Source organism: Rhinolophus sinicus, linkage group LG12 (assembly GCF_036562045.2).
Source record: "Rhinolophus sinicus isolate RSC01 linkage group LG12, ASM3656204v1, whole genome shotgun sequence".
Taxonomy (NCBI): domain Eukaryota; kingdom Metazoa; phylum Chordata; class Mammalia; order Chiroptera; family Rhinolophidae; genus Rhinolophus; species Rhinolophus sinicus.
Window position 1 is genome coordinate 54,561,878 of NC_133761.1, and position 71,860 is coordinate 54,633,737.

General features: G+C 44.3%; 1 protein-coding gene across 1 annotated transcript; it reads left to right on the forward strand.

Annotated features, from left to right (window-relative positions):
- The first annotated feature begins 5,084 nt into the window (after window positions 1-5,084).
- Window positions 5,085-36,275, forward strand: ACBD3 (acyl-CoA binding domain containing 3). Its single transcript, XM_019730907.2, has 8 exons — window positions 5,085-5,438; window positions 18,943-19,084; window positions 19,718-19,858; window positions 22,400-22,558; window positions 24,193-24,367; window positions 27,740-27,926; window positions 29,834-30,118; window positions 34,139-36,275. The coding sequence occupies exons 1-8, from the start codon at window positions 5,153-5,155 to the stop codon at window positions 34,348-34,350; spliced, it is 1,587 nt and encodes a 528-aa protein (XP_019586466.2). The 5' UTR covers window positions 5,085-5,152; the 3' UTR covers window positions 34,351-36,275.
- The last annotated feature ends 35,585 nt before the right edge of the window (window positions 36,276-71,860 follow it).

The window sequence follows — 71,860 nt, forward strand, 5'->3', positions numbered from 1 at the left end:
TTATCTGTTCAGGTATTTTATAGTCTCTACAGCACTTTCACAGACATAAGTTAATTTAGTCCTATCAACATCTTGTGATGGAACCACGGCAGGAACAATATCTACTTTTTACAGATAAAGAGACAGAGGTCCAGAAAGTGGGCCTAAGTTCGCGCCAGCTACAAAGTGACAGATTCCGTCCCTTTTCCTTACCTACGCTGGCTGGCTCTGTCAGCTCTATTGCACATCTCTTTGGAATCCATCTCTTCCTTATCATCTCCCTACGCTGCTCCTCTTCAGAATCTCGTTGGCTTCACCTGGGCTGACAGCAGCTTCCATTCTGAGCCCCCTACTGCCAGCCCTCACCACCACCACCTTCAGGGCAATCACTGGCCTCCCTTCTAGACCCTGCACATCTGACCCCTGCTTGTTTCTTCAGGCTCATCACTTCTCCCTAACAGGATCTGGGCCAAGGCTCACTAAACATGCCAGGCTCTTAACCCTCAAGGCAATAGCAAATGAATGGGATTCCTTCTGCTTACAATGGGTTTCCACATTCTTCGAATGTAAAGATGCACAGTGATCAATCACAATGATCTCCTCTCTGATCTGAAGCTATTCCCAAACCTTCCAGGCAGTACGCCATTCTCTTTCGTCTATATTAGAGTCACAAACGTCCATACCTCCAACGGCCAGGCAGGTAACACTATAAATAGACAGAGTTTGGTGTAAACTGATCAATGGCCCGTGATAAATAGCAAGGACAGTGCTATAGGTTGGGGATTTGTTGCAAACTTGAGAGCGCATGTCTGTCCTCAAGGAAGCCTCTACATAGCTCTAGCTCACTATTGTCTAGACCACTGCCAGGCCCAGTGTCACCAAATTTCTTAATTTTTAACGTAAGTCAGAAATCTGGATTTTTTTTTTTACATTAAAATTCCAGATTTTAAAATGCTAGCAACCAATTGAGATTTAAAGCACTGTAAGCCAAGTAAAAGACATTGGTGGGCAGGCTTTATCCTGTGAGCATCCAGTGTGTAAACTTTCTTCTACATTTTAGTGGAACTTTGTCTATGAACAGTGGCCAACGTTTATTAAGAGCTCACTGTGTGCCACGCAGTCCTTTTCAAAGTGCTTTACATGTATTTCCACATCCAGTCTTCTCAACAGCCTAAGGGGAGATACTTTATTATCCCCATTTTACAAAGGAGGAAACGGAAGTTAAGTAACCAGCTCAAAGCAAGTGCATTCTAATTCTGGCAGCCTGGCCCTAATACAGTGCTTCTCACATATCTCACCTACTGGACCATGATTCCTGCATTTTAGACACCACAGACATCCACCTTTGGGTTTCCTACAGAGTCTGGCATACGAGGCACTCCTTACATTGAGCTGAAATTATATTGCATGTTACAGATGTAAATATACCTTCATTGATTCACTCAGTAAAACCTTCAGAGTGCCTAGCATGTTTTCTGTCCTGTGTTAGGGACTGTGGGAGTCCAGGGACTCCCTTTGCCCTAGGAACACAAAACAATTACAACCACTAGAGTGTACTGCATTACTAAATAAGACTAACTGCAACATTTTACTAAGTACCAATTATTAATTCACCACATAAAGCAGGAAACATAATTAAACCCAATCTCTGGTGATCTAACAGTATTTCACAAAGATAAAATGTGTGGAGAGAATGAAGGAAAAAGTTGATTTTAGGGAAGAAACTTCAGAGAGCATTTCAGAAACGGTAACACTTCATCTGACAAATGATTGAATGGAAAGAAGCTTAACTGAAATTCACATGACAAAGATGGTTGGTCGAAAAGTTCTCTCTTTTGTATAGGAACAGATTTGGGGAAGATATTTGAAAGGTTTCAGAAAATACTTCTAACTCTGTACTTCCTCACATAGAAAAGATGTGGAAATACAGGTAGTTTCTCTGAACTGGTTATAGAAGTCAGATTCTATTGTGACAGGACATTATAACAAATGTCTATTGAAAGTCTTGGGGGAGGGAGGGATTACAGAAGGGTTGATGGATGTGTTTGCTATCTTGATTGTGGTAATGGTTTTACAGGTATAAGCATATGTCAAAACCTATCAAATTGTAAACTTTGAGTATTTGCAGTTTATTGGATATCAATTGCATCTCAATAAAGTTGTCAAAAAAGTTTCCTAGACTTTTGCTATTCAAAATGTGTTCTGTTGGGGTGGCCGGTTAGCTTAGTTTGTTAGAGTGCGGTGCTCTTAACAATGAGGTTGCCAGTTCGATCCCTGCATGGTCCCTGTTAGCTGCGCCCTCTGCAACTAGATTGAAACAACTACTTGACTTAGAGCTCGTGTCCTGTCCCTAACACAGGACAGAAAACATGGAAAAACACACTTAAAAAAAATGTGTTCTGTAAACAGCAGCTGCCACCCAGAATGCTTATTCGAAATGCAGACTCTTGGGTCTCCTTCCTGAGTCAGAATCTGCAGTTTAATAAGATCGTCAGGTGATTCTCACGCACACTGAAGGTTGGACCTCTTATTTTCACGAATGTCTGGAACTCATTTCCTACAATGAGTTGTTAAAGGGAAGTTATAGTCACTAATTTTTTTAGGTCACCAAGAGCAATTAACTACGTACAGAACATTCCTTGATAGTTCTGTTAGGAAGAAGTTTAAATGTTTGATCTAGAAGATGTATAGATTTTTCAAGAATATTCAATGTGTTAAATTCCAAAACAATAAAAAATGTCAGTAATGATTAGTTTATCATATTTTACCTGTCTGTCTTCCCAGGTGTATTCTATAGGTTTTAATATTTATACTGTTTTTAAAAATGTCTTTTTCTGCTGACAAAAGAAATGCTTTTTGTAGAAAACTTGAAAAACAGCATCTGTAACAGCATGAAATACAGTTGTGTTTACCAATCTCATTATCACCCTCAAAAGTTATTGAATACTAACGGTAGAACACTGAGCTAGACACAGCAAGGTAAGGTATTTATGACTTCCTAGAGGTTAGGTCTTGTAATATGCATATTTTTAAAGTAATTAAAGCTAAATCTAAAGATCCCAGCTAAGTAGACAAAAAGAAACCACTTGGTTTGGAGTAATAGAATTAGTTTTGAGTCCCCTACAACTATTAGAAGTGAGTTTACCATAAATTAATGAAACTTAAGCTTCCGGGTCCCTCACTTACCTAGGCCCTTTCCAAGGCCCTTGAATGAGCACTAGCAATATATTCACCTGGTCAAATGTTTCTGTAAAAGTTTCTAAAGTAAGATGTTTAAGACCACTGTCTCTTTGCATTCTGACTTCCTTCCATCCTTCCTCCTCTGTGTTAGGTGGTACAGGAATGGCCATGGGCATTTTTAGGATCTGGCTAAGGGGACAATGATTGAATTAGGGATACATTTAATTTGGGTTTAGAGGCATGCATTTATGTGGTTTGCAGTCATTTCCGCACACTGTTAAATTATTGCTCACCGTGGGGGTGGGAATGGCTTTCTGGAATACACCTACTGCCCATTATGCCAACTCAACCAGGACCATGTCACAAAGGTGCAGGGCCAGATGGCAAAGACACTCTGTGATGCCTGGCACAGGAACTATATGAGTGGTGGAGGAGAAACACTATTTGAAAGAAAAGGAGAAATTAGTCCCTCAGAAAATCCTTCCAACCATCAGAAGTAAAAAACTGTAAGTGGAGGGAATCAGTTACCTCAATGCCTACTCTAAAATGCCTAACCTAAAATGGAGGTTCTCACTCATCAGGAATCTACCTAGTAATGTCATACTCGTATGTACAATTATAAGTGCACCATACTTATTTTTGTTTTTATGTGAATCATGCTAAATGAAATATATTAGAATTCCTGAGTTTATGTAGTTGAACCATAGTGAGTCTATATGTGAAGTCACATTTTTTTTATCTTAATGGATCAGATCTCCTCTTAACGTAGCAGATAAATCTTGTCCCGAAAAACAGGAGGGAGCCGGAAAAACCATATACAAAATTGCCATTGAAGCAGCAAAACAGCCCTGAAATATTATAGCTCACATGTGAGAGAAACTTGGTACGGGTTTCCCCAAATTTGACAATAAACCTCAAAAAGAACACGCTAATGTCAGTAATGAGTTGTGAAGCTGAAACTTACAAACCATAATAAAAAAACCTAATTTGTGATCACCACGCTAAAAAAGACTGATCTATCCTAATAGAAAATAGTACAAAATAATTGTCATAGGAAAAGGTGATCAAAAGTACGCAACCAAAAACGTGGGGAAAATTATCATAAATGGTGTCCATAAAGTCATCTAGAAACACAGGTGAATATGCGTATCTTTAAAAAAGTACAATAAATTATGTTTCTGGACTTTCGGACGCCCTGTAGAAGTGGGCCGGCAATTAATAAGAATGTTATGGTTATGTGTATGTTTGTGGGTTTTATTAACTTTTCAAAATGTTATTTGTGACTTCTTTCACATTCTAAATATATATTCATTTCCATACCTAACTTTCTGCTCCTAATATTTGGTATTTTTTTCTTAATGAGGGTCCCACCAGTTGTTTGAGCTTGCATTCCCGCAAAACCAGCATTTGCCGGTTTCCAACCACCTCAGAGAAGCCACTGAATTTCTCTGCAGCCTGTTTCCTTTTCCAAAAAAAATGTATTTGTCGGGCATTTCCTGAGTTGCTGGGAAGACCATATGAAAACTGGTGGGCTAGAGTTTTGACAGCCAAACTCTGCAAATGGGAAGGGTCTTTGACCTGGAGGGTAGGGCACTTGCCTGGAGTCACCAGGCCCGCACAGACCACACGCGGGGCTTCTCCGCCCCCCCCCCCCGCCCTCCGAGACAGCAAACCAGCGGGACAGAGCCGAGCGGCGGGGGCGGTGGGGACCGGGCAGGGGGCGTAACACACCCTCCCCACCCGAGGGGATGAGGTGGGAACGGAGGCAGGGCGCTCAGGACCCACGGGAACTGGGGGGAGTGACGGATGGTTGGACAGAGGGCACAACTGCTGGTGTTGAAGGGGCGGGGCACTAGGCCTCAACTCCTTTCTCGGAGCCTTGGAGCCTTCTCAGCACCGGAAGTTCCGGTGTCGATCAGTGGAGGTCAGAGGTCAGCAGGAAGTCGATACGTGGCCGCCGCCTGTCCCCGCTGAGGAGGCACAGCAGCCGGAGATGGCGGCGGTGCTGAACGCGGAGCGACTCGAGGTCTCCGTCGACGGCCTCACGCTAAGCCCGGACTCGGAGGAGCGGCCCGGTGCAGAGGGCGCCCCGCTGTTGCCGCCGCCTCTGCCACCGCCTTCTCCTCCCGGGGCCGGCCGGAGCCCGGGCGCCACCGGCGAGCACCCGGAGCCCGGGGAGGCGACGGCTGGGGGCGCGGCGGAGGAGGCGCGGCGGCTGGAGCAGCACTGGGGCTTCGGCCTGGAGGAGCTGTACGGCCTGGCGCTGCGCTTCTTCAAAGGTGAGCGGGACCGGCCCCGCCCCGCCGCCGCTGCCGGACCCCGGAGCCCGGCCCGGAATGTGGCCCCTAAGGGGACTAACCAGTCTCACCTCACCCACCCGTACTGGGCCGCGGCCGCGGGAGCAGGGCTCCGTCCTTGGGGGTACCCGAAGTTTGTCACTACCCGCTCGGCCACTGGGTCACACCCCTGCGGGGCCTGGAACCTTGGTGTAGCCGTCCGAGTCCCGCCTCCCTGAGGTTACGGGGCATTTTACCTGATTTAGCTTCTCGGGTTTCCACCGGCCGTGGTGGAAGAATGAGTCCTCTCTTTCTTAGCGGATCCCATTCTGGAATTTTTCGACCGTCACGTTTTTTTTCATGTTTTCTGTAGCTTGGCCTATCACACCCCACCGATTTATAACCTTTTCCCGTAGTGGAAGAAATCTTTTCCCAGGTTCCCTACCTACCCTTTCCAGTCATTCTGGGGGACCATAAACTCGAATAGGACCTGATCACCTGGCAGTATTGATGTGGCAGAAGGAAGTAAAGTATTAAGCTAACACATCCCCCTCTGGCTTGTCAAACTCTTAAGAGAAGGGATGCCAGCTATGTTCTAGTAACTTCTAGAAGGTTAAAATTTTACCTTGTAAGCCATGTGCCAAGAGCGAATTCTCAGAGTAAGAGTTAAAAGTACCCTTGTGCTTCTCGCAGAATAAGCTGTTAAAATGTCTCGTCTTAGAGCAAGATTGTGGTGTGTGGGATTTTTTAACTGGGTGGTTGATTCACGTCGTCAAATGGTGGTGATAACAGTCCCATGATACCAGTCAGTGGGAAAGACTGACGAAAAGTCCGTTAGTTTGATACTTAGAGATATTTAGTGCTCGTGAGCCGGATGAGCAAAGAGAGACATCGGCAAATGAAACTTTAAAAATGGTTACTAGGTTCCATATACATTCCAGAACATCATATTTATGACACATTACAGAGGGAGTACCTTTTGGAGTACACATTTTACTAGCTGAAGTTGAGTAGTTCTGTGTACCGTGTTTCCCCCCAAAATAAGACCTAGCCAGGCAATCAGCTCTAATCGTCTTTTGGAGCAAAAATTAATATAAGACCCGGTCTAATATTAATATAACATAACATAACACCAGGTCTTATATTAATTTTTGCTCCAGAAGATGCATTAGAGCTGATTGTCTGGCTAGGTCTTGTTTTCGGGGAAACAGGGTAGTGATACATGCAAAAATTATTTGCTGTTTCTCAAAATAACTTTAATTGTGCAGACTAATGAAAGTTTCTCTTTTATAAAATTTCCAGAACAGTTGATCATTCCACATTCATTATACTTTGTGTTAAAAAGTTTACCCTTGAAATAATCGTCGTTGCACAATGAGTTCAGCCCTCTGTGCACTACCTAGCTTGGGGAATTGGAAATTGCCAATGGGTTTTGGGTCACTTGACCCTTGAATTTAGAGTTTCTTGTGGTGATATCACTTATATAAAAACGTGGTGGTTTCTGTACAATTCATATAACTACATTTTACCTTAAATTTTTATTCTTAGAACTTATTTTTCCAGGGTTCAGTAAAGTTAGAGTATATTGTAGCAGAATAGTGTGTAAGAATAGAAAAGAACCGACTTCTAAGCCTGGCGTTTGTCACGTGACTAACAAAAAATAAATGGTAATTTTACCTTCTGAGCCTGTCTTATTTGAAATTAGTAGTATATGTTCTTTGAAAGATTAAAACATTATGATGTACAGTAAATTTAGCTTTGGGTCAGGAAGCCCTGGATTCTATTGGTAAACTAGACAATGAACTTTCCTCTTCCAGATTCAGTCTTCATATGTATACATACATATTACTATATATATATACTTATATATATGGATTAAATGAGATTTGATGCCTCATATTTAATATTTAGTGGTCTAAACCTAATATTTTGCTGAGTGGCAGGACTCCTAGGGGAACCTGTAGTTTGGGGTCCTAGTTATCAGTCACCTTAGAGGAAAAAAAAGCTGCATTGAAAGGTATGGTTCAGTCAGTTCCTAAATTAAGCTTTCAAAGCATTATCCAAGTACTGAAAAGAAGAAATAGTGTAACAATTAAAAGCTACCTTTCTGCGTGGATCATTGCAGAGTTAGCAATGAAGAGGCTGTTAGTACATGAGATGCCTAATTGGGAGGCGGAGGAAGGAAGGATCTGGAAGCAGTCAGAAGAATTATGGGAGGTGGGATGAGAAATATGTTGCTGCTTTTGTTTTAATGTGTGAATTTTCCAGTGTAATACTTGGCATTTTTATTAGTCTTGTAAGGACTTCTAATTCTAACAGATGACTATTTTGTAGTTCTGTATTCATATCTCACAAGAATTAGACTTAACATCATTACACTTTATTTTCCACTGTGGAATAAATATGAATCTTGAAAGTATGGATATCTTTTTTCCATGGAAAATAACTTGGATGAGAATCAGGAACCCTGTCTTTCATTCTGTCTCTGTCATAGTGGTTACAGGCCAGTGATAGAACCCATCATGTCAACTACCTACCCTCTTAATTTTATGAAAGTAAAAGTAAAATAATAGGTGAAAATACGGACAAATACAAGTTGGCATTTCATCATCTAAACTTTAGACATTGTTGAGTCCGTATGGTGGATAAAATTTTATATTAGATTACCACTATAAATGAATAGTCCATTCCCTTTTGCTACTAAGGAATTTAGAGGCCCAAGGAGGAGTTAAGGACCCAGTGATACTGCAATACACTCTGGAGGATCCAGGGAACAAATGCCATTTCAGAGGGGAAAGGCATGTGTGTCTGGGAAATGGCAAATGTGAAGTAGTTTGATGGAGAAAGCTGGGAAGGTAAGTTGTCAGATCCTTGGAATGATTTGATTGCCATTGTAAAGAGCCTTTTTGTCAGTAGACCAGAACCATTGAAGGTTTTTAAAGGGAGGAGCAAAGTTGCCCAATTCTAGTTTAGCAAGATTAAGCTGGTTTTCTTATCTATATGGGTTATGGACTAAATTGGTTGACTTTATTGTAGCCTTCATACTTTTTGGATAGAATTAACCTGGGGAGTTGTACTTTGGTTTTTAGAGTTCTTAGAGATGAATTTTTCCTTCTCTAACACTTTGTTACCTCATTACCTTAAGCTGGTAGGTGGTTGCATTAATTTAAAATTCCAGAGCAGTAATTGCCACCAGTTATTGAGCAGATGTTCACTAAATGTCAGGTTCTATTTTTGTGTATATTGTATACACACAATTTTGTTTAATCCTCCACAAGCCCTTCCTTTAGTGAGGGTATTATCCCGGTTTCTTAGTTAAGGAACTTGCCCCAGGCCACTCAGTTGTTAACGGTATGAGGCAGGATTCCAGGCAGGATTTGAGGCAAGGTTCGTTCTCAGTCTGATTCCAAAGACAGTTCTCCCACTATAGGAGATGAACAGCAAGTAGGAACCCTGGTTTCTGGTGGTGTTCTGAGGAAAATACTCAAAACTATCCTATTGCCTTATCACATCTTGGAACTTCTCTAATATATTTGCTTACAAATACTAAGGGCTAATGAATGGAATGACTTACATTGTTTTTCTGCACGTGATCACTTTATCCAGTCTCTTCAGATATCTGGAAAAGTAAAGGGTGAGAAAACCATCTCCTCTGAATTCCTCCACAACGTTGCTATCAGGTTTGAAATATTGATTGTAATGTGTGTGTGTGGGGGGTCCCCTCTAAAGGACTGAAATAAATGTGCCCATCAAAAATATTGATATGCTAAATCCCACTCCTAATAGAATAGTAGACCTTTTATGAGGCCTGCATTCAGCTAACCTAATGATTGTTTTTTACTCTTCTGAATTGAAAATGAATGTGTTTTAATTCGTTAGGGATTGAAAAATGGTGATATTCTGTCTTTACTTCATAATACTTTCCCTTATATACTATTTGTTTTGGGGTACGGTTCAAATAGGAAAGATAAATGCTGCTTTCCCTTTATTAAATTGACAAATAATGAGTTGTTCCCTAGCAGCCTCAAAAGGTGGTGATTTTTAAAATGTCATTAGGTACGCATGTTTTAAATATACTTGTTTTGTTTTTAGCTCTTATTGATGCTAAAATTGTACCATCTTTAGCAAGTGGGATTTCAAATTGGCTTCTAAGTTCCTTTGACATGACTAGTTGTCTTCCATAGCTTCCTTGCTATCTGTTATGATGAGATATGCCAGATTCATCTTAGACATATCCTGCCTCAGAAGAATCAGCCATTTCTCCAAGGAGATATGGTTCCTTTTAATGGAAAATGGCATTTGAAGAGCTATAACCTGGGTATTAGGAGTTGGGTGCTCATTGCTGCTGGATTGGTCATTATTTCTAGGCCTTTTCAGTAGACAGATCTGGGAGTGGGGGGCCTGTGAGGGGAGTATTTTTGAGGGTGTGATATGTAAAAGGAAAATGTAGTTGAATTTGGAGGAACTTAAGTGTTGGACTCTTTCTGATTTGAATAGGGAATTGTTCATGCATTTGGGTTGGCATTGCTGTTGCTTACACTCAGTTACATTACTGGTAGCAGGGAAAGGAATCACATGGATGTGCCAGAATGGTTCCATTTCCTTTTGTCTTCTTTAAACATAAGCATCTACAGGAACTTTTGTAAGTGGCTCCATTCATGTTTTAAAATACTGTCCAGGTGTAATTTATTCCTTGGTAACTTACATATAATCAGTATGTGCCTCCTACACTTGTGGTGGCCTTAGATAGTTTTCCAATTTAACTGTTACTGTCAAATATTTATTAAATTTTGAGTTTATTTTTCCTTTCTTTATTGTCTTCACCTTTAGACAGAAGAGTATACTAATATAGGAGGACATGTGGACCTAGGAGACAGTTGTAAGAAACAAAATTAAAGCCACCAACAATAGTAATGCCTCTTAAACATTTGACTTTTTTATTTGCTAGTTCATATTACATTTGAGCTGAACTAAAGTTTTCCTTTGAGGACTGGATTCAAGGATGTGTTTATATGTGTTTTCACATATGTGATTTTTAACATTTGCCTAAGGCCTCCTATTCAGTTACGACACATGCAGAAAATACACAAATCAACAATGAATTTTCACAAAGTGAACACAGACTGATAACCAATACCCAGAAGATGATAATATTTACTTTTATCAGTTAACTAAAATGAGAACTACTCTGGCTCAGTATTTAGGAAGTTGAGCTCTGGAGTCAACACTACCTGGGTATTTTTTCCTAGTTCTGCCACTCAGTTGTTTAAACTCTATGCCTTTCTTTACTGAAAAGGATATAAGAATTATATAAGAATATATAATACATATATATATTATATATATAATATACATATAAGATATAAGAATGATAAGAATTGTATATTATATATATATATATATATATATATATATATATGTAAACTTGTAGCAGAGTACCTTGCAATTGGTATTCTGTGGCTGCTTATGTTGAAGAGGAGAGATTACTGAGAATTTATTATGGAGTATGTTGACTTAATGGGGGATAAGTCAACTTTTATTAAGCACTTTGTACATGCTAGTCAATTTTGAATGCTTTATATTCGTTGACTCAGAAATACTGCATTGTATTATACTTATAAGTAGTATAAGAATTTTATCAGTTTTTTTCTCAGTCCAACATGGGAGAGATGTGGTTTTAATTTTAATATTTCTAAAGCATGGGTTTTATTCAGAGTGTATTCTCTGTGAGGCCACAGTGTGATAGGGCCCTGAAAGAAAGCATTTGATTTTAGGCTGTCACGGTGGAAATACAGTGTCTAGGATGAGGGAAGGGGGATCCCTGATGGTCCCGCTTTCTCTGCATGGATCGCACAAGCCCTGGACACCTCTTTCAGTTTGCAGCAGCATCCTTTAGGGTTACAAACAAAATGGAGCTCTTTCAGGAGAGAGCAACTTGTACAGTGTGGGAATTCAAAGCCCTGCCATCCTTGTCATAAGGGCTGCCGTTTAGCCAGCATCTGCTCTCTGCAGGCACTATGCCACGGCTTTGGAACACATGTCCAACCCTCACAAGAACCCCAGGGACAAGTTAGTATCTCCATTTTGTTGATAACAACACTGAGGCTCCGAAAGGTTAAGTAACCTTCTGTGATATAGTTAGTAGCAGAGCTGGGATTTAAACATAGATTTATAGGAGGTGTACATGAAAAGGCTGGGGTTATTTAGCCTAGAGAATAGAGAACTCGGTAAATATGATGGGTATTTTGTGGCTTTTTTGAGGTCTCATCTGTTAGGTGTGTTTTATTGAATGCTGAGGGCTAGAAATAGATCCTGTAGATAGAAATGAGAGCAATCAACTCAGAATAAAGAACTGAAAACCACAGCTGTCCAAAGATGGACTAGACTGCGTAGGGACAGTGAATTCCCATCACCAGGAAGTGTTCAAGCACAAGTTAGCAATTGCTAGGTGGATATGCTTTAACTCCTTTACCTTAATCTTTCGTGTGTCCACTACAGGTTTTTTTCTTTGTGGTTACCATGAGGCTTATATAAAATATTTTATAGCCATACTAGTTTAAGTTCACAGCTTCTGCAGCATACAGAAACTGTACTTCTCCCTCTCTGCATTTTAGGTTATTGATGTTACAGTTGACATCTTTTTTATGTTGTGTATCCAGTAACATTATTGGAGGCCAAGTAGATATGTAGGGGGGATCTGAGCTTTGGTTGTGTAATTGAGTTACCACTCTTTAATATCCTTTCCAACTCATTGATTTTTATGGCTTTCATTTCATCAAATAAAGGCTAAAAGGGACATTGAAATAATTTGTTACATCTCTCTACCTTTACCACCAGAGAGAAGGGAAAAATATGATTTCTCCATAAACTTACTCTAGAAGTTGAGGTGTGAGACTAATAACCTTGTGAATGAATAATTTCCAGTGGAAGGGACTTAATTTTAATCTTGCAGACCTTTGGGCTTGGTTACTGTGATTATAACACTATTTTCAAATTATTTATGCTGTTTTACTAGAACTGTAAAGTTAAATACTTATGAATTTAACAAGAACATAATCTAGAAGCCATTTCTATCTTTAATTGCTTGGGAAAATGTGTTTTGTTTATGATACCGGTTTTCTATCACTCCTGTAACAAATTACCACAGATATAGTGGCTTAAAACAACACATACTGTTAAGACAGTTCTGGATGCCAGAAGTTCAAAATGGGTCTCACTGGGTTTAAAAAGAAAAGTGTCAGCAGAGCTGTGTTCCTTCTGGAGACTAAGAGAGAATCTGTTGCCTCGCCTAGAAACTTCTAGAGGCCACCTGAATGCTTTGGCTTATGGCCCCTTCTTCCATCTTCAAATCGAGCAACATAACGTCTTCAAATCTCCTCCTGACTCTTCTTTCCCTACTTCCATTTATAAGGGCCATTGTGATTTATTCCAGGATAAGGTCAGCTGCAACTTTAAGGCCCTGTTTCTCATGTAAGGTAACATGTTCATTCATGAGTGCTGAGGATGAGGAGGTAGACATCTTTAGGGGTAGACATATGCCTACCACACATGTCATAGTGTCTTATGAACTATTGAAATTGAGCGTGTGGATTTACTCATTTGATCTTCTTCTCAAAGTGGAAACCAAAGCAATTTAAAAGGTCAAGTTGCACTATAAAATTTATAATTAAAAATAGCCATCCCCTATCTCTCTTTTTCCCCATCTCTAAGACCCTTTCCTCTTGAAACCATTTTCCATTATTTTAACTGTTTGTTCTATATTTGTCTTCATTCACTTCTATGTGTGTGTTTCTCTTCTTCCCTCTTCCCAAACTCCCAATTTTATACTACATTTTGTGATTAAATTAATGCCAGTTGTTTACATTTGTATTACTACTCATTGCTGAGACAGATCAGACTTTGATTATATTTTCATATTTTCATTCTTATGCAAACTCTGGCTTTCACGTAGTTAGAGGCAATTATTATTTGTTTTCTTTGTCCTCAGGTAAACACTTTTTTTTTTTAACTTTTATTTATTTAAGTGTGTTTTTCCAGGACCCATCAGTTCCAAGTCAATCTAGTTGTGGAGGGTACAGCTCACTGGCCGATGTGGGAATCGAACTGGCAACCTTGTTAAGAGCACTGCGCTCTAACCAACTGACCAGCTGCCCCCAATTTCCAAGAGTTTTTATTCTCTGAATGGTCTTTCTGGTACACTGATATTAAATATAAATTCTGGTTTTTGTTTATTTAAAAAATCTCTTTAGACTTTTTTTCCCCCCATGTTTGAAGCTTTCTCGTATGTCTGGTGATCCTTGGGTATTCATTCATTGTTAAAGGGTAAGGCACTGCACAGCTCAGTGAAACCTCGAGTAGAAGGCAGAGGTGTCATATGGAAATCCTCAAACGTTAGTATCTTTCATGTTAGTATGTGTAGGTCTTTTCTTTTGGGTGAGTTTTTCAGGAAAATACTCCTGTCTCCTGCCTGGGATGTATGAACCTAGTTGCCAGCATTCAGGAATTAGACAGGAGAAGGAAGGGTGGGTGGAAGTTGTTCACCGTTTACTAGGGAAGTTTTCCTTTCATTTCTGTTTTGACTCCTGTGGTTCCCTCCCAGCCTGCTGTCCTCCCACCTGGAGCTCCTGTAATTCCTGTTCTCAAGAATGCATCCAGACCTCTGCTAAAGTAGGGGCCAGGTAGCCATCTGCCTGCTGAGGGTTGCCAGATGCAGTGAGAGAGAAATTTTGAACCAAAGCCCCTGTTTTTATCTAGACTCCAGCTTTTAAAGAGCCTAGAGCCTTCAATTCTGGAACCTTTCCAGGCTTCTCTAAATTGGCTTCCTTATTCCTTTTAGTGGGGTTTCATTGAGGATCAGAGGTAATTGTGTGTGTTCAATGCACCATGTTTAACTGGAAATATATATATATATATATATATATATTGGAATTATATATATACTGGAATTATATATATACGAGTATGTGTGTGTATATATGTTTTCTATCCTTTTAATTATATTTGAATTTTTAAAAATAATAATGGAACTGATTTGGCTTTTGAATTTACTTCTAGTCCAGGGTCAGCAAAGTTTTCCTGTAAAGGGCCAGATAGTAAATAATTTAGGCCTTTTATTTTAATTATTTAAATATTTTTAAGGTCACATGTGGTCTTTGTATTATTTGTTTTTGTTTGTTTTTGCTTTTTGTTATTGTACAATCCTTAAAAAAAAAAAAAAAAGCCATTCTTAGGTCACAGGCCTTAAAAAAGAAAAGAAAAAAACAGCTGTGGGCCGAGCTGGTCCAGTTTGCCAATCCCTGCTTTAATCTGTCCCCTTTAGGTAAAATAGGTTTTTAACCTGACTTTTATTGGTCTTCCATTTTATAGGAAATGAACTTTTTAAAGAATAATTGTTGCTGGACAAGTGCCAACAAGTAATCCCTTTCAGTCCTTTGGTTGACAATGACTAGCTTTGTAGTCATTTCTCCAGGTACCTAGAGGCAGTCATTTTCTACTTCTCATTGATGTGTTTTTTTACACTCTTGCACCTGAAAAACATCTCTGCATCTTCTTTCCAAGCCTAATTTATGTTTGTCTTTTTGATGGCTATAGAGGAGGATTCTAAAATTGATTGAATCATTACCTTTGTAATTACCTCTGAGTGTAGGAGTCTAGGCTAATGCCAGCGTTCCTGTTTATCAGGACCGAAAGCAAACTTTTCTTTAGGAACATGGTCTTGGCTAAAGAGTTTTGCATTTTAGCAAGGCTTTTTCTTGTGTTTATGCAGTTAATAGTAGTTACACCTTTTTCCTTACTATGTTTAGAGCCTATGGAACCAGAAATAATTTAGAATAAAATTATTCTCATCTAACTCAAACAACTAAACAAACCTTTGTGATGTGTGAACCAGAGCCATCTGAAGAGTAAAAGAGAAGTAACTGTTTTTGTAATGTTGTAGTAGTCTGCCTAACAATGCAGATTGTGTAGAGTTTTCATTTTCTGTGTTTTCTTTGAAATTTAGAACGTCCATTCACTGTGGGCTGTCCTATACCAGAGGTGGTTGGGATTCTAAGCACATCCTCCTGGGTTTTGTATATTCCTCAGGCGGGAATCATTGACCTGTTAACCTGTCCCAAAGGCTGAAAGATAAGTTGCCTTGGCTTTTAAAAAATGTAAAAGAAAAAGTGTATGTGTGTTTGATGTAAAAGTACATGTGCATATTGAAGAAAATTTGGGAAATCAAAAATGAAGAAAAAATTCATCAGTAATCCAGTCTTTCAGAAGTAATGACTAGTATTAACAGTTTGGTATGCTTCTTTTTCTTTGATTTTTTTTTTTTTTTTTTTGAGACAAATTTGGTCCCCAACTAGAATAATGATGAATTTGAAGATTCAGTAATAGGACTTAAAGGAAGGATTATACAGCAAGTCCTGTACCTGCTGTAAAAGATTCTGTGGAAATGCCAATAAAATTCACAAGAACAGATGTACTGTTTTGTTCATTCTCACCGAAATTGACTCGCAAAGTCAGTTATCTTCTTCAGTGAGATTTGTTGAACGTGGTTTTGGTTATGAGTGCCTGTGAACAAAGTATGGAGCTAAGCACGGGTTCAAGGTGGTGAACAGATTTCTTTGACTACTTTACCAGAACTAACACTTAAAAACATATTTCTCTTTTGAAAAATCCTTTATGGATTGGCAGTATATTCTTAATTCTGTCAAGCGAGAGGTTCCAATTTTTTCTGCAGCTCAGTCTAACTGACTGCCTCACGTAGTTGTCATTTTAATAGCTGTAGAATCTGTTCAGTGGATTACTGTAATATAAGCATTGCGTTATTGTTGAATAGTTAGATTAGTTTTTTAATTTTAAATAATACAGAAGTGAACAGGGGTAACCCCGTTTTTCTTGCTCAGCTAATTTTCAAGCTTGCATGTCAGAGATTCATTGGGAAGAGAATGAAATAAAGAGCAATTCTTTTAGACTTGTTGATTGAAAGATAATATCAAGGTGTATTTTGTTTTTGTAAACTCGAATCCATTTTGATTTATTTTGATTACATGCTATATTGGAATTTAATGCAACCACCGGCCCAACCTAAGGAGTTGGAACAAGTCTACTTTATTACCTTATTGACGTAGTTTTATTTTTTCTACTAGGCCAGAAGTAAACTCTAAAATAATCTTTATCTCAGTATAATTTTATTTGTTTGCAATATATATATATTAAATATGCACCTGGACACAATTATTTGCTGTATTATATTTGCCAAGTTACAAATTTTTAACTGAACTCAATAGTTTGTGAGCTGCATGAGGGCAGTGAATCCCTCGTGTCTAGCACAATGATTTGCTCATGGGGGATCAGTAAATATTAAGTTCAGTGAATGAGTATAAAAAAGATGTTATGTAATGTCCGTCATTGATTGAAATAGCATTCTAGGGTTAGTTTTTTGGACTGGGAATTGCCTTTTAGTTGGTAATTATAGGACTATGATAATCCTGTTCTAAAAGCTTTAGAGGAAGTTCCTGTTCTACCTGCTAGTAATAGTCTGGGGATATTGTTTGCTCAGTAGCCAAGACATATGGCAGGTCCACAGGTTACGGAGTTGTTTCAGTTTTTATTAAGTAAGTTCAGTGCTCCAGTTTTGTCTTTTTTTAATATTTATTTTTTCCAAGTATTGCATGAGTTTGTTCTTGATTAAAAATTCAGATGTATAGAAGTATTTGTAAATGGGAAACTCCTCTTCAATCCCCACTCACTAGTTTTGCCAGTCACTTCTCCAGAGGCAGAACCTCTGACCAGTTCAGTTTGTTCTTCCACACATTTTCCTTTGAAATACTGACATATTGCAAGTAAGGTTTAAATTGCTCTTTGATCACCACTCCTAATCCTAGCTTCCTGCCATTTTTTCATTCTCATTTATTCAGTGTGACTCTTTTTAGATCATTTTCTTTGTATTTACATTCATATAAATGGACTTGTAGACTATATATGTGGGTGTGTTTATATGCTGTGTTTCAACTGCCAGTTATAACTGTAAAATACCATAGATTACAAAAATCTAATCTGCTTTTAAAGATGTTAAAGTGGGTGGTGGGGAGGGTTCTTAAAATTGATGAAATATATTTTGTATCATTTTATGCAGCTTGCTTTTTTCACTTAACGATATTTCCTAAACTTACTTCATTTATACCACAGTTTGAATATTTAGCCACTCCCTTATTGAGGAACTTTTAAGTTGTTTATGGGAACAAGAAAGTGATGCTACCGTGAATATACCTTTGTCCGCCTCCTTCTATGTATGTGGGGTGTTCAGCAAGGGTAGATAATGAGAATTGGGATTACTGGATCATAGGGCATGCACATTTATAATTTTGAAATATGTTGCCAAATTGCCCTCCAAGATACAAGATAACTGTAATGGTTTATGCTTTCAACATTAGTATATGAGAGTGGGTGTTTCGGGTAACTCTTAATATTATTTAACTTTTTTTTGACCCCTCTGACAGCAGAGGGGGTCTTGGTATTTAATGGTTCAATTTCCATTTCCTTGACTAGTGAGGTTGAATGTTTTGGGTGCTTATTGGCAACTTCTGTGTTTTTTTTCTCCTCTGCATTTCCTGTGTATAACCTTTAACCCATATTCTGTTATCAGTGATTTTATTTTGGTGGCCACTATGTGCATGCATAAAATTTGCAGGCAATATATACTTGATACTTCCTTCCACCACCACCCCCGAAATTTGGTAGTCTCATTATCATTGGAATCAACTAGTAATTAATGCTTCCATTTATCAAAGAAGCGAAACTATTCTCAGGATTTTCCATTTTATCAGCACACAAATTCATACTACATTTGAATGTTGCTGGTAGTTAAGTCTTTACAGGTCAAACTGGCTTTACTCTTAATTGCATTGGAAACCTGCAGGCGCCAACCATAAGCATCTAACTGTTACTAATAATGTCCTATTACCTTTAAAGTAGCAGTGGACTCCTTACTTTACTGATGAATGGAAAGGTTCAGTGGTTGTACATCTAGGAAGTGTCTGGGATGAAATTTAGACCTAGGTCAGCTGATTCCAGAGTCCCTTCTACCACATCAGACTGCCGCAGTGGGATGGATACATTTTGAATCTAGCCTGTATATTTAGCATATTAAAAGTGATTGATATAAGATTATTTTTTTAAAGTTTTTTTAAATGATTGAACATTTTTAATATGTCTAAAAGATATCAGTGGTACATTTGTATATGTATGCCTGACTGTAGCTTGACAGATTGGTTTCTCTGTAGTAGTTTTAATGTATTGGTACTTAGCTTCATCTAAAAAAAAAATAATTCAGCACAAAAGGTTTCTGTCTTGGCTCTATTAAAATTTAGTGTTTCCAAAAAAAAGTCTCACTGTAATGTGTTTATATGTGTCACAGGCAGTTTGTGACATACCTTATGGAAAACAGTCAGTATACAGTGCTGAAAATTATGTATTTTGCCAGTGCTAATTGTTTTCTGTGTGTTTCCTTTCCTGATAGAAAAAGGTGGCAAAGCGTTTCATCCAACTTACGAAGAAAAACTGAAGCTTGTGGCACTGCATAAGCAGGTTCTTATGGGTCCATATAATCCAGACACTTGTCCTGAGGTTGGATTCTTTGATGTGTTGGGGAATGACAGGAGGTAATAGTGTTTTGTTGTATAATGAATTTAATGAGAATAATGTTGAAAAGGGTGAAGGTAGTTGGTTAAGATGTAAATAGCTGGTTCATTAGCTTAGAGTAAACTGAAACAAAGATTTTTGCTTGCAGCTTCTGGCGTCTTCAGATGTTTATCTGTTTTGGGCTTGGAGATGTTTATGGCTAACAATTGTGGAAGAAGCTTACTCTTCTGATTATGAACATAAGACAAGTACAGCTTCATTTGATTCTTCCTACAGCCATTAAAAGTATAGCCATTTAAAATACATAGTAATCGAGTCCCTTATTGGGACATATAGAGAGTTTGACAGAAAAGAATATATTGAATATTTTATTCAGTTAGGCTAAAATATACGTGAAACAAAACTTTGATACCCTTTTGCTAGTATGGAAATTATTAGCCATGCAGTTAAATTGTAGTTTATGAAGTAAGTTTGAATTGTATGTGGCACATCTAATTTAGTAAATCAGTACATACTTGTTGAAACTTGAAGTGTGAGCCTTTTGTTTGTAGTAGAATCATTCTTCATTTTAGTTATGATTGAGAATTGATATTTAGGTCTAAATTAAATTCTCATTAAGAAGAGGAGGTAACTTTTCTTGTTATTCCTTACAGGAGAGAATGGGCAGCCCTGGGAAACATGTCTAAAGAGGATGCGATGGTGGAGTTTGTCAAGCTCCTAAATAGGTGTTGCCACCTTTTTTCAACATATGTTGCATCCCACAAAATAGAGAAGGAAGAGCAAGAAAAAAAAAGGTGAAGTTTGAGGGCACAGAATACTTTATGCTTGTACAACCCAATATACTGATGTTTTTGCTTTGTGGAGTGTTCTAGATCAGGTGTCTAACTCCTCTTGGGTTTCCACTTCTTATGGTAATTGCTCAAACTTCCTGATGTGAACAGGTATTTGTATTATGAGTCTTGCGGGAGGGGCCTTGCTGCTTCCGTCTGGCTGTACCTTTAAGAGGAACCACCCATCTGTCACGGCAGCATTCCTTTTGTGTTATTACAGTAAATTTTTGAGCAAGCACAATAAACTGAACCACCCGTCCTTCCTTACCCTCTGATCTGACACACCCTTTGTGGCGGTCTCCCTTGAATTTCTAGGATATTCACATTCCGTATCCTGGTCATCAGCTGTGCTACATGCTAAGCCTTCTGTAGACGCTCCACGTTGGCTCTGGCTTCCAGATGGCTTACTCATTATTTCCAGGGGCTGGAGGGGAGCTGCTGAAAGTGCTGTTTATATTTATGGGAGTCACTGTCATGATTGTGAATGCAACAGAAGTATGGTTAGCACCTTATTTATCTAGAGGTTATATTTTCAATAACTTTGACTAAATTTTCAACATAATGAAAATGATGCTGTAAAACCAATTTTTCCTCAGGTGATATTATTCTTTGGAAACAATTGGTTTTCTGGTTTCTCGCCTTAACCTGAATTGGAAATAATAGATGAGAAAAGAAAATAGCCTGACAGTGAGGTGGAAGCCAGAAACCACGAAAAATAGACACAAGAATTATGAAAGTATGCCAGTCAGGGCCATTTCATATGAAGGTGAACTTCTCCATCACGATATTTTGACATACAATTTTTATAATTGTAGTTATAACTCCTGAGTCATCAAAAGACAGAGCACTAGATATTTATTCCTGTTTAAGACGAGAGGAAGTAGTTTAATATATTTTTTAAAATTGTTTTATCCAAAGGAAAAGTTTTGATTCATGTAAGAATGAAATGAGGTTTCTTTACTGGAAAATTCCGTCCATTGTCTAGTGCTGTTGGGTCAACAAGGTATAGCTATAATGTCTTTGGAGTATGTATTTGCTTTTTAAGTTCTTTTTTAACATATTGAATATTTAAGTTACTAGTCAACATAAAAAAGCTGCATTTTAAAAATATACTTTTGTCATGAGATGAAGGCCATATAGAATTCTTTTAAAGCATCTTTAAAAGCTAGACTTCCTCTACCTAAAGCTTAATCTCTTGTCTGGCTTGTGGAACATCTTGCCCGTGTACCAGCTGTGACACATTAAAAGTAGGTCATGTTATTACTATATTTTGAGCCTAGGCTGTGGCTCAGGTGTGTTGTTAATATTTACAGGAGTCTGGGGGGGAAAAGTGGGGTATCGCAGACAGTTCTCCTAGTAGGACCAAGAAATAGAGTCTTCTCCGAGAATCCTCAGAAATCTTTCCTTTCATCCCGCCTTCAGCCTCCCTGTATCCCACGTCACTTGTAGGCCAGTGGCATCCATTCCTAGTGCAGCGGAGTCTGTTTTCCCTCGGGAAAGGGGCTGGGGGCGGGGCGGGGTGGAGCAGGATAAGGACTGTACCTACATTTCCAACTGTTCTTTGCTTTTTTTTTAAACTAAAAACTTTAAACTTATTTTTAATTTAGAACTAATACACAAATGTATACAATATAAATGGTTTTCATATATGAAGCACAAACTGAAAACCTTCCTGGTGGGAACCTTACCTTTAATCCTACTCTTCTCTCCGTAGATAATTGACACATTGAATGTCTTATCTTTCTAGACCTTTTTCTATGTATTTACCTGCCTTTTTATTAAACAAACAATATTAAGCGTCTTTACATATTAGGCCATTGATTCTAGCCTTTTTTTATGGCCACCTGGCATTTCTGGGTGACTGTTCATTTCTCCTCTCATGTGTTGCATGCTCTTCTTTCCAGCCCTGTGCTAAGGCCTAAGGAATGGAGTGGTGGAGATAGGCCTTCTGTGCCCTTATGCAGCATGTACTTCAGTGAGTAAGGCAGCTGCATTGCTTTCGCACAAATTTAATTGCAGTTACAGCAAGTAGTGTGAAGGAAAAGCTTGTGGTGCTGTGAGCTTATATTAGAGGGGAACCTTAGGGTATGAATATAGCATGATTTACGTAGTGTCTTACAGATGGACACTTTTTTCTATTGCTGTGCAGCAGAATTCTTGCTGTGATCTTGTCTATTGTACAGTTGACTCCATATTATAAGTGTATGCATTTCAAATTTTAATATCACACTGTTCTCTGGAAAGGTGTCAATTTCATGAAATAGTCTTAAGTTATTTATTTATTTTAAGTGTGTTTTTCCAGGACCCATCAGCTCCAAGTTAAGTAGTTGTTCCAATCTAGTTGTGGAAGGTGCAGCTCACAGTGGCCCATGTGGGGATGGAACCGGCAACCTTGTTGTTAAGAGCACCGCGCTGCAACCAACTGAGCTAACCGGCCGCCCCTTAAGTTCTTTGTAAACAGGATTCTTTGTATAGGGTTCATTCTCTCTGTCCTTTACCTTGTAGGAAGGAGGAGGAGGAGCGAAGGCGGCGTGAAGAGGAAGAAAGAGAACGTCTGCAAAAGGAGGAGGAGAAACGTAGGAAAGAAGAAGAAGAAAGGCTTAGACGGGAGGAAGAAGAGAGGAGGCGACTAGAAGAAGAGAGGCTTCGGTTGGAGCAGCAGAAGTAAGCCTGTGCTTATGTTTGAGAAGGAGAACTGCCTGCCACACTGCTGTGACGTGCCTACTGTCGTGTAGGCACAGTCATTCTGTTTGTGTGACTGGCAGCTGGATCAGCATAGGTACCTGCCGTTTGTACCAGTGTCGCCAAGGAGCGCCTCATCTTAAGCATCATTTGGTTGCAAAAAGGAATGAATGTACTGGAAGGCTTTGGGGTTGGCTCCCAGGACCCAGGGGCCAGGACAGGAGCTGAGGCTGCTCGCTTGCTCCCTGACTCGGAGTCCATATGATCTTGTTTTTGCTTCTCTCAGGTTCTATCTCTGTTTCAGTCTTCCTGTTCTGTGCAAATTGTCACTCTCTGCTTTGGCATAAGCAAGGCTATCCCAGCTTGGATTTAGGTGGCTTTGTTTTAATGCATCTGAAAAGAGACCGGAATCTGAGAGATCCCGTTTCAAATTCCCAGGACAGGGAATCTAGTTGGTCCAGCCTGTGTCAGGTGGCCTCTAGTATAGGACTTGGGAGGAAGAGCTGTGAGAGCAACTGGCTCAGAAGAGACTGGTTTTTGAAGAGGGAGCTGTGGGTCCAAGGAGGAAGAGACTAACATCCATAAAACACTGGGGGTGGCACATAGACTAAACCAGGAAACATGAGAATCCATTGATTTCTCTTCATTAGTTCTGAGTCGATCCTCAGAAAGGCTTCAGACTGACCCAGGGCCTCATTCTACTTTGGAGAGAGGCTGTGAATATTACTCTTGGTGGGAGGGTGGGGTGTGGACCCAGTGTCATGTTCTGTTCAGGAATTTGTGAGACTTTGCTTTGTTATTTATCTATTAATAGATGGCTTTAAAGTCTTTGTTAAGTTGATCACAAAGCTTGAGAAACATGTGGTTCCTCTGTGACAAAAAGGAGAATTGTAATAGTTTACAGAAATTAGTTTCTGTAAACCAGGGGTACCCAGATATTATTTTCAATGTTCCTCTTTAAGGCAGGCTTTAAATTAAATGCTAAGGACCCTTGCATTTTCACTGGATTTATTTATACTCACCAGGGCCACCCGTACCATCTCTTTGCTGTCTTCTGTCTCTTACTGCTTTCCATGTATTTAGGTAGAGAAGCCATGGCCAGCAGTTAAATAGCTCATTTCTGCCCTAGAGGATAGCCCGTCCTCTTACAGCATCATGGTTAAGAGTATAGGCTGAAGCCAAACTGCCTCCACTTGAACCCTGGCTCCAGCATCTATTAGCGGTGTAATCTCGCCTTTTCCTCCCTTTTGAAGCCCTGCCTCTGAGGATGGTTGTAAGAACTCAGTGGGTCAGTATGTGGCAGTGCCTTGAACACTGCCTGGCACATAGGAAGGGCACAATAAATGGGAGCAAATATGATGGTGATGATGATGATGATGATGACGGTATGTTTATTGTTCTCTCTCTCCATCCCAAATTTTCCTTGAAAACTCTTAAGTAAAAAATTAGAAGCCAAATCTTTCTTCTGGGCCTGGGACACATGCCGATTGGTGTATATTACTTAGCTTAGTCACTTTCAAGAGTTATAAATTATAAAAATAAATAACAAGAACATTTTATTTTGTCATGAACAGTCTCCTGTAGTTAGACTAGTATATCTTTTTTAATGTTTTTAGGCAGCAGATAATGGCAGCGTTAAACTCGCAGACTGCCGTGCAGTTCCAGCAGTACGCAGCCCAGCAGTATCCAGGGAACTACGAACAGCAGCAGATTCTCATCCGCCAGTTGCAGGAGCAACACTATCAGCAGTATATGCAGCAGTTGTACCAAGTCCAGCTTGCACAGCAACAGGTACGACGGACGACCCCAGCACGCAGCCTCAGAGAGGGGTTTTAGTTTCATTGGAACCCAAGTTCTTTTTTATCAGTTGCTAATAAATTTTGCATTAGTTGGCCTGTCAGGTATAAAGTAACTCTTAGGTGACCTTTATTAAGGGAGACTTGAGTGTTGCACTGGCAATTATGAAAGAAAATATATGATACTGAAGCAACAAATGATGTGGCCACCATTATATTCTTCTAGGGGTATTTGGGACTTGTATGGACTGAGTGTCATTCCAGTGAGTCTGAAGTAGATTCCGTTAGTGGTCCTGGAACCATGAGGACCTGGGTGGCTAGCATTACTTCAGGGACTTCCCTCAGACAGTGCACTGTAATAGGCCTGGCATCTTCCAGTGGGAGAGGACCCTGTGCCCTAAGGCTGTCGGCTGGTTCTTTCTGCAGAGCTGGGTGGGTCCGTTGTGACTTCCGCCTTCCGTACAGTAACTAGACAGTGCTTCCCTGCAGAACATTGGTCATCCTCCAACGCCCTACCTGCAAAGAGTTTGCTTCCACGTGAGGAGGTGGTTTAGGGGAAAGAACATGGGGCGGGGGGTCAGATAACTGTTGGATTCTGTCCTGCCTTTGTCGTTATCTTGTTTGATCTCAGACAAGTTACCTGCTGTTCTGATTTTTCTGCCTTTTCTCCCAGTCAGTAAGAATGGGATAGGAAATCCTGGTACCTATCCTGTTAACGATCAGAGGAATAAAATGAGAAAATAGTTACTCTGTGAAATTGTTTTGTACATATGGAAGGTAACTGATTTTACATTCATTTTTTCACATCTTGCAGAGGCATAAAATGCCTCTTTAAACTTAATTTAGCTAAGTTTTATTTATTTAGTTAAGTTTCACTTATAAAGCAGTTACCACTTGTCAAAAAATCTGAGTGAAGAAAAGTGTTACCTTACAGTTGCTCAACATTTCTTGGTTAGATGAAGTCATCTTTGTTATTCTGCCAAGCTCTTTAAATTCCTTGAAAATTAATATTCTTACCTAAACTCCCTTTCCCCCAGAGTCTTTAGTATTGTGAGCAGTTACAAAGCACTGCAGGTCTTGTGTGATCCATGAGAAAAGGAAAGGGATGTCAGACTAGTTCAGTCAGGGTAGCAAGTGGGATTTTTGAGGCATTTCTTTTCTGTCCTCTGAAGCCTGTTTCTACATTAACGTATCCTTTCCTGCTTTGATGGATACTGGAATAATTTCTTAATAAGCTAGCTCCCACACAGTGTCCTGTTTATAGGTTGCTCTCACTTAATGGGTACAAAGTTGGTCAAGTAGAACAAAACCAAGACTCTTTGAAACAACTAGAAAGCCATAAATTCGATTATAATGCTCAACTCACTTTATTCAATTGATTGGTTGACTCTGGGAAGAGAGAAGGAAAGGGACTGGGGAAGGAACAAAGGGAACATCAGCCTCATAAAGTATTAATTTTTGTATAAACACTGAGCAAAATGACAAAGTGCAAACATTTTGTTAATTTGGGGGTGTAGTTATATAGGTGTTTGTTACATTGTTCCTATAACTTTCTGTGCTTTTAAAAGCTCCCCAAAGTACAGAAGAGAGATTATGTGTATAAGTAATTATAATCCATTACATACAATTGATGTCTATTCATGGACAGTGGGGTCCCGGGGAGAGGAGTTTCTACTAGAGTTTCAAGAATTCTTACTGGACAGGAACTGTTTGAGCTGGACCAGTTTGTCATCAACAGAATACTGGTTTTGCTTTCCTGTCATGCAGTGAAGTTCTGAGTGTGGTGCTGACTTGTTTGGGTTATATGCACTTTTTCTGGAAGCTGGTACTCTGTCTAGAAAACTAACATGGAAATTACTGGGAGTCTAGGCCTTGGAAGCAGGTAGTTTAGAATCTTAACTGTGTTACTAGCCTGTGCCAGCAGTAGAGAGGAGTGTTGCTGTTTAAGTAGTTGGTTTATAAGTGACAAGTGAAATGTGTATGCAGATATGCCAAAATATGTCATTTTCCCTAAATAATGAGATTGTAAGGGTTTTTCTCCCTATATTTTCTTTTTTTGCCTTCTTTTTGAAAAGATACTTAAATGCCCACTCATCAGCAGTAGAATGCATAAATAAATTTTGCATTTTCACAGTGAAATATCCTATAACAATGCAAACAAAGTACAATTGCGTGTGACCTAATGAATGAATGTCACAAAAATAATGTTGGGTGAAAAAACAGCATATATTATATAATTCCATTTATATGTTGAAAAACAGCAAAGAAATCTGTAGCGTTATGAGTCAGAACGGTTGTTACCATTTCGGGGGGCGGCTCTGGCAAGGGCACCGGGGACAGCTCTGGGATGAGATAATGTCTCGATCCAGGTGTTCTCATGGGTGTATGTTTGATTTATGAAAAATGATGAAGCTGTGCATCTATGATTTGTATATTTTTCTATATGTATGTCATAATTCAATTTAAAGTTCCCCCAAAAGTTACTGAAGATCAAGATTACTTAGGTATTTCTAGTAGTATTAGTATCTATCCATCTTGATATAAGAGAGGAATGTCCCAAAATAATTGTCCTTTGGGTTTAAGATGTTTTTACTTCCATTTTGACTCAGAGGACATTTTGATTTCATGTTTATGAATATACATATTTTAATCATAATTATGTAAACAGTGACAAGTTTTCATTGAGAAAGTATTTTGACCTTAAGCCAATTTGACTCTTAGGTCAATATTTTCTACAGCATGATTAACCGTTTTCAATTTAATTGTGATAAAAATTTTTCTGTATTTAGTTTACAAGGAAGATTTAATTCATTGATTATTTTTGTCCATATTAGAATAATTGTCCATATTTGATTTGTTGGTTACTATGGGGGCCAATATCACATTTTACCAATTATAGCTTTTGCCTTTGTGAATTTTTTTCTGTGACCATTTATTTCTACCAAGTTTCATTTTCCTGATTCAAATTTTATGTCTCTGAATTTTATCATTTTCTTGTATCAATTTTAAGAACAAATGTTACTATGTTCAATTTTTGCCCTTAATAATTTTATTTTGTGTTGATTGTTTCTACCTACTTTAACTTTGCCTGGTTAGTTTTTCTGGTGATCCTCAGGTAACAAAAAAGGTGATCCTCAGTTACAGTTTCTCATCCATGTTGATTTGTTATTACTTTTAGCTGTTGGTTTGATATTTTGCTGTTAATATTTATTGTAGATAGGACAAAAACTGATAAAGTTTATTAGTGATTTCTTCGAGCAGAGTGCTTTGTCAGGGCAAAAACATGGGGTCAGACTGCGTTCCACGGCAAGTGTCTTATTTGTTAGCCTCCCTGGTCAGTGTATCTTCACTTTTTCTCAACTTGTAGGCAGCATTACAGAAACAACAGGAAGTAGCAGTAGCTGGGGCTTCTCTGCCTGCATCATCAAAAGTTAACGCAACTGTACCGAATGATACGATGTCAGTGAATGGACAGGCCAAAACCCACACTGACAACTCTGAAAAAGAACATGAACCAGAAGCTGCAGAAGAAGCACTAGAGAATGGACCAAAAGGTATGGGTTGCCATATGTGTTCATCCACCCAGATGTCATAATTCAGACTTCATGAAAAGCAAAACTCAGGAAGTCAGGTTAACTAGCTTTTGAGAGCAATTACATACTTGAGAGAGTTGGATGCATTTTTCCATCGTTTTTAGTCTGAACCTGATGTTTCTGGTGACCTTTAGAATAGTGTTGGAGAGCAAATCAGATGTCCTTGGGACACTCTGGGCTGTCTTATTATATATATTGGTTATCTTGTTATGGGACAAGTTGCACCCCAATTTAAAATGATAAACATGTATTATCTCACACAGTCTCTGTGGGTCAGGAATTCAGAACAGCTAAGCTAAGCTGAGTGGTGGGCCTGGTGTCTCATGAGGTTGCAGCTGAGATGTCGGCCTGGACTGTAATCGTGTCAAGGCTTGACTGGAACTAGAGGCTCTGTTTCCAAAAGGATTCCCTCATGTGGCTGGCAAGCTGGGGCTGGCTGTTGGCAGGAGGCCTCGGTTCCTTGCCTGTGAAGCCTCTCCATAGAGCTGCTTGAGTGTGCTCCACACGGCTGGCTCCCTTCAGAGCACATGATCTAATAGTGAGCTGAGCAGAGTGGCAGTGTCTTCTACGCCCTAACTTTGGAAGCGATACACCAGCACTTCTACCACGTTCTATTAGTCACACATGCCAACCCTGATACATTTTGGGTGGTAACCTCACAAGTGCATGGATACCCGGAAGTGAGGGTCACTGGGGGGCCATCTTGGAGGCTACCATACAGTACAGTATATTTTTTGAGACTAAAGTACCATGTTACCCGGAAAATAACTTAGCATTTTCAAGGTCGACTAGCTTTTCATGGGCAACTGATTTCGTTCATTCAGCAGTTGGCTGAAGACTTTCTGAGTGCTAGGAGTACAGTGGTGAGGCAGAGTAACACGTAAATGTAAGTTGTGGCTGTGGTAAGTACTGTGATGGAGAGAGGGGGACGTTCTAGTTTGAGAGCATGGAATATGAGGATATGACCTCATCAGAGAGGTCACCAACAGCTTTTCAAGGAAGGGACAATTGAGCTGAGAGATCTGAAGCAAGAGTAAGAGTCAGCTCATTTGAGGGACTAGAGGAGCATTTCAGTGACAGTGATCAGGGCCGGTGGTGTGGTTCCTAAGAAAGTTGGTTTCAGAGATCTTCCTGGTCTTTTTAGAACAAGTAACAGGAAATAGCTTCAGAAAAGACCTTGAAATCCCTTGGTTTACACCCACCTACCCACCCCTTTCTTACCCCTATTAACAGTTTACCAATATTTTCAAATGAATGTTTGTCAAAGGCTCTATGACTAACTCTGGAAAGCCCGCTGAGTAGTCCAGTGCACGGGATACTGCTCAGCAACAAGAATTTACCTTTTTACTCAGTGCCTAACAGTTTCAATCCTGTCCAAGTTTTTGTTTCTTTGAGTTCCTTTAGAATAGCCCCTCGAACTTCGGGATACTAAGGCAAAACTTTTTTTTTCAACAGAGACTGAAGTCAAAGCCCAGCTTTCTTTGCCCACATCCAAAAGTGAAAATTCATTTTTAAGTCCAGATTTCTCTTCTTTCTTAGAATGTTTCCCTAGCTCCAGCTAGGAAGTTCCCAAAGTCGTTCTTAAATCCCCATACGTTACTAAATTAGTGTTGGAAAAAATCACTTCTAAGATGATGGATTGCGTGTCTTACTTGAAGTGGTATGATGACCTCTGAATACCTGTGACTATGTTCAGTGTAGTAATTTGGGGGAGACCTCCATGGGGAGACTTTTATATTCCTTGGTATAGGGTAGACCGTATTGCACTTGGTGCCTGAGTGTGGCCGGGGAGGTGGTTCTGTGCAAGTGTTGCTGCCTGCAGGTGAAGGCTTATCCCCTTTAGCTTTTGTAATTCCTGTTGCCTTTAGAATCTCTTCCAGTAATAGCAGCTCCATCCATGTGGACACGACCCCAGATCAAAGACTTTAAAGAGAAGATTCGGCAGGATGCGGATTCCGTGATCACAGTGGGCCGAGGGGAAGTGGTGACTGTCCGAGTACCCACCCATGAAGAAGGATCGTATCTCTTTTGGGAATTTGCTACAGACAATTATGACATTGGGTTTGGGGTATATTTTGAATGGACAGACTCTCCAAACACTGCTGTCAGCGTGCATGTCAGTGAGTCCAGCGATGACGACGAGGAGGAGGAAGGTAGGTGGAAACATTGGTCCATATTCAGCAGCTGCTGGTTTATGGTGGGGGGAAAAATGGTGGCGGTTCAGATGTCAGCCAGCCTTACGCTTCCTCATTAACACTTCATGGCCAGAGATCACTCTCTTCTCTTCCTCAGTGAGACCTTGAGCTAAAAGGTGGTGAGAGAGGCCAGCCTCTTATAGGGGACTGGTGCCTGAACATGACTTGTTTCGAATGCCAAAACGGTCTGTGTGGCCATTTATTTTCTGCCTTCTGAATACTATTTTACTTCCAGCTTTGTGTGTTGAAAAGCTAAATGTGCACGATCACTTTAAAAAATTTCAAAGGAGCAAGCAAGAAATTCTGCCAATTCTGGAATTTATTTAAATTTGTTTCTGCTGTTAGCTTTTTAGTTCATTATTCTAAGATTTCTTAATGTAAATACATAAACTCACCAGAATAGCCTACCTAAAAAAAATTCACTCATTCTTCCCTGTTTTACGTGAGTGTCATTTTTTCTTTTCTCTTAAGTAGACAGAATTATTTTCCAGGATTTTCTAAACTATCTTGGTCTAGGGAGTAGATTACAAAATGTACTGCTTATTAATTGAGAAAATGGTCTCCTTAATTCTGTTACCCAGAAAAGTTAGAACTCAGTGCTTTCATACACTGAATGTAATAAGCACTTAAATATTTGTTGCCTTCGTTGAGAGTGACACGGAAGGAACGCCTGATTGAGAATGGAAACGCACCTTGTCAATTCTGGGAACTCACAGACCTTTCAGATGACTTGTAAACAGACTGCTAGTTCTTAAAGAGGGTTGAGAGATTATATTGGGATAAATTTAAAGAGGTATTCAAGTCATTGGAGGTGTGTGTGGGGAGTTTAAAAGTTCAGCCAGCTGTTGAGATGCACAGTGCAATCATATTGCCACCCCGTGCCACAGTCTGGGCTCTCTGCAGACACTCAGGCCAGTGTCATTTAGGAGCTGCTTTGTCTTCCATGGCATTTTGTTTCAGCAATCTTTATTTCTGAGTGGCACTAGCAAGGTAAAGCATTTCCTATACATACTACTGACTGAACCAGAAAAAAAACACAAGATTGAAAAACAAGACAAGAAAAGGTGAGAGAGAGACCCGAGCAGACTGTAGAGCAGGTGCCACCACCGCCGTCTCAGGTGGCCCTCAGCAACACAGGACCAGGGACTCAGCCCCATACTGGCCTTTCTGAAGCGTCACAGGGACTCATTAAAATCAGACTATTTGCAAATGTCTGGGAAGGAAAGGATTTTGTTTTGGGTTTTTTTTTTTAAAGATTTTATTGGGGAAGGGGAACAGGACTTTATTGGGGAACAATGGTCAAATTGTTGTCCTTTCAATCTTAGTTGTGGGGGGTTCTGTTCAGCTTCAAGTTGTTGTTCTTTCAGTCTTAGTTGTGGAGGGCGCAGCTCAGCTCCAGGTCCAGTTGCTGTTGCTAGTTGCAGGGGGCACAGCCCACCATCCCTTGCGGGAGTCGAACCGGCAACCTTGTGGTTGAGAGGACAGGCTCCAACCAACTGAGCCATCCGGGAGCTCAGCGGCAGCTCAGCTCAAGGTGCCGTGTTCAATTTTAGTTGCAGGGGGCGCTGCCCACCATCCCTTGCGGGAGTCGAACCGGCAACCTTGTGGTTGAGAGGACAGGCTCCAACCAACTGAGCCATCCGGGAGCTCAGCGGCAGCTCAGCTCAAGGTGCCGTGTTCAATTTTTTTAGTTGCAGGGGGCGCTGCCCACCATCCCTTGCGGGAGTCAAGGAATTGAACTGGCAACCTTGTGGTTGAGAGCCCACTGGCCCATGTGGGAATCGAACCGGCAGCCTTTGTAGTTAGGAGCATGGAGCTCTAACCATCTGAGCCACTGGGCCGGCCCGGGTTTTTGTTTTTTGTTTTGGGAATTAATTGTACTTATAAAGAGCTTCGTGAATAATATAGAAGAATTCTCTGTTCAGAAGTAGGTTGCAGTAATGTTTGTCCTGGCTTGCCCGCTGGAGAGCTTCTAAAAGGAGGTTACTTCCGAGTCTGAGCCCTTAGCTATTATCGTTTTGGGGTTATTGCTGTTGGGAAGAGCACGGGTAAAAATGGGTGGACTCTAGGGCCTGTAAAGAGGTGAGAACCCTGATAATCCTGCACCTTTGCTCTAGTATATAATACCCCTCAAATGGAAAAGAGCATTACCTACCCTTGTGTCGTTCTGAACCTTAAAATGATTTGCAACTGAAACTAACCCATTAAAACCTCTATATTAACAGTAACAACAGGGAGCATTTATTGCTCCCAAGAATTGTTTGCCAAGGTGTCGCTTATAAACTGCATTGGCCCATATGCCCGCTTATGGAGGCTGCTGTGCCACCATGTCTTGTCCACATTGTCCATTCTGTGGGGTCCTGTCAACCTGGGTTCGATGGAAGAGGAGTCCAGTTTTCTTGGTCTTTTGCTTTGTTTTTTCTCCATTAGGTCTTTAAAGAATGAGGAGTTTGTTTTCTTTTAAGAAGCGTGAATGGGTGGTAACCCATCCTCCTACTGTAATTCTCCACTTTCTTTATTGTTTCCAGGTCCCAAATCTTTGCTTAAATTGATAAAATAAGTATTATTCATCTATCCCAATAACCTTTAGTTTTACAGATTTTGAACAAAATTTGCATCTTTAATTAGTGGATCAGTAATCTGTTTCATGGATTTCCTTACAGGCAATAGTGTACATTTTGAATGGCTCTGTATTTCTCAATTGTAAATGAAGGACATTTAATTTTAAGTATTGCTATGGTAAAGCAAATTTCATTTGGGCCAATTTATGTCATCTACTTTTTAAAAAATACTTTCTGTTTTAGAATAGTTTTAGATTTATAGAAAAGTTGCAAAGATAGTACCAGGAATTTCTGAGTTACCCCCGTACCCACTTTCCCGTTGTTAGTATTTTACATTGTGTTCTGGTACATTGGTAATAACTAATGAACCATTACTGATACATTATCGTCAACTAAAGTCCATATTTATTCGTATTTCCTTAGTTTTTACCTAATGCTTCAGGATCCCATCCAGGATACCACATGATACGTAGTTCCTTGTCATAGCTCCCCAAGCTCCTCTAGACTGAGAACGTTTCTCAGACTTTCCTTGTTTAAATTCCTGGTAGTAGCTACTGACAAGCATCATGCAGTTAACTCAGTCACCAGATTCACACTGCCCTGTTATAAACCTGAAAGTCTTTTATTCTATGCTGAATATTCCCTTGACCTCTTTTCCTTGAGGCTATTTATATTTAATATGTTAAACTGAGACTTTTAAGCTGGTTCGTAATTGTCTCATTCCTGTAGGTTTCCAGAGGTGTTTTTTTTCCTAACCTTATATCATTACAGTTCAGAAACCTGTTAACTGGGGCAAACCTAGAATCAGAGCTCATTCTTTTTGTCATCGGGATCATCGTTGGGTTATGTAGACCTAATGAAAATAATTGAATTGTCAGAGTGTGTCTGCATGCCTACCCCTCTCCTGTGCTTTTCTCATTTTACTCTTTATATTCAAGATATATAGAAAATAATAGTCCTCACAGGTTCCTTCCCTCCTTTCCTAAAACAGAGAGGACTTGGGAATTGCTGAGGAGGAGGAAGATCACAGCACTGTTTTCCTTGGTCTTACTCAGACGAGTGGGATTCCTCCTCTTGGGAGGAATCTGAAATTGAATGGATGGGAAAGGGAAAAAGTGGGGCTCAGAAATAGCAGCGATGGTCAGAGCACAGAGAGAGATAGGATGCTGACCGCTCCCACCAGATGTTCACCACTGGGCTCCCAGACAGTGCTCGGTACATAGCAGTTGCTCAGATGGATGGGTGAATGAACAGCCAAACAAACGAACCGATATTTGCTCAGAGACACACAACTTGTAGAATGGATCAAGAGAATGCCTAAGGAGCAATTTCTGAATGGAAGCATGAACTTGCAGTGCTTGGTGCCGATGTGGTTTTTCTGAATCTGTTCATGACTTATCTCTGGTCATTCTCACAGAAAACATCAGCTGTGAAGAGAAAGCCAAAAAGAATGCCAACAAGCCCCTGCTGGATGAGATTGTGCCTGTGTACCGACGGGACTGTCACGAAGAAGTGTATGCCGGCAGCCACCAATACCCAGGGAGAGGAGTCTACCTCCTCAAGTTCGACAACTCCTACTCGTTGTGGAGGTCGAAATCAGTCTACTACAGAGTCTATTATACTAGATAAAGATGTTACAGAACCTGGAGTCGGGGTTGGGCAGAAGATGGCATTTAATTTGGAAATTTCTTTTGACTTTTGGGGAGCATTGCAGCCAGTGTTCACCCTATTGATTTTGGTCTGATGGTTATAAACTCTTGTTGGGAGTCAGGATTTCCTTGAGACTCTTTAGCATTAATACTTTGGGGTTAAAGGGGTTCCCTTAGACACATCCAGCCCTTGGGTGCTGACCAGCAGTCACTAGTGGATGCTCAAGTTACGAGAGCTCTGTGTTAAGTCTCCACAATAAAACATCCCAAGGCCGACCCCACCTGGCTGATGGATAGTCAGTCCATTGGTGCCTGCTCCATGTGTTTCTGAGAGCCCTTAGGCCAGCACCCTCTCAACTTGAAATCGTTACATTAGCAGTCTACATGAGGAGTAGCTGACTTGGATTGAAGGTCACCATTTCTAAAACTTAAAAACGTAAGACCTCACAGATTATAATAGGGAAAAAATTGTCTCAGTTTGATCTTGTTGTGAATGACCCAGGTTGTTTTTTGCTTGGGGTACAGCTGTTATATTTGCTTTGGGTTCAGAGTTATATTACAGAGTTATTTTCTGAAATAATCTTAAAATAGAATGTTCAAACCTGATAGGTGATTGACGTATCAGGATACATAGAACACCTCAAACACGCATCTAGGCGAGCCTCCACAAACTCGGTCCTTTTCTTTTGGGTGTTTCTAGTACCCGTAGCAAAGTGAAATTTACTCATTTTTGTCTTGATTTGGCTTTATAGAGCATCTCAAATTGAAACTGTTTTCTACACAAGCATATAGTTAGGGATTTTATAAACTCAAAATGCCACCTACTGAATTAAAATATATAAAATCATTTAAATATAATTCAGTGTATGAGAGATACATTGCACTAATATGGAAGTCACTGCCAGAGACGGTCCATTTTTAATTTGTTACAACAGGCACAAACCCTACACGATTCCAGTTTGGAATTACTTATTAGAGAGAATTGAAAATGTATATGCCCATGCTTAAATTTTTTATAGCTTTAATCTGTATTATGTCTTTATTGATGGGAAGAGATACATCTTTGTTTTCTTTACTGAAAACAAATATGGATTAATTGCTTCAAATATGTATAAGTGATTGACTAGTCTAGAAACACTTGTTTTCAGAAGGGAGGGTAGTACAGATAGAAAATGACAAAGCTGGCAATATACACATAATGTTGTTACTATGTGTTGTTACTGAAATGCTTAGATTTTTAAAATTTCAAATCATAAATCACTTCTTGTAGGAGGGTTTCCATTGATTAGCTGCAGTATATACAGTTCACTACATAAGGAAGGGGCTGTTTGTTTTTTGTGTGCTGCTTTTTTTTGGTTTTTTTAATAACTGGTTTTATATATATCTAACTCTGTTCTCTTTTGTTGTTGAGAAACTGGATTATTTTTTCCTAAGCAGTGCTTAATTTGTGTTTTTTAATTTTGATTCAGTAGCCCCAGCTCCTAGGTGTCCATACTGTTACATCCAGAATACTTGTCAGGCTGTCCATCGGCTGTCATGTATATATATGGTATAGAAACCACGGGATTAGGCACTTCCTGGCTTTTTTTTTTTATGAGAAAATACTGTATTTAAAATGTAAAATAAACTTTTAAAAAGCAGGCACTAATATATATTTCTTCCAGCCTTTGATTACAGATTTGTCCTTGCACATGTTGAGATGAATTGTCTTCTAAAAATCCCATTGTTCTTGGGAGTAGTGTATGTTACTTTACATAGCAGCGGTTCCTGTCACATGTTCATGTCAGAACACTTTTGGTTTTAAACTTTTTTATTGCCTTTGGCTGTTGATTAGTACAGTTCAAGTGCGATTTCAAAAAGATCTTGGAAATAATATATTTAATCAATTAAAATGTTTATCTGTAACTTGTTGATGTTTCATTAATATAGTTACTCTGAAGCATTAGTTCTATATTTCATCATTTGGGTAGAACAAGAAGAAATGTTTTAAGTGATCTTTTTCTGTTTTAAAAATGTAACAGACTGTTTCTGGCTGACTTAGTTTTGCTGTGAGTTACCCTGCTGAGTTAAGACAGATTTAAAATGGAGAGGAAAGCACTCACTTTTCTTACTGAAAGTGACTTCTTATAAAATTCTTTCCCTACACAACCATGTGTGTAAGCATGTTCCTTAAAGTACAGGGAGATGGCCTACTTTCGAATAGCTCCTCAGGTGTGGCCCCTGCTAAGTAAGCAGCAGTGAGGGGTGTGCCCCACTCAGTGGTGTGGAGTGCCAGGAACTATTCTAAAAATGACCCCACTGCAATGCAGGGTGACTTGGACTTTAAATTTTTTTTTCTTTTGACATTTGGAGAGACAGAATGAGGTGATCCTCAAGGAGAGCTGTTGCTGTGTGAGCACACCTTGGAAGCCATGCTGCTCAGTCTTGACCATCTGTCTTATGGAAGAGGAGAAGCAACCAGTTCAGAATAATGAATGATTGCTAATAATTCCTCGGGACTTAGAGTCCAACAGTCTACAACCAAAGCCATCTTTACATCTCTCCCCAACGTTTTCTCATTTAACACTTCTGTCAACAACCTAAAAATGTGTGCATGTGTATCTGCTTGGGGTAGAGCAAATCTTAACTTCATTTCCATTCACTGAGTTTTCAAAATGTGTGCAAATCAGTATTGGACCTTTATCTCATATATTTGCCTAGGATTCTTCAACTTTCTTGTTGGAAGTTTTTTAAGACTAGGTTGATTATTGTTCTTTTCAACACCCTTATTTTTAAGTTAATACGTTGTCATTATTTCAAGTGCTTGATTTGTTTTGTAATGAAAGAAGGAAGCATTAGCTCTATTTTTATTAGTTGGCATGCCACATGTAAATTGTGATTTCATTAGGGTACTTAATACCAGGAAACAAGTGGCTGACCTCCAGAATTGACGTTGGCATTTGGACTCAGGCCGTCAAACATGGGGTAAAGAAATAAATTAGAGCAGTTACCTCATCTCGTAGCTATAACGAAGGCTCTGTGATTATGCAGTTCAATCCTTTGATGAACTGGTGACTTGCAAGTCTTTGTGAAAAGAGCAAGTACAAATTCGATTACTAATGCTTTTCTTTTTCTTTAATGGCGTGTCTATACAATTAGAACAATTTTTACCCTTTTCCAAGATTATTTTAAATATCTCCAGTTGAAGGTGACATAACTTTGGGGGAAGACATAGACAAATATAAAAATGTAAACATGTTTTTCACAAGGTAAACATTTTGCACCTTTTAAAATTCCAGGCTGTGTTACAGAGAATTTTTCCTGTTAGTAATTATAGGTCTGTGTTCTTTTAATCTGCTGTATGTTCTTCCATGTGATGGCTCTTTGAACATTTTTCTGTTACTGAACATTTTATGTTACTTCTGATTATTTTATGTTACTTTTGATTATTTTATTATAGGTGGTGTTCCAGTGAACAACACCCTTTTATATGTGTTTCTGTAAATCTGCATGAATTTGTCAAGAGTAGATACCAAGAAGTGGGGTTGCTGGATCATAAATTCTGTGCATTTTTAATTTTTAATAGACCCTGCCAAATTGTCCTCCAGAGTGGCTGAACTAAGTTCCCCTCCCACTCATAGTGTATGAGGGGGAAAAAATGCTTTTTTTCCCCTGTCAACACTTGATATTATCAGACTTAAATTTTGGTCATTCTGATGGATAAAAAGTGAAATTTCATTTTAATATGTGTTTCCCTGATAGGTAGTAAGATTATGCATCTATTTTTATTGGTCATTTGTATTTCCTCTCCTATAAATTGCCTGTTTGTGTCCTTTACCTATTTTTAATCGGGTACTCTTTTATATTGATTTATTAGCATTTAAAAATATAGTTTGTATACTAATCATACATTATATATAAGTATTTTCTCCCAGTTTATTGCTAGTCTGTTAATTTTGTTTATGGGGTGTGTGTGTGTGTGTGTGTGTGTGTGTTTGGTCATAGACATTATAAACTATTAATCAGTTTTACTCAATTTTTTCCTTTATGGCTTTTGCTTATTTCCATATATATAGGTCTGCTTGTGAACTCTTTTCCATTTATCCATTAATTCTACACTTTAAATTGCTATAGTTTTAGAATACGTTTTGATACAAGCAAGACTCCCCTGTTCTTTTCATGCTTTTTCTTGGCTATTTTTGTACCTTTCTTCCATATGAACTTAATAGAGCTTGTCATATTTCATGAAAAATCTTAATGAGATTTTCTTTGCAGTATTGCATTTAATATATAGACTAATTGGTGGAGATTCAGCCACTGATTTTTAATGTGAGCTTAGGTTGCCTTTTTTAAAAGATTGATACTTCTTTATTCTTAAATGGTATCTTTAGTAGAAGAGATGGATTACAACCCGGAAGTGGCCTTTCCTGCCATTATTGGTTAGGATGCTGGCTAATCTGGCACAACAGAGACTCAAAAATAAAATGCCTCAAATTAGATAGTTTGATCCAGGGCCAGCCCGACAGCTCAGGTGGCTGGAGCGCTGTACTCCTAGCAGGAGAAGGGGGGGAAATGTTAAAAAAAAAAAAGATAGTTTGATCCCACAAACAGACCAAAGGATCCAGTGGTGCAGGGTTGGTGGGCTGCACAATTTCACCAAGTTTCTTTAATTTTGTTGCTCTATCCTCCTAAGGGATGGTATTGGTTTTGTATGAGGTTAGAAACCAGCTTGCCAGGATCACATTCCTGGATCAACCAAGATGGGGGGAGGTCCAGTTTTAAAGGGAAAAGCCCTATTTCTGTTCATTTTCCATTAGCAAGAGCTTAGTTACATGGCACCTTCTAGCTGCAGTGTCTTGCTGGGTGGTCATGTGCTCACCGAAACTCAGAGGGGAGTGTCTGTCACAAAAAAGAAGTGGATTGTAGTGGACAGTTAGCTCGCATTTACCAGGTGAGTTTTAAAATGTATATAACTTCATCAGTTTTTTTCCATTAGAAAAACTGTTCCCATTTAGAAAATTTAAACAGCATCCAAGGAGAAAAGAAAACTAAATTTATAAATCTACCACTAAGAATAGTTATCATTTGGGAACTTTCCTGCTGGTCTTTTTTTTTCTCATTTTCAGTGATCTCATTCTGGCGTACAGAAAAGTATAGAGCGTAATGCGAGTACTCACGGTAAGAGTACCCACCACCCACATCAGTCACATTTGCCGTTTTGCCTTATTTGCTTCAGATCTTATCTAAGTAATAAAACATTAATGAGAGAGTTTGAGCCCCGTGTCCCTTTTCCTGATGACCATATCAGTCCTGATTTTGATGTTTATCATTCCGTATGGTGTTTATAACAATGTATATTGCCAGAAAAAGGAGATAGTATGGCTTTGTAGAATGCTTTTGAATTTTATATGAAATGATACCAACTGACTTTTTTCTGATCTACATTGTTTTTAATGAATTACTTCATACAGCTCTACTCTTAACAGTAATCCATGTGGATGGATGTCACCATGCAGTCATTCTACTGTTGGACATTTAGGGTTTTTCTCAGGTTTCCACTATTACAAGCATTCTTGTACAGTCTGTGCTCATATGCAAGAGTTTCTGTAGTACATACACAAAGAAAATGTCATAAGCTGTGTAGATCGTCAGATATTCTAGATAATGCAGAATTGCTTTTCAAATGACTGTCCCAATTAAACTCTCAAAAGCAATATACAAGAGTTCTGCCTTACTGACAGATTTCGTAATTTTACCAATCCAATGGTATAAAACAGAATCTCATCTGTGGTTTATTTTGTACATCCTTAATAACCAGTGTGGATAAACATCTTTTTATGTTACTGGCTTGTGAATCGCATGTTTTATATCCTTTATCCGTTCTGTTGGGCTTTTTCCTGATTTGTAAGAGTAATCTGGAATCTACAGTTTTTCTGGTCATGTGCATCACCAATTACTGGTGCCACACTTCAGGTTGCCTTTTTATTTTGTAATGTCTTATTCAGAAGGTTTTAATTTACATTGATTAAACTTTCATGGTTCGTGTTTTCTATATCTTTTTCAGTAAATTTTCCTCAGGATATAAAGATAGTCTTCTGTATTTTAAAATGTGCTCTGCGTTTAGGGCTCAGGTACACCTGAAATTTATTTTTGGCTAAGGTAGGAATTTGATATTACTTTTTTTTTTCTAATGGGATAACAAATTATTCTAATAACATTCATAGACTAGTTATCCTTTATACAAAGGCTATATTTCCTATAAACAAAGGATATTATAGTTATATATTTTTTCATATTTGAGTCTGATAGAGACAGCATATTTTATTTATGTACTGGGGGCGGGGGTGGTGCAAAAATAATGTATACAAATGGACACTGGTCGTCATTGCTCAAGCAGTAGTTCGCCATAATCAGAAGTGTCTGGATGCTGATGGGAACCACTTTGACCACCTCTTGTAATTGCAGAAGTCAAACGTGACTTACATTCATCTTTTGTTTTCGGTATATATTACAATTTGAATACAGTTTTCCTTAAAATGTGTATACATTTTTTGGCACCCTCTGTATATACATATATACACATACATACACACACATGCTCGTGGGTGTGTGTCTCTGGGCTCTCAAATTATTTTTTGTCTTGTACCAATATCACACTGTCTTAATTAGCTTTAAAATAAGTCAGTATTGGTGAGAGAAGTTCCCTTCTCCCCTTATTTGTCAAAATTATTTTGGGTAGTTTTGGTACTTTGCTTTTCCATATGAATTTTTATTTCTCCCTTTTAATTTTTTCAATATTAACATTACATGTGTTCAAAATTCAAAAGGTACAAATGCTTATACAAAAAAATCTTCCCACCCTGTTCCCAACCACAAAGGACTCTAATTTTGATTGATCTCTGGAGGCAAGTAGTATCTGTTTCATGTGTATTACACATATCCAAGTAAATAAGTACATATTTATGAATTCTCCCCTACCTAATAGCTACAACTTTTTCCACTTAAAACATTTTGGTAGTCGTTTTATAATCAATACATAAGAGCTTCCTCATTGGATATTTTTTCTCTGTATTAGGTGAAAATCATATACAATGAATATTTTAAAGTATAATTCAGTGGCATTTAGTGCGTTCACAATGTTTTTTCAACCACTACCTCTTAAAACTTTTTCATCACCCCAGAAGAACACCCATAGCATTAAAAATCACTTCCCATTCCCCTCTCCTCTCATTCCCCCCCTCCTCCCATCCCTTGGCAACCACTAATCTGTTTTCTGTCTATGGTTTTGCCTGTTCTGGAGAGCTCATTCATAAGGAATCACACAATATGTGGCGTTCTGTATCTTTCACTTGGCATAACGTTTTCAAGATTAATCCAAGTTTTAGCACGTACCATTGCTTTTTATGGCTGAATGATAATTCATTCTGTGGATATACCACAATTTGTTTATTCATCTGTTGATGGACATTTGGGTTGTTTCCATCTTTTGACCATTGTGAACAGTGCTGTTTAGAACATTTGTGAACAAGTATTTGTTTCCATACCTGTTTTCAGGTGGATTGGGTATATACTTCGGAGTAGACTTGCTGGGTCGTGATAATTCTATGTTTAACTTCTTGAGGAAGGGCCAAATTATTCTTTTTTCTTCAATTTATGATTTTTATTAAAATACAGCTAATATACAATATTATATTAGTTTCAGGTATACACCATAGTTATCATTTATATACCTAAAGAAGTGATCACCGTAAGTCCAGCAACCATCTGACACTGTACCACGCTATCATAATATTATTGACTATATTCCCTGTGCTGTACATTATATCCCATGACTTACTTGTTTTGTACCTGGAAATTTGGACCTCTTATTCCTTCACCTTTCCCCTCCTTTTTTTAATTTTCAGTTACAGTTGATATTCAATATTAATTTCAGATGTACAGCATAGTGATTAAACATTTATATAATTTAAGAAATGATCCCCCTGACTAATGGAATACTCACCTGGCATATACATAATTATTACCATATTGACTATATTCCCTGTGCTTTATTTACATCCCCATAATGTGTATAACTACCAGTTTCTACTCCCCCACCCTTCTTCCACCTCCTCCCCCCACTCCAGTTCAAGCCGTTGTTTCTCAGTCTAGTTATGTAGGACCCAGCTCCCTGGCCCATGCTGGTATTACGAGCTTTACGCTCCCCCAGGCTGAGGAGTCGTTCTTCAGTCGTTGGTCGGCTGCTCACAGCAGCTATCGCCCGCTGCCAGCCGTTCACGCCGGCTGCCAGCCACTCACGGTGGCTGCTGACCGCTCACGGCAGCACACAACAGCTCATGACAGCCTATGCTAACCTCCGGCTACTCACAGCAGCCCAGCTCCAGGGAGAGCAGTTGTTCACAATCTTAGCTGTAGAGGGTGCAGCTCACTGGCCCATGTGGGAATCGAACCAGCGACCTCGGTGTGAGGAGCATGGTGCTCCAACCACCTGAGCCACCAGGCCAGTCTTCGCCCCCCCCACCCAGTTTCTACTTCTTAATCCCTTCACCTTTTTCACCCTGCCTCTCAACCCCCTCCCATCTATCACCCCAACAAACCTAGTACCCATCTGACACCATACATAGTTATTACAATATTATTGACTGTATTGCTTATGCTATACTCTACATCCCCATGATTATTGTGTAACAACCAATTTGTGCTTCTTAATCCCTTCCCCAATCCCCCTCCCATCTGACAACCATGAATATGTTCTCTGTATGAGTTTTTTATTCTTTAGATTCCACATATAAATGAAATCACATTGCATCTGTCTTACACTACACTCAGCACAGTACCCTCCAGGTCCATCCATGCCACTGCAGGTGGCAAGAGCCCATTCCCTTCCGTGTCTGAGCAATATTTCATTGTATATACAGAGGATGCCAAAAAAATGTACACATTTTAAGAAAGGAAAACTATCAAAATTGTAATATATACCGATAACAAAAGATAAATACAAGTCACATTTGACTCCTGCAATTTTATGTTTGCTCTTTATTGAATTTCTCACTAAGTTCTTTGAATATCTTATAAGAATTGAATTGTGTATCTGGTCATTTACTTGCCTTTATTTCATTTTGTTCCTTTTCTGGAGTTTTCTCTTGTTGTTTCATTTGGAACGTATTTCTTTGTTTTCTAATTTTGGCTTCCTCTCTGTGTTTCTGTGTATTAGGTAGATCTGCTACGTCTCCCAGTCTTGGCCGGTGACCTTATGTAGTAGGTGCCCTGTGGGGCCCTGGCACAGTCTCCCTCGTTACCTGCTCTGGGTGCTCCAGGAGTGTCCCTTGTGTGGGTTGTGTGTGCTTTCCTGTTATAGTTGAGCCTTGATTGCTATTGGTACATCAGTGGGTGGGATTGATCCTTAGGCTGACTGGCTGTGGGGTTTGGCCACATCCACAACTTATGAGCTGCTGGGCGGTGGGCCTACCCCACTGAGGGGGATTTGCCCCAGCAGACCCTGGTGCCTGTTGAGACTGCCTTTTGGGTGTGTCACTTGTGGGGCTAATTGGGTGGTGCTCTGTTGTGGTCTGAAGCCAACCTCCAAGTATGTTGGTTCTGGGGCCTCTTGGGAAGGGCTCTGGTGTAGGCCCAGGTCAGCTACTGCCTGTGATTGACTGGGGACTACCTGCTAGGAGCTACAAAGCGATCCACGGTTGTTCACTGCCTATGCTAAACCTGGAGGTGTGTGGGAGAGGCCATGCTGTGAACTGAGGATGTCGGCCACCGGCCACCAGTACCGGGCCTAGGTTAGCTCTGTAAAAAGCTGGGACACCCCGAGGCCTGCTGCCACCTGCCAGCTTCCTTGAGGTTCAGCCCCTGATAAAACCTGGTGCAGTACATGGGTTGGGTGAGACAGGGTCTCAGGGAGTCACTAGACTGGGAAGAATTGTGGTCAACAAGTTAATACAGACTCTGGTTTGGTGCCAATGTTAAGCCTGGAGCTACTCAGCAAAGTCTCAGAGCACACCTGGGTCCTGTGGACTCTGATAGTTTTCAAGAGTACAACATGGGCAGGGCTGGCTGCTCTGGGAGAAAGTGCCTCTGCTGTTGGGCGAGTTGAGGGGGGTGGGGCCTTAGGGAGTCAGCAGGGTGGAGCAGCAGAGCTCACCAGGTCAATCAGATTCAGAGGTGGCCGGAAAGGGCGGGCTCAACACCGTAAAGATGGCGCCCACCTGGCAGGTGCACAGCTAGAGAACCCCACACAGGGGAAATGGCGACTGTCCTCCAGACTTCAAAGCTGCTCACCTCATTCAGCCCTTCCTATGCCTCTGACGCCCCCAAGTTACTGTCCCTTCACTGGAGCCCAAGGTGAGTGCCTGCGAGTGAGCGAGTCTGTGCGTGGGCCGTTAAAGAGGACGTTTGTGTTTTCCACAGCCCTTCATCCCGGTTAGTCGGAATCCCCACTGTTTTTCACAGCCAGATGTGGGGTCTCCTTTTCACGGCACCAGTACTCGGGGCTGGGGAGGCTGGTGCTAGGCTGAGGTCTCTCGCTCCTTTGGAGGAAAACTCCGTGGCGGAGATATCCCTCCCAGTTCTTAACCGCCACACGGAGGTTTGGGGCTAGCCCATTTTTGCGTCTCTGCCCCTCCTACCAGTCTTGACGTGGCTTTATATCCTTAGTTATAAAACGTCTGTTCAGCCAAACTTCAGATGGTTTTCCAAGTTGATTGTTCTATAATTTAATTGTAATTTTAATGTGTTCACGGAAGGAAGCAGGCCCAGTGTTTACTCTGCCATCTTGGATCTCTCCATCAGAGCCAAGCTATTTTCCATAGTTACCGCACCATTTTATGTTCCCACCAGCAATGTATGAGGGTTCCTATTTCTCCACAATCCCTCCAATGCTTGTTATTTTCGGTTTTGGATTTTTTTTTTAATCGCCGTCATAGTGGATGTGAAGTGGTGTATCACTGGTTTTGATTTGCATTTCACTAATGATTAATGATGCTGAGCACCTTTTCATGTGCCTATTGGCTATTTGTGTGTGTTCTTTGGAGAAATGTCTATTCAAGTCCTTTGCCCAGTTTTTTTTTTTTTTTTTTTTTTAATAAGATTTTATTGGGGGAAGGGGAACAGGACTTTATTGGGGAACAGTGTGTACTTCCAGGCCTTTTTTCCAAGTCAAGTTGTTGTCCTTTCAATCTTAGTTGTGGAGGGTGCTGTTCAGCTTCAAGTTGTTGTCCTTTCAGTCTTAGTTGTGGAGGGTGCAGCTCAGCTCCAGGTCCAGTTGCCGTTTCTAGTTGCAGGGGGCACAGCCCACCATCCCTTGCGGGAGTTGAACCGGGAACCTTGTGGTTGAGAGGACACGCTTCAACCAACTGAGCCATCCGGGAGCTCAGCGGCAGCTCAGCTCAAGGTGCCGTGTTCAATCTTAGTTGCAGGGGGTACTGCCCACCATCCCTTGCAGGACTCGAGGAATTGATCTGGCAACCTTGTGGTTGAGAGCCCACTGGCCCATGTGGGAATTGAACCAGCAGCCTTCGGAGTTAGGAGCACGGAGCTTCAACCCCCTGAGCCACCGGGCTGGCCCCTCCTTTGCCACATTTTAAATCAGGTCTTTTGTTTTTCTGTTGTTGATTTGTAGAAGTTATTTATATATTCTGGATATCAATCCCATAACAGAGAAATGATTTGCAAAATTTCCTCTCATTTTGTGGGTTGGACTGATGGATTTTTGCAGGTGCTTTTTCACCCTGCAACATGAGGATTGCTGAACCTTTTAAACAGTCAGTGCAGAGGGCCCTAGCGGGAGGAGAGTGGATGGGACTCCCCACACCACCCACTCACTGCGCTTTGGGGTTATATTGAGAGCTGGCTTCAGAGTCCAGGGTCTGGTGAGGACAAAGGTTTGTCACAGCCAGTTGGTCAGTTGGTGATTACACTTTGAGGTGTATATTCAGTAAGCGTCTCCTTTGTGGTCTCAAAGACCATTGTTTAACTATTCTGAGAGCATCTGTCTGCTTTTTTTTTAGGGTCCTTTTCTCAGCAGTCTGAGGAGACTAAGGGTTTTGTCCTGTATTGTCCCCCATGGTGATTGTCAGGGACTCTTCAGAGTTCTGCCTGTTCTAAAGGCAACCGGCAATAGCCTGAAGCCTCAATTAATTGTCTCGGGGAAGATACCTGTCCCCAGAAACCATCACTGGGAGCTGGCTGGGAGAGTGCTATAGAACCTTTCCTAGAACAGATTCATTTAGCTCTTCAGTATAATTAAATCACTTATAGGATTAAAAATCCTGTGGCAAACACTGTCTTTATGTCCCATTAATATCCTCTGAATACTGTTTTTGCCTAAGGGATTGTATACCTCTGTAAGTCTTCGGAAAATCTTTACACAATAAAGCATTGAGTACGCATCTAGCCAGCTAGCCAGTCCTGGGAGATTACGTAACATGAAAGTGAAGATTTCGTGTCTTCCGGCCCAATAATGGGTGTACCACTGTGGTACTTTCTGGCCTCAAGTACTAACTGCTGGTGTCTGGACGGGCTGCCTCCCTCTTATCTCCGTTTCCATCTTCCTAGGACAGTCCCACCCACCCAGTCTCCAGTGTGGAGGGCAAACGCTGCCACCAACTAAGGCTGACAAGACACTCAGCTGCTCTGAGATGGACTTGTATTTCTTACCTGTGAAATGGGAGGATTGGACCAAATAATCCAATCTGAGATGTTTTGTGACAGAATTCCTTCCCTCCTGGGCAATTTCATGATCGGAGCAGACCTCATTCCTTCTGGTACCCCTACCACAAAGATCTCCATCCTGGCCAGAAACAGCCCCAGATTCTGGAGACAAAGAATCTGGCTAAAGCAAGCTCCAGACTTAAAACAGTTGGGGGCGGGGCAGGGGCACCTTAGGTCTTATTTTCAGGGACACATGGTCCTGCCTGGGTCAGGCTGAGCCCCTGAGGCTGTTCCAAGCTCAGAGCCTGCAGCTGCAACTATCTAGTTCCACTCTCTTTTAACAATAAGTATATATTTAACAAAAGAAAGAAACACCACACCTGCCTAAAAGCATATAATCAACTGCAGCAGAACCAAAACTAGATTTGGAGCTACCCAGTCAGCTTACATGGAAACCTTTTTTCAAAAAAATTCCCCGGTTTCTCCGTTTTATGGGGCCATGATATGTATGCTTCAGTGGGATTGTACTATTTTACCTGTAAATATAGGCCTATGACACACACACCCTTTTTATTTGCCAGTTTTGTGTTCTTTGTCATGGAAGTTTTCTTCTGTGGTCCGTGTGTCTTACTGTTAAAACTGGATCTCATGGAGCCACACTAACTGGAGACAACACTGCTGCGTCCATTAAGGTTTGTTTGCAGGAGGAGGAAAACCCTGCAACCTGTTGACACTTGGGCTGGCAAGTGCTGCTGGCCGGAGTGTCCCTGCTCCCTCTCAAGGGTACTGGTCCAGGTCATGTGGTCTCCAGGCCACTTGGCTTCCTTCTGTAGCCTGGCCTGACCCTCGTTCCCCTATAACAGCCATCACAGGCCCGGTGACTCCACCCCAACTCCAACAGGTGAGCTGCCTCCTACCAACAAGTGAGAAGGCCCTTAATCTTTGCTCTGCTTCCTCCTGGGCTGACCTTGCTTCCCACATATCCTCTGCCCTTGCATCCTCTTCCCGGCCTGGCCACCCCCCTTCAGCATGTAAGCGTGCTGACGTTTCACCTTAAACGGAAAAGCTCACGTCCCCGGAGCCCCGTCTTCATTCCATCACACATGCGAGCTACTCTACTAGGGAAGAGGTCCCCAAGCTCTTCAGGAAGAAGTCCGAGGCTCCCTGTCGCCGCTGTCTCAACACTAGGCTGGCTTCTGCCCCCACCAAAAGTCACCAGCAATCTCTCTGTGGTTATGACATCTTTGCTTCCTGGGCTGCTTGGCAATATTTGACCTTGTTTACTGCTTCCTCCCTGAGATTCTTTGCGCCAGTGTCCTCTCCTGATATCCTGCTGTGCTGCTGGGCCCTCTTCTACCCTTTCCTTGGCCTCCGCTCCCCTATCTGTCCTACAGGCCAGTGTTCCTAGGATTCTGGCAGCAGCCTTCTCCTCCCACCAGGGGAAGCACCCACAGGGTTGATCTGCTTCCTATTTTGTAATCCAGGAAACGGGCTCCTCCTGCCGGCTTCTTAGCAGGTTTAATGAGGGTTTGTATGTAAAATGCCTTTGACAACCAGTAACTAGTAACCGGCGTTAGCAGTTTAGAGGTTCTGGGAGAGGGAGGCTTCTGATTTGGTCTTTGGATCCACGGGTAGGCTGTGGTGACACAGGGACACCCTGAAAACCTCCTGCAAGATTTGGACACATGGGCCTGTTTCTGAGCTTTCTGTTCTCAAAGGACTCTTAGCAAAGACGTGCTCTCTGCTGTCTGCCCTGACCCACCGCCCCTCCAGCTCCCACCAGCTCCTGTCTTCAGTCCGGGAGTAAGGAGTGGGTGGTTCCATGAAAGGAGTGTCATTTCCCCCAGTGCTGGAAGTGTAGTGGACTTCGGCACTGGGAGAGGAGAGGTGCTTCGAGAACGGGCTGGGAGGGTGCAGGCCACCCTGCCCCAGGCTGTGCAGGAGGCAAGTGGCTGTGAGTGCACTGAGTACAGTGTCAGCAGTCAGTCCGGGGGAGGGTGACACAGGATCCTCTCAGCCTGACACCTGTCACTAGGTGCTGTCGTAGGGAGGGGTGTCACCAGGCTGCCCACTAGGGCTAGGGAGCCATGTGGACCAGGGGCTCCACAGCCATCACTAACAAACAGTTCATTGAACAAATATTCCTTGAGCACATGGTGCCAGACGCTGGAGATAATGGCAGCGTGGAGCCCAGCTAGCGCCCTGCTATCAGCTGATATCCTGTTGGGCAGGGATAGACCAAGTAAACAAGGAAAGGAAATACGCCCGATAATGAAAGCGATGAAGAAAGTAAAAGCGGGTGATGAGATACTGAGCCATAAATTAGCTCAGGAGCTCAAGACGAAGACCAGCTTCTCCGAGGCCGGAATGTTAGGCTCGCCCCGTGCAGATCTGGGGGCAAAGGCCCTGCAGTAGCAACAAACCGTGTGTTTGAAGAACGATGGCCAGTGCAGCTGGAAGTGAGAGCTGGGCAGAGTCGTGGGGCCAAGGTTAGAGAGGAAGGCAGGGCCAGGTGCAGTGGGGAGTCCTGGCGGGAAGGGTGTTAAACCAAGGCGTGACACAATCTGCTTGATAATTTTGAAAAGTTTTCCTGGTTGCTCTATCAAGAGGTGGGTGTGGGCAGCAAGAGCAGGAGACAGGAGGCCGTGGCAGTGGGCCAGGTAAGGCCCGCCATGGCGGGCCAGATGAGGGTGGAACTAGAGTGGTGCAGTGAAGACGGGGGGTTGAATTCAGGATACACTTTGGGGGCAGTGCTGACAGGTGACAGGATCTGTCCGGAGCAGCAATTTGCAGAGGACGGCTGGGCCATAATGTATGCTGAAGGTCACCCCACCTGACGTGGAGGGGCCCTGAGAAGTTAGCAAGTCCTGAGGGTTCTCCACTAGAGACCACACCAACCAGTTTGAACCCTTTAAAGTTTGGGGAGTCGTACCATAGTCACCGGGGAGGAAGAGGGAAAGGGGAGTCTGCCAATGTTGGCCTGATGCGGGGGCCTGATGCCTGTTTGGAAAGTTCTCTGCTTGAGCTGCAGAGAATGGGTGGATGGGTGGGGAGGCTGGGGCAGTGATGCAGCGGAGGAAAACCAGAGATGCAAAACCGGGGTGGCCCTGTGGAGGGAGAGCAGCTGGTGTGAGATACTTGGGAGGTGGGTGCCAATAGGACTGGGGCAGGTGACAGGGAGAGTCTAACAAGGACACCATCACTGACATGGGGGCCCTAGGAGGAGGGTAGGTGTGTGGGAAGTTTTGGAGGTGCCAGTGGGGCTCCACAGTAGAATCCAGTAGGTACCTGGAGAATGTCCCTTTAGCACTGTGAGCACGAAGAGCAGCCAAGTTTCTAAGTACATCACTCCCCCCCACTCACTCCCCCCTCTGGCCACTGCAAGCACTTTCTGAACTTGTGGGAGTTAGAAGAAAGCAACCCCTCTTCTGGGCTGTCATGGCCTGTCCCACAGCCTGGATTTCAGCCCCCCACGTTGGCCAGAGCCCTTGGGCAGGGCTCAACCTGTAGAACCATTCGTGGCCACTGCCCCTCGTGTTTAAGGCGCAAGAGAATCTTTCCCTCTGTTCTAGGAGCTAAGGGGTCAGAAGCTGGAACCACTTCCTCCAGCAGCAGCAATTGGGGCTCTGAGGCCAGGGCCTCATCTTACTGGCTCTGGCGCCATCTAGTGGACACATCTGGGCCTGTGTGGACCACAGCCTTTTCTGGCCCAACCAGCAACTTACTGGTCACACACTGTGAGTCTGGACTGTTGAGTCCCAATCCACAGCCCAGCCACTCTCCCACCCTGCACGCTGCCTGCTCAATGCCAAGGCACACTCCTGGACCTCAGACAACGGGGATTCAAACAGACCCCTTGACTTTCAGCTCTGTACTCAAATCTGGGCACAAAGGTGGGTTCTATTGTAACAGAACAGAATGCAACAAGCCAAATGGCCACGGAGACGGTGAGCGCTGACTCCAGGATGTCGGGTAGGAGATAACAGGAGGTACTGGACTGGAAGCATCTCCAAGAGCGTAGTGAGGAACAATACACACAGCACGATTCCGCCACTGAAAGAGAGAAAGAAGCCCAAACCTAAGGTATTATTGACACATAAGTTTGAAACGTATGTGGGGCTGGTCAGGACACCCGCCTCTGGGATCGGGGAAGGGTAAGGGAGGCCCTTCCTTTTACAGCCGGTACTGTGTATCTTCTGAAGTTAAGACAAAAGGTCAATTAAAGAACTGTTGCCAGTATCTGAGTCCCTGCTGCTGTCCCAGGAGCTTCAAGGAGAGGCAGCCCTGGCCTCCTGACCCCCCTCCCCAACCTTCCTGGGCCACCAGGCTCCCCAATGTCTCCTCCCCATCAGGACTCCTTATCAGCTGCTTGCAGTCCATTCCCCTCCCACCCAGCACCAAGAATGGGCTCAGCCCGCCCCCCCCACCCCTGTCCTTCCCAGCCAGGGGGGCTTTCAGAGCTGCCTGTGACGTCTTATTGCGCCTGTTGAAGACCCTTCATGGGACTCACCGAGTGTCACGGACACTTGTCATGGATGCCTTCCTATTTGGGGGTGATCACTTATGTGAGTACGTAGTCATGGGAGGCAGGGCTTTTCCTGTCACTTGAGAGGCTGAAGGGGGCCAGCTATCCCCTCTCCATCTGTGAGGAGCCGGGTGCAGAGCCCGGGCCCGGCTCGGGCAGTGGGAGCTCCCCCAAGAGCAAGTGAAGCTGAGATGCAGGGTCATTAGCCTTCCTTCACCTCTGCTTCCTTACAGCTGAGCAATGGCAGCAGGGCCTATGTCCGAGGGTGCTTTGGCTCAGTACTAACGGTGGCCACCCAGACTTCCCTAACCCCAAGCCTTGTTCCCCTGACACCTGGGCAGCCCCTGGAGCTCCCCAGGACCCTCCCAATGATTCCTTTTCTGCTTAAGGTCACCAGGATTGGTTTTGATTGCTGGCCACCCCACCCCGACTCCTCAGGCCCAGGCTCCTTCCAAGGGGTCCCTTTCAAGTGTCACAGATAAGGTAACTGTTGCGATAACATGTGGTCCATGTAGTGGTCCGCTGGGGTAGCAAGAAGTTGTATGAGGACCCAGATGTGGACATTCTAAAGGCAGTTTCCACAAGCACAGGAGATGATTTTGCTGGATTTTCAAGGTAGTTGGGGACGTAAGAGGCCTGCTGGGCTCCCACTTGCGCCTTTGCTGCCCTGGTAGGGCCTCACCTGGATGGGCAGAGACAGTCACCACCTCAGGGTGAGTCCATCTCAGGGAGGAGTTGGAGAGCAGAGGGGCCGCCCACCTGGGCAAACATTCGCTAGTGCTGCATTGTTTGCACTCACTGCAGTAAACCTTTCCTCGCAGTGAGCTGGAATGCTCAGTTCACCCAGCCTCCACCCCACCCTGGGAGGGGCCAGCCCACAGGCACTCTTACTCCCTCTAGGAACCTCTGCCAGCCCTCAGATGCCCTCCACCTCATCGCCACCTGGCCAGCCTTCTCTCCAAGGAGACCCAGGTGGATCCTTGCTGCCCTGTAACCAACCTCCTGGGCTCCTGCCAGGCTCACAAAAATCTATCTTTCCAGTCCTCTCTGCTCAGGCAGAACCCACACAGCTCAAGTCCCAGGTCCTCACGCAACAGACATTTAGGTATCTATTTACTGAGCACCTACCATGTGCAAGTCTAGAGTGCAGGCAGAGCCCTGGTGAGGGGCGCCCTAACGCGACCCCATCTCCCCTGCCTCAGAAGTCTTGCTGCATCACCCGGCTTGACTTCCAGTCCTTGATCGGCAACCTCCTGCTGCTCCCGTGTGAGCTCTGCCTGTCCTGCTTCCGCCCCTGGCCTGGAAGGCAAGGCCCGGGGCCTGCGCTCGCGGAACGCTGCCCTCCCCTGCCTGGGTGGCAGCTGACCCTCACATTTAAGTACCTGTCCTCTCAGGCCAGCACCAGGGAGCTGGGACTACATCCCAAGGAGCAGCAGCAGCAAATTACCCTCTGTTCTGATATCACCGCCCAGAAAGCGGCACCTCTGACTGGCATTTTTAAAACCCAGAGGGTGCTGGGGGTTAATCCGGCAAAGTGTGTCCCCACAGCGACCGCCGCGGCCCTTCCCTGACCCCTGACCCCTGGCCGCGGCCGTGCCCAGAAAGGGGTGCAGGGGCAGATGGAGAGGCCGCGCGGGGAGGCCCGGGGTTGCGGGGGCGGGAGCAGTGCACCCTGGGTTCGGCTCCTGGCTGTGCTGGGTGACCTAGAGCCAGCCCCTCCCCTCCTGGACAGGGTTTTGTTGGCTGGGGAGACTGGCAATAACCCCCGCCTTTCTCAGCGGCGATGGCTTTACACCCGGCGGGCCCTGCAAAGCCGCCGTGGGCCTCTGGCGGGGCGCGGCCGGCAGACAAAGAGAGGCGGGCGCAGGGGGCGACTTCGCGGGAGGCGGAGCCTCGGCCCCCCCGGCCCCCACCCCCGTCCTCTTCGTGTTCCCCACCCCCGCTCCCGCCAGGTCCCGCGACCGCGCCCTCGGTGGGCGGCCTGGGAGCGGAACTCGGGCTGCTGCGACAATAGCCACCACTTCCGCCCAATGCTGCTCCCCATCGCTCCTCCTCGCGGGTCTAGGGCGGGAGGGCGCTTCGCTCTCGAGTTACCCGTTGTCCTATCGATTTTATTGATTTTACAGAAGTTCGGTTTTACCGCCACTGTGCTTCCTTTTTGTAGAAAAGAAAGCGCGGCCGCGAGGTCCGTTCACCCCCACGAGCAGGGGTCCCCGGGCTGCTGTCGCCACTGCCCGGCTACGGGCCCGGGGGACACCAGGCTCTGCACTCGGCGGCCACCAGAGGGCGCCCGGGCGCCGTCCCTTCGACCTCTTACTCCCGGCCAGCGAGACCCTGCCAAGCGCGGTACCCAGTCCCGGGCCAGGGGACACCTGGGGTCCGCGAAGGGCAACCCAGGTTTTGCTGGCGGATGCGCGGCGGACTGGTTTGACGGGAAAGGGCCGGGGTGTGTGTGTGTGTGTGTGTGTGTGTGTGTGTGTGTCTTGGGGGGACAATCGTGCAGTCCCTGTACCGGGCTCGAACTTCCAAAGGCTACCAGGCAGAGAACCCAATTGGGGGGCAGGTGCTGGCACACTCCCTGTGCCTGGGTTTCCCGCCTGTGAACGGAGAATGCGCTCTGCCTGTCTGTGTAACGCGGGGCGATTCGGAGGCTTCCAGGAGCCCGCCCGGGGGGGGGGGGGGGGGGGGCCGTGGATGGACTTGCCCAGAGCAGGCACAGATGACATCCTACAAACTGCCTTGTTACTGTGTTTTAAAATCAAAAACACATTTGAGGGTGGAAATCAGTCCTCTAATTCCCAAGTGTACTTACTCCCAATGCTGTGATTTTTGTCACTACTCAGTACAAGCCTGGGACATCATGGGTGGACCTTCCTTTAAGCATTCTTGGTAAAGAGAAATTGGGCCACCCAGGAGACAAGCGTCCTCTGGAAAAATGGGTACAAGCCAAGGGCAGGCATGTGATTGAGGGGAGCTGTCTCACGGCTCACCTGCTAGCGCCCAGTTTTTCTCCTACTCCCTCTGTGTCCTCCCCAGCAGGGGCCAGGACTCTGCCCTACCCCACCTGGGAATACTAAGACTGGGCCCCTTCCTGCCTTCGTTTCCCCTCCCGCACCCCAACCTCCTAGGACAGAGTCTTTAGCTGCTCAAACGGCCTCAGCTCAGTAAGGTGGTGACAGGTCCCAGTGAAACTTTTTCTGGCTATTACAGAAAGACAGCCTGAGGCTCTGGGGGCTGTAGAGATAGCCGAGACCCTCCTCCCTGAAGCCCCATGGTCTTTCCTCCATCTTCGCTCTCCCACCTGGGACTCCTCCAGCCCTCTGGACTTCCTCGGCCATCTTTTCCCTGTTGTCTGGTGATGTCCAAGGGCGTGCTGCCTGTGTGATGGGTGATTGATTGAATATCGAGGGCCACTGATATTCAATCAATCTGTGGGACAGGAACAGCTCTCCCACAGGAGAGAAAGAGCCCTCAGCCCACACAAGTTGGGTGTCCTCTCCATGTCCCAGCTCTGCCACTGACTGCTGTGTGCCCTCCTCTTAGGGGACTCACCCCTTCCCACAGGGCCTGCTCTGGACGGTGGGCCCTCCTCACTCCTCCCTGCAGTCAGCTATCAGTTAGGAAAAGGTGTTACGCTAAGGGTCCTCCCCGCTTCCTCCTACCCCCAAAGCAGCCCACCCAGCAGCCAGAGTTCCTAACCTCAACAACCTGGCCTCTAAGAAAATAATGAACCCCGCCACTTTCCTTACTCCTTCCCTTCTCCCTTCCTCCACACTGTGGGCAGCAGCCCAAGGTCAGAGGGGAGACAGACACCACAAAGCACCACCCCTCCCCCACAGCAATCCTAATTACCTTGATGAACCTACACAGAGGCTGTCAATTTTACGCTGTAGCCTCGTGTGGGGATGGCCCCATTGAGAAGATGTATGGTTCAACTCACCCACATTTATCATCATTATTCTTCATCGCCTCTCTGTTAGTGTCAGGGGCTTCCTTAATGAAGCTTCTAGCCAACAGCTGATGGTACCCTTCAGGAAGTGACATTCCTCTGCTGGGACGTATCATCTGATGAGGGAGATTCTCCCCCAACTTCAGACCTAATTCCCCAAGTACTAAAAGTCCCCACACCATCCAGAGTACAACTGGCATTTGCCCCCTGCCCAAATGGCGAGAGGATTCCACCCCCCAGGGGCAGGGTTGGTCCTCGGGAGCTATGTGGTGGGGGAGTCAGAGAGACCCAGTGTAGAGAGATTTCCCCATACTTGAGGGCCCTGATCAGCCTGAGGGAAGGTGAGCGGAGCTTTGGGACACTTGGGAGGGTTGGGGGTCAGTGACCCTCCAGACCCAAGAAAGGAGGGAGCTTTTATGCTTACAGAGAGACAAGATGTGCATGAAGCCACCAGCGCCCCCACCCCCACCCCCGGGTCAACCAGGGCCACAAGACTTAGAGGAAAGGGAGATTCTGGGCCCCTCCTGGTTTGGGCCCGATACTAGGCCCCAAGGACATGAAAGTGCCATCAGGAAAGTCAGCCTGAGCTTGATGGTGGGGGCCCAGGCAGCTGAGGCTCATGCTGTTCCAGTAAGATGGCAGCCCCAGCCCTGGGCAGGCCGTGACACAGTGTCACAGCTCTCCACTCCCTTGGACCTGGGCAGGGCCTTCCCCTCATTTCAAGGGCCTCTCAGCTAGTCCCCAGGCCTCTAACCCCCCTCGATCTCTCCCAGTTCATTCTCACCTGTGGTGTACCCCAGTTCAGGACACTTCATTTCTCCCTCCAGGTCTACCCGTAAAGACTCAGACCCTTAGAAAATACACCCATAAAAGGACCAAAGTGTGACAATCCAGGGTTCTGGGGTGAGCCAGCAAGGTTCCACTGAGGTGGAAGTGGGGAGCGCAGGGGGCAGAAGCCATGGGTGCTCCCTCATCCTTCAAGGCCGCGTCTACCCACCCACACGCCTGCCCCTGGCTCACCTTCTGCTCCCTGTCAACCTCCTACCCTTCTCAGTTAGGGCACCCAGGCTATTCTAGAGCTAATCATTTACCCAGTTCCCTTCCCCGCCCTGAGCCCTGAGTTTCTTGTACCTGAGAACCATGTCTTGTGGTCTCCTTCCCCAGGGCCTGTGCCCGTGGCCGGCTAAGAACATTAGTGAAAAGAAGTGAGAAAGCCCTGTTGCATTGGCTTGGGAACATAAGTCTTCCTTTTTCTGTGAGCAGGAAGACCCCAGCTTGGCCCTCAGTATCTCAGCCGTGGCACCAGGCTCCCGGGCTGTGCCTGCAATCCTTACACAGCCATCCTTCTTGGCCTCAGCAAGAAGGGATCTAACACTTGACCTCACTGATGACATCGCACTCTGACCACGAAATATTTGAGCACAACCTCTGACCAATCGCTGCCGCATGGAGACAACCTCTAGAAAGGAAGGTTTAAAAATCAAAATGAGAAGGGAAAAACCAAGCAGAGGTAGCAGCAGCTACACGCTGTGGGGAGACAGACTCCAAGGGGTTAATCTAAGTAAACCAATAAACAAAATGTGTTTATTTGTTCAGATCAGAATCCAGAGCTGCTACAATATATTATCTAAAATGTCCATTTGTCGATTTAAAAAATTATGACACACGCAAAGAAAAGGAAAGTGTGACTGGTATTCTGGAGGAAGAAAAAATAAAAGAGTCAATAGAAATTCACTAAGAGGGCCCAGATGTTGGACTTTGTTTCCTTCCCTCCCTTTCTCCCTGTTCCAATTTCCAGGGAAAGGGCCCTGATTCTTCCGTCGGGGAGATGTAGGGGTGACAGAGAAATTTTGTAATGATGCAGCAGGTAGAAACTACCTCCTTGACCCTATATGGATAAGGATTGGGGGGTCCCAGTGAAAAGAGGGGTCATGATTGCAGTCTAGGTAGTGTTAAAAAATAAACAGGCATATTTTAAGAGTTTATTTGAACAAAAGTCGATTTGAATGGGGAAGTGCCAAACCCGAAGTGGTTAGCAGTGCTCCTCCAGGAGCAGGGGAAAGACTTAACAGGAAGTGCGGAAGCAAAGCAAGGAAATTATTCACTTGGCGCTAGCTTCAAGTCTCATTGGATGTTTGTGATTAGTGTCTTCATTGGTTTGATTTTGTAACGCTGAGGCATTTATAGGCTTCGATTTTGGTTGCTCCCATGAGCCCCCATGCATTATAGCCACATCAGTCTAATGACCCCCTCATTTAATGTATTGAAGAGAAGACACCCCCAAATGCATTGCCACCCTTGTTTCCCTTCTGAAAAAGCAAGCAGCCATGCTCCCCAGGAACTCAAAGCAGTCACATTTGTTCTCTCCCCGCAGAGGAGGACATGTTTACTAACCATTTCTTAGGCAGGTGCTTTGCAAATGTCCATTCTCCCCATAGAGGGCTGTGTGGAGAGGTGGAAGGAGGAAGGAAAATGGGAAAAGGGTTCATCAGCCCTAAGGTCCTTTTTAGTCTTCATGCCTCAGAAGTGGTGCCATCAGTCATTCTATTTAGTGTAAATTGCACTCAAAGAAATGGCTGTTGGATCTTCTTCCTTTTCTTCCCTCTGTTCCCTCTGACTCTGTTCCAGCCAAAGGTTAAGATCAGGCTGGGCATCCAAAGGACATAGGTGGGAGCCCTGACAATATTCAGGGTGGGCCCCGTGTAAAATGCAGCTCCCAAGTTGCAAGGGGAAGACAAAAGAGCCGGGAACAAGAAAAAGAAAAGGTATTAAAATAGGCTTAGCTACTTTGGGGTTTTCCTTTGTATTTATTTTTAGCAAGGATTGTGTGCCTAACTCTGCATTAAAATAGCTGATGCTACCAGACATTGTTCCAGGGCCTGCAGCCTGGCAGGCTTTCTGTAGCCAAAAGTGAAGGCAGCTGGCAGGGCCTGGGCCACCCAAGCTAGGGAGAGGGCATTTGTTTCACAGATCCCACTCCCAGAAACCTCAGCTGCATGAATGCAAACAGAAGCAGGGCACTTTGGATCGAACTCAGAGATGGGAGAGAAAGCTCATAGAAGGCAGCCATGCTTAAAGACTGAATACTCCAAAATGCCTTCCCTGCTGCTTAAAGACTAAATACTCCAAAATGCCTTCCCTGCCAAGGGAGGGCTGAAATTCCTCCACTGGATCACCAAGCCTGGCGTCCCAGGAAGAAAGGCGGCAGCCAGTTGTCACGCTCCATTAAGGCTTCCTTTGGGTACTTTTCCTAGGAGATGGAGTCAGGGAAGCCTTTCTAGTCAGCAAGTCCCACCTTCAAAGGCCTGAACCCGTCACATCCTCCCCTCTGGTTCCCAGGCCAGGGGGGGCTCTGGCCACCTGGGAGAAACACCTGTGACTGGGGAGGGATTAAGAGGGTGAAAGAGGGAGAGGACCTAGAGATCAGAGTTAGGAGGTTCATGAGACCAACTTTCCCTTTGCCCAAGTCAGTGAGCTCTATGCAGAGCTGGACCGAGTTCCTGAGCAGACGGGCCCATAATCCTGAGCCGGAAGGTGGCAGTAGTGTCTGAGTGACTATGGACCGCTATCCTGGGGAAGAGACTGCGATGTCGCTGGATGTGATGACTTCCATTTTGGGGACAGTTAGTTGGCTTTTAAAGTACCTTTGTCAGGAGGGTCCAGAAGTAATTATGCCAACAGCTTCAAATCTCTTTATCTATAGATGCACGTGACGGGTGTTAAAAAAGACCTTTTCTTGGGCAAAATGATGGGTGCTCCAGATGTGTGGCTGGCTAGAAAGCCTGAACGGGCTCTTCCGTGGTGAATGAAGGGGATCATGAAAATCTGGCAAGGTCCGGGGCTTGGGGTCAAGTCCTTGTTCCTGTGGTTCCGCTCAGTGGACGACTCTGTTGGCTGATACTACGGGGAGAATACTGTTGCATTTGCTTCCAAGGGACTCTTTTTTGCAAGATATATGTCCAAAGTCGGGGACCTCGCTGTCGGGCAGAGCACTGTGGCCTGGAGCAGGTCACTTCACTTCTGTGAGCTCTATTTTCTGCCTCTGTAGATTGTTGACAATAACCTGGCAAGGTGGTTGTGAGGAGTATGCGAGCTTTAAAAGGTCAAGTTTCTGCTGCAGCGCTCTCCCCGTCGTGTGGCCAAACCAGGTCAGAACGAAAGTCCTGACCTTGTCAGGGCTCTAGGCCTTGCTGTCGCGTGCTCCCAGGTAGATAGTTGCGGCCCTCGCTCGCGAAGCTGCGCCATCCGCCATCCGCGCGGGGATGCTCCCAGCGCCACCTTTCCTTCCTCCCCACGCCCACTCCGGCTAATCGCCGACATCTGGTGGCTGCTCCCTCCGTCGTGCCCGCTCCGGGAAGCCTAGATCTGGCACCCTCGCTCTCGGTTTCGTCGCACCCGCCTCTCTCCCCGAGAACGCATTGCTCCCAAAGGCACCCGCCGGCCCTCCAGGTGGCAACTCTGGCCTCTCCCGGAGGGAACAGGGCGTGTCCGGGAGGCCCTGGGGCTGCCGCGCGGCCCTGCCGCCTCAGGCCTGCAGAGAACAGCCCGCTGCGCGCGGCAGCTCCCACTCCCGCAGCATTGAACTTGGCCCTTCCCCCTCCTCCAGCACTTAAAGCAGCTGCCAGGAACTGAAATATTAATAGGTACAAACTTCCTGGAAAGATTTTCGTCTCCAAGATAGATAACCCCGCCTTTCTCCACCAAAATAAAGAAATGAAGGGCAGCTGCGAGGTCGGGCGTTGAGGGAGCTGGGGACACGGGAGCAGCCGGCGGGCGGACGCTCCCCCAAGGTGCTCAGGGTCGCAGCCAAGGCGTGCTGGGCGCGGGCTCCCTGCACAGGCGGCGGACGCCCGGGGAAGAGCTCTCTTTTGGAAGCACGGCCCAGGCGCGTAATCCGAGCACGCTCCCGCCTTTCCCCTGCGCCCAGCCGCCCCGGGACCTGAGGCCTTGTGCCTGCTCCAAACCGCGGTGTCCTCGGCCTGCACACACCCTGGTGGGCGGCCGGCGGCGGAGATCCGAGAGGATTTACTTGCCGCCGGGCGTCCTCGGCCGCCCTCTCCAGCCTCGCCACCCACCGCTTGGCCCCATAGCCCCTTTTCCCGCGGACAGCAGATCCCGCGATGTTGGGGGGCCGGGAAGAGGGGAGCGATCGGCGGTCACGTGGTGCGCGCTCCTCCTCCAGGGACAAAGCCCTGCCCGCCCGCCCTGCTCAGCCGTTGGGGCATTTGTCACTTAGGATCCTCAAAACAAATCCAACCCCCTTGTATTTTAAAGGCACGGTTTGCTTTTCGGAGTTGACATTCCTATCTCCCAGGGTTCTCTAGGACGGGAGCAGTTGTAGCAGAGGAAGCCAATTCGCCTCTGTTCTCCCGGCTTCTCAGGAAGCCCTGCTCTACCCACTGCTTTCCCAGGGCGCTGCGGTTCCAGCGCCCTCTCTCATCTTGTAGAACGTTCTAGTGAGGGTTCCCACTCCAGAAGCCACCTTGCACCATGTGGAGCGTCCTGGGCACCCCAACCTCAGCTTCCGGCTTCTGAAGGTAGAAGTTGCCCCTGGAAAAGCTCCAGCTTTTCTCCCTGCCGGGAAGTCATTCGTTCATTCTTTCATTTAAAATATTTACTGAGTGTCTAATAGGTTCCAGGCGCTGTTGTAGACACCGGGGATACAGCAGCAAAACCAAACACACACAAAAATCCCTGCCCTCCTGAAGTTTATATTGTCATGGAGAGGCAGCACAGCAGAAGTAAAATACTGTGTGTTAGATGGTAGTAAAGGCCAAGCGGAGGCAAAAAATCGGGAAGGAGGATATAAAATGTGCATTTATGAGAGGTGGGCTATTGGGTAAGGTGACTGGGAAAGCCTCGCTGAGAAGGCGACAGTGAGTTCTGAGACAAGGCCTGAGGGACCGGAGGGAGCCAGCCATGTAGACGTCTGTCAGCCTACTGTGTTCCAGGAACAGCCAGGAGGCCAGTGTGGAGGAGGCGCCGTGGAGAAGCTCCGGACGGAGAGGTGACTGGTCACGTGTGGGAGCACCTTCTAGGCCACTGTAAGGACTGGGGCGTCTCTCCTGCCTGAGATGGGGAGCCTGGCCAGGTTCTGAGCAGAGGAAGGATGCGTCTGACTTCATTGAAAAGCAGGCCTCTGGTTGACGTGCAGGTTGCAGAGGCAGGGCCAGAGGCAGCGAGACCAGTCAGGCGCCTCTTGCAGTCATCCGAAGAGAGATGATGGGACGTGGCTTAGAGGGGCTGGCAGTGGACATGACAAAAAGGGGTGGAATTTTGGAATTACTTGTTAGGTAAGACTGCCAGGACTTATTGCCAGGCCAGACATGAGGTAGGAGAGGGAGAGAGGGGAGTCAAAGAGAGCACCAAGATTTTGGCCTGGGCAACAGGAAGAAACAGTCGCTTTTAACCAAGATGGAGAAAACTGGCCTTGCTGGTTTGGTGAGAGGGGGTGAGCCTCTCTGGGGCATGGTTTTGAACAGGTTAAGTGAAGTACCCATTAGACATCCAAGTGCAGGGTTGAGTAGACACGGGTTAGACAGGTCTGCAGAGCAGAGGAAATGCGCCGTCTGGAGATAAATATGGGAAAGTCATCTACACGGAGCTGCTGGTATTTAGATGCACAATTTTCTCATATTCGCTCCGGGCTGTCTAATGCAGTAACCACTAAGTACATGGGGCTACTGAGCACTGGGAAGTAGTGAAAATTGTGCAACTCAAAAGCGAAATCTTAATTTATTTAAAATTTAAAAACTCATATTTGATTCAGTGGTTGGAAAAAAATTTAAGTATGTTTGGAACAACTTGGGTATGTAAATCTCCTTCTTCAACTGTAGAGCTTATCAAGTCTAAAAACAGAACAAGAATTTCCAATGAAAATTTAGTGTCCAGATTGAGATATGCTGTAAGTGTCAAATATACACTGGATTTCGAAGATTTAGTACCAAGAAAAGTGTTAGGTTGGTGCAAAAGTAATTGCGGTTTTTGCAATTATTTTTAACTGCAATTACTTTTGCACCAACCTAATCAAATATCTCAATCATTTTTATAGTGAGTGCATGTTTAAATGATACTATTTTGGCTCTACTGGGTTAATAAAACATGTTATTAAAATTAATTTTACCTGTTTCTTTTTCACTTTCTTAAAAATGGCTACTAGAAAATTTTAAATGGTGCTTGTGGTTCATGTTAAATGCCTGTTGGATAGCTCCGGTCGAAGGAGCGAGTATGGATAGAAAGAGTCCATGGATTGATTTAGCCCAGGGACTCCCCATTACATAGAAGCCAGTGAGGTGGGGAGGAACCCCAGAAAGCCTGGGAAGGAGCAGAGATGGGCAGAAAACCAGGCAGGTGTGGTGTCCTGGGAGCCCCTAGAAGAGCGTGTTATCAGGAGGGGGGAGTGGGCATCTGGTCAAACTTGGTTGCAAAGTCAAGTAATGAGGACAGAGGGTGCCCACTGGGTCCAGCAACCAGGAGGTCACTGGTGACGTTGGCAAGAGAAGTTTTGGAGGAGCAGTGGGGTGAAGACTGACTGGAGTGGGTCCAAGAGAGAAGGGGAGGGGAGGGATGGACCACTCTTTAGCTGAGTTTAGAAGAGGGAAATGTGACAGAAAAGGCTCTTTTCTAGCTAGGAGAAGTGGCAGCCTGTGTTCCTGCTGATGGGATGACCCAGTGGAGAGGGGAGAGCCACTGGAGCTTGAGTGGACAGAGCTGGTCACATGGTCTGCTTGGGGCTGGCCCTTCAGTGGGGGCTGAGGGCTGGGCAGTTTCACTTGCAGGAGTCTGTGGAGGTGGAGGAACCATCCCAAACCTGTCTGATGCCCAGATGATATGCTGTGGGAAGAGTCTGGAAGCCTTTATGGATGAGGTGATATTTGAGCTGAGCCTGGAAGGGTAGGATTCCAGGGAGCAGAGATGAAGCATAATATTCCAGGAAGAGTAAAGGAAATAAAGCAGATGTTCACAGAGCAGGGGCAGGGGGTCCTTGTGTGGCTTTAAAGGGATGCATGTGGTGGGTGGGCGGTGGGAGCCAAAGAAAGTAGGACAGAGTTGGGCTGAGGCCAGCCTGAGAAGGGACTGTATTTTGTAGGATGGGGAAGCAGTGGGGCTGTTGTTATCAGAGCTGTGCTTTAGGAATCGAAGCATGGGGAGGGTGGAGGCAACTGGGAAGAAACTCACACCTTTCCCTGCATTCTTTGTCATCCATCTTTCCATGTCCAGGCAGAGCCAACGTGCTTTCCAATCCGGCACATACCAGGCTGTAAAGATGCTCACTGCCCATTCAGTATCTGTAGGTTCTTCCACTTTTCCAAAGGCCTAGACACTGGTGAATGGGCTGTCACTGGAAGTGACCTGTGTCAGTCCAGGTCAGAGTTCTCGATACGCTCTCTCTTTCTCTTTTTTTTAATTTATTTTTAAATTATAGTTGACATACAGTATTATATTAGTTTCAGGTGTATAATGTAGTTATTAGACATTTATACGTCTTACGAAGTACTTCTGTATCCTCTCTTCCCTTGCCACCATGACTGGTGATTGTCCAGATCGTGCCTCTTCTAGCAGCCTGGGTCCCTGAGACACTAGGTGGAGCAGAGCCTTGCCCTGCCGGTGCCCTTATTCCATTGCACTGTGCATGTAACATGACTAAGCAAGAAACACTTACTGTGAAGTTGTTGAAGTTTGAGGGCTGATTTACTGCTGAACCCAGCCCAACCTGACCAAAATACTGGCTGTGGGGAACTCCCTTCTCAGCAGCATGGGCCACCTACCCCCTACAAGAGGTGGGCTATGGATGGGTAGAGCTAGAGGATGTCAGAAGTTAGGGCCCTGGGGACAATTTGGCTGGGACTTTCAAAACACCGGGGCTCACTACCTCCATGAGGCCACCACTGGGCTGGGCCTACATTGCCTGGGCATATACCCCTCCACGGTGTGGGCAGGTAGCCCTTGGAGATGATATAGTAACCTGCCTGTAGAGTCAACCACAGGTGGCAAAAGAAAGTGGATTGTGTCTGATTCACTACCAGCTCAACACAGCAAGGACCCTGTCCCAGGAGGAAGCGAGGCTGGAGACCAGCCTGGGGCCACAGGTCAACGGCGTCCTCCTGCAGCCTTCCGCTGGGAGAGCTAAGCAAGGCAAACTTGACCATGTTCCTTCTCTACTTCATGACCCAGAATAAAGGCTGAATACCTTAGTGGAATTGTCAAGGTCATTTGCAACCCAGCCCCTTGCATCCACTTAGTCCCTTCACACCCACTCTACACGGCTACTCCCCAGCACTCTGTCTCCTCCAAACTGCTTGAGAGGCTCACATCTCTAGACTGTGGCCTGTGCCACCTGCCCTCCCTAGAATGCCCCTCACCCTGCCAAATCCTCCCATACCCTTCTCAAGTATCGCCTCTCCCTCCTCCTTTCCTGGCTGGCTCTCACGCTTACCGCCTTCCACCAGCCTCTTCGGTTGTGGTTGTCCGGCCCTGACCTGGGGTCCTGAGCCAGCCAGTCTCTGCTGGAGGCAGGGCCAACTTGGTATGGACTGGAGGTCACCTCTCTGCGGGGCAGACAAGGGCTGGTTCCCTCCACAAACTCTGTGCCAGGCACTGTGCTGGGTGCTGGTTCAGACGTGAGCCAAGTAAACATGGTCCTTGACCTCCTGGCACTGCCTTGGGGGCAGGTGGATGTTAAACAGATAATCAGGCAAATAACTGAAAGAAAAAACAAGGTGGGAGGGATCAATTCTAGACGTGTGTGTAAGGGGTGGTGGTGGTGGTGGTGAAGGGCAGCTCTCTCGGAAGGAAGAGGTGGGTTTTCAGCGAAGGCTGAGGGGTGAGGAGGCCTTGCCAGGAGCGGGGCAGGGAGGTCGCAGCAGAGGTACAAGCTAGGGTTTCCAGGCGGGAATTCCCACCCGTTCTCAGGAAGTTTTTTCGCTTTCCCATTCCCGAATCCCGAGATATAAACTGTTTTCTGTTGTCCACGATGAATTGTTTCCACAAAGTGACAGCCGATACTACCAACCACCTGGGTTCAAGGAGCCAATTTTCCGATTTCCCTACCAAATTGTCTCGGGATTCGGGAACAGGAAAGGGAAAGAAATTCCTGAGAATGGGTGGGAATTCCCACCTGGAAACCCTAGTGATAAATAGGGAAAATGTCTAAGAGATACACTGTGAGTAGTACGTTTATTTCCCATTGTGGGTATTACTGGGCCCAAGGACCTGATTTTCCCAATTTCCCGACCAACTTTTCTCGGGATTCGGGAATGGGAACGGGGGAAAATATCCTGAGAACGGGTGGGAATTCCAGCCTGGAAACCCTAGGACAAGGGTGGTCCAGAGCCGAAGCAATAGTGGCAAAGGGTGGAATGACGACCCTAAACTGCAGAACTCTGAAAGACCCAGAGCATTCTCGTCTCTCCTAGCATCTCCCTCTCTTGCTTCCTTTTCTCGCCCCCTCGCTCTTCCCCTACCCCTGACTATAACAGGTGCCCAGACCTTTACACACACTCATCCTCCAGCATCCAGGGAGACAGTCACAATAGTGCCCATTTTATAGACAAAATACCTGATGCTCAGAGAGGTCACTGGCCCAAGGTCACTGGCCAGCAAGTGCTAAGTGTTCAGATCCAGGCCTGGCACTGGTACGCCCCTCTCTGCCACAGGGATCTGGAGCTTGACTCTGCCCCATGGCCCTGCCAGGCACAAGGTGGACTCCCCTCCTGCCTGTCTCCTCCCTGCCAGGCGGGGGCACTGTGGGAGTGGAGGAAACCATGGGCCCATGGCCAGGCTGCCCCCCTCCATGGAGCCCTGCACCCTGCCATTGGTAATGGACGGCCACGAAGGTGCCAGCTGTGAATGGCAAAATGGTGACAGCCCTGAACCACTCAGTGGGCATCGTCTTTGCTGTCAGCCTCAAGTGTGTCTGCCAGCATCTCAAAGAAAGTGAAAATGTCACAATAAATTAAGGGGGCAGGCCATCATGCAGGCCTGATGACTTGCTGACAACATAATATCTGGTATTAAAACGGCGCCCAGGTGAATACAAAGCAGTCGGGTCCAGTTGCAGCCCCAGTCAGCAGCAGGAAGGAATCCAGGACAGAGCCTGCCCCATCCTGCTGCAGACACTCAACCTCTGGAGAGGCAGGGATGACTGACACTGTGTCTGTGTCTGAGAGGATGGTGGTACCTGAGGTCGACGCCCAAGGTCATACAGCCAGCGCTCGGGTCGCTGGTGCAGGGGCTCCCTGACCTGGAAGCCCACATTTCTTTTCAGTTGGCCTGGCAGGCGAGAGAGAAAGAAGGCCAGGGCCTCAGGGCGGTCTGCTGAGGCAGGACCCAGCACTCCTGGCGGCTGAGAAGCCTTCTTAGAAGTGTCTTTCTGGGTTGTGGTCAAATGCTTTTGTCAGTGTTTGAGCTTCTTGACATGCTGAGGGTCACTCTGCTGATGGCCAGGTCTCGAGGCGCGTGACCTCCAGAGGATGAGGACGGAAATGGACAAGTGTAAGCTTCAGCTGCACAGAAGACTCTGGGGGATGAAACAAGTTTTCCAGGAGCTGAAATCAGCCTAATTTCTTTATATTTCTGTGACATTTTACTGACTCCAGGACAGATGTGGGAAACGGTAGGTCACAGACCTCTTTGTCTGTATGTGTGGTGGCAGCAGTTGGTGGAAAGGTGGAAGGGTTGAGGTTTTGCAGCTTCCTGAAGTCCCATCAGTCTGCTCTCTCTGCAGACAGGGGCCCTCTTCCTGCTGCCTCCAGCAGGACCCTGCACAGCTGAACTGACTAGAGTAGTTTCTAGAAGCAGTGCTTCCTCTGGCTACTCTCCAGAGAGGTCCTGTTGCATGATGTAAAAAAAGAGAGTGCTGTCCCTTCCAGAAGCCCAGGAAAGGGCTGCTTTATGGATTTAGGAACCTGGGCCACAAGCAGATCTGAGAAGAGTCACCATTTCTTAAGCATCCACCATGTTGAAAAACTATTCTAGACATTCTACGTCTATTTTTTTTTACAACTTTATTGAATCAGATTTTACACATTGTACGTAATTCACACATTTCCAGTATATAATTTGATGAATTTTTAGCTAATTTACCAAGTTGTGCAACCATCACCATAAATCAGTTCTAAAACCTTTCCATCACCTTAATGGGCTCCCTCACTCCCATTCACTGTTAATTCCTGTTCCGTCCTTGCCCCAGGCAAACCATGAATCTATTTTTTGTCTCTTCATAGATTTGTCTTTTCTGGACATTTCATATAAATGGAATCATACAATATGCAGTCTCGTGTCTGGCTTCTTTCACTTTGCATAATGTTTTCAAGGTTCATCCAAGGCATAGCATGTATCAGTACTTCATTCCTTTCTATTGCTGAATAGTATCCGTGGTGTGAACATAGCGCATTATGTCTATCCACTCACCAGTTGATGGAGATTTAGTCTGTTTTCCCTTTTTGGCTACTATATTTCATCAGTTCTAGAAAGTACTTTTTTTCTTCATATTTTTATATTTCTGAAACCAGGATGCGTCTTATAATCAATGGCTGGTCAGATTATTTGGCAGCATTTTCCCCTTTCTTGGTGGTATGTAAATATTAGTATATTTCACAATCATGGGCATCTTAAATTTGATGAGATATTGTATTAAGTGGTTGACTCTAACAGTCTCTCTTATGGTTGGTTCATCTTGGCGCTGTTGGGACTCTTGGCTGCAAGTGACAGAAATCCAACTCAAAGGGGAAGTTACTGGCTCAGTAGTTGGAAGGATCCTGCGAATAAGTCATTGGGTTGGAGACAATGCTGCAGGGAACCTGACAGTAGGACTCAACACTGTTAGGTCTCTGTCCATCTTTCACCTCTGTTTGTCTCTTCCTCCATGGGACAACTCCAGCTCAATAGTCCTGGGAGAAAAATAACCCAGAAAACCTCTTTCTACCTCTGTAGAAAAAAAAATCCTAGGGAAAAATTCTGATTGGCCCTCGTGTCCATCTCTGGTCCAATCACTGTGGCCCAGGGAATGGGATACTGGAGTAGGCCAGGCCTGGCTGACATGCCCTTCCTTGTGACCAGAAAGTCTATCACCACCACCATTGTTCCCTTAGGCCACAGCGTCAAGGCACACGTTACAGACTAAGGGAGTCTTTAGGAAGAATAGCTGAAGTTTGTGGTTCATTCATTCTGTCATGAGGTAATGTTCTAAAGAGGTTAATTATATCGCCAAGAACTATGTTGTTTGAAGGATGTAATAAAGCAATGAAAAATGCATGTAATATACTGGATGTAATTATGTTTAAACTTCTCATCAAGTAAAGATTTGTTTGCAGACAGTTCTCTAATAGAAACAGGAAAAAATCTTTTAGGATACTAAACCTGTGAATTTGCCAAGTTGAAGTTAAGCCCCAAAGGCTTATATTTAGTTCTACCTTTAAACTCCGCCTTACGTCTTCTGTATCCCCCTCCCTGCCAAGGATCTGGTCCCTTCCTCTGTTTACCCTTTGGGTCACTTGCCCTTTCTCTGAACTGCCGGACCCTGTTTCCATCTAGCCAAACCCTGCCTACTATTTAACACCACTGTCTCTGCAGTTTTCCGTGGTAGTTCCATCTGAAGGAGGCAAATTCTCCCTCTTCTAGTTTCCCATAGTCTCCTTGCTAGGACCAGTTATATGGCTCTCGTCAGAAAAGACCTTATTGCAGAATAATTTCCTGAGCGCTGGTTGGGATTTTCCTCCCTGTGTTTTCATTTTCCCATTTTAGGGAAGTAGCCGGGCTCTTCCATGCCCTTGGCTCAAGGAAGGTTAAGTCACAGGGCGTAAGACACTTACTTCCAGTATTATTTGGGTAGAGGCTAAGCTTCCACAATAAAGAAACCCCAAAATACAGTCATGCAAACAAGATAGAAGTTTATTTCTCCCTCATGTACCAATCCAGAGGAGGGCAGCCGTGGTTCAAGATGGATAAGCTGCTCTGTTCCAACTGGTTATTCAGGGACCCAGGTTTTCTCTATGCTGCTGTTCTTCTGTCTCCTAGAGTGTTCTCTTCTGGATGGTTGCAGCTGGGACATCATCCTGTTTGTGTCCTGGCCTTTGAAAAAGGGATGATTTAGAAAAGCCCAGGCCCAATGTTTCATGGCCAAGCCTTAGAAATTGCACACATCTCTTCCACTCACATTCCATTGTCTGGAATTAAATCAAATGGATACAGCTAGCTGCAAGGAATGCTGGGAAATGTGGTCTCTAGCTGGAGCAACATGTACTAATCCAAAACTCAATTACTGTAGAAGAAGGGAAAAGCTTATTTGGAGGCTTAACTAGCAAGTTACCACAGTCTCTTTTCTGGCTTTAGTTTTCCCAAAGGTGGTGTCGTTGAAGAGACTATGCTGGGTGCTCCAGGGAGTGGGGAGGGGTGACATGCAGGAAGACCCAGAAGAGAGAGTCTGGGAAAGGAAGAGGGGTCCTGTTCCATTTATCTATTGCCCCCCAAACTTAGTGTTAAACAGCGATACCATGTATTTTGCTCACACATCTGCTATTTGGGTGGTGTTTGGTGGGGACAGCTTGTCTCTGCTCTGTTCAGCATGAGCTTGGGCCTGGGGTCAATGACTAGAGTCGCTGATGGCTTGTTCACATGTCTGGTCGATGCTGGTTGTCGGCTGGCATCTCAGCTGGACCTCTGGCCAAAACATCTACACATGGCCTTTCTGTGTGGTTGCTTGGCTTTCTCACAGCATGGGGCTTGGGTTCCAAGAGCAAGCATTCCAAGAGAGAGAGCCAAGCAGAAGCTTATTGCCTTTTCTAATCTAGTCTCGAAAGTCACGCAACATCTCTTCTGCCACATTTTTATTCGCTAGAAGCCAGTCACTAAGCCTGGCCCACATTCAAGGGAAGGAGAATGAGACCACTCTTTGATGGGCCGAGTATCAAAGAATTTGTGGACATGTTTCAAAACTACCACAGGTCCTGTGGGGGCCTGCTTGCTGCCAATGCCTGGGAGGGGGGCAGTATTTCAGAAGGCTGGCTGATTATAACACTAGGGAAGACAGCTCCTAGAGAGGGGAGCCCTGGCCTCATCCAAGAACCCCAACTTCATATGTGGCATGGAAGCAGCAGAGCCTCCAGGCCTGGAGGGACCACGTGGGCCGGGGCCCTGGGTGTCTGAGTGGATACTACCATGAACCTATGCCCAAAGATTGGAGACTATATGCTGCCTGGGCGCAGCATACAACCCTGCAACCCTAAGACCCTGGGAGCTATATTTGCTAGGATGCTTTCCGTTTCAAGTGACAGCAAATCCAATTTAAACTGATTTCAAAAACAAAGGGACCCACTTCTAGGTATTTACTCTAGAGATATGCCAACTTCTATTCACACAAAAGGCCTTACACACATTTTACAGCAACTTTAATAAGTCATCACAAATAAGAAACAAATGTTCTTCAGTGAGTGAATGCATAAACAAACTGTAGTTCATCCAGACCACAAACACGGCTCAGCAAAAGGAGCACACTGTGATCCACGCCACATGGATGGATCTGAAAGGCAGTGAGCTGAGCGAGAGAAGCTAGTGTCAGGAGTCCATGCTGTTTGAGTCCACTTATGGCAAATGTATAGGGACAGAGAACAGATTACTGGCCGCCAGGGGTTAGGGGTTGGGAAGAGAGTTCACCTACAAAGGGAGACCAGGAGGGAATTTGGGGAGGTGATGGAGCTGATTGTGGTGATGGTTACATGCATCTGTACATGTTAACACTCTCAGAAATGTACACCCCCCGAAAAAGAAGGTCAATTTTACTGTGTGTAAATTCAAAAAATAAAACAAAATTATGCTTTCATCACATGGCACTGAAAGCACTGGACACCCACGTGAAACAATGAATGTAGACACACAGTGCCTTCACCAACATTAACTCTAAATGGATCACAGACCTCAATGTAAAACGTAAAATTATAAAATGCCTAAGAGATAACATAGGAGAAAAATCTAGGCAACCTTAGCTAGGGCAATGACTTTTTAGATACAACATCCGATGCTGGCTTATTGCATGGAATGGCATTTGAGAGACCAGGCTGAAGTGGGTTCAGAAAGCAGAGGGAAGTTGTGTGAGCAGGTGGCTTGGAGGCCTTCACCAGCAGCTCTTGCTTCACCGCCTCTTTTCCCTTACTCCTAGGACTTCATAGAAAGTTCCTTGTGGCCAGCTGACTAAGAACAAAAAAATTCAGGTCTGGTTCACAGATGGTTCTGCACGATATTCTGGCACCAGTAGAAAGTGGACAGCTGTAGCCCTACTGCGCCACTCTAGGGTGGTCCTGAAGGACAGTGGTTTCCACTGCACAGAACTTCTAGAGGCACATTTGTTCACTTTGTCTGGACTGAGAGCTGGCCGGACGTATGGAT

What these genes read in the sequence shown, in the direction of transcription:
- ACBD3 (XM_019730907.2), top strand. Translation starts at nt 5,153, where the DNA reads ATGGCGGCGGTGCTGAACGCGGAGCGACTCGAGGTCTCCGTCGACGGC. An exon ending in TCCAGCTTGCACAGCAACAG is followed by an intron (nt 24,368 to 27,739) that starts GTACGACGGACG and finishes CTCAACTTGTAG; the next exon opens with GCAGCATTACAGAAACAACA. An exon ending in TGACGACGAGGAGGAGGAAG is followed by an intron (nt 30,119 to 34,138) that starts GTAGGTGGAAAC and finishes TCATTCTCACAG; the next exon opens with AAAACATCAGCTGTGAAGAG.